The 72,089-nt window shown below is 36.2% G+C and overlaps 1 pseudogene across 1 annotated transcript; it reads left to right on the top strand.

Annotated features, from left to right (window-relative positions):
* Nucleotides 1-17,065: 17,065 nt before the first annotated feature.
* LOC309657707 (dual specificity protein phosphatase 3 pseudogene) lies at nt 17,066-68,123 on the top strand (annotated as a pseudogene). Its single transcript has 3 exons — nt 17,066-17,156; nt 40,425-40,492; nt 55,556-68,123. The product of its transcript is annotated as a dual specificity protein phosphatase 3 pseudogene (transcript).
* The last annotated feature ends 3,966 nt before the right edge of the window (nt 68,124-72,089 follow it).

Genomic DNA, 72,089 nt, shown 5'->3' with positions numbered 1-72,089 from the left:
TGTTATAACTTAATCCTCTTGCCTTTTTATATCTATTCCTCCCAGCCTACTTTCTTCAAATTCTTGAATTAATTTTTAGCCACAAAATTAAAATATCGAGGTTTGAGATACACAAATGGGACACTGGGGGCAAATGAAGAAATAGTTAGACTTTTGGGATTTGACAACTGGTATATATAACATGCATTGTATTTTTCTCTATATATAGTCAGCCCTCCATATGCACAGGTTCTGCATCTATGAGTTCTGCATCCATGGGTTCAACCAACTGGTAGATCAAAAATATTTGGGAAAAAAATTCCAGACCTTTCCAAAAAGCAGAACTTAAATTTGTCATGCTCTGGTAACTATTTACATAGCATTTACCTTGTGTTAGATACTACAAGTAATCTAGAGATGATTTAAAGTATATGTGAGGATTGCATAAGTTATGCGCAAATACTATGCCATTTTATATGAGGGACTTGAGCATCAGCAAATTTTGGTATCTATGAAGGTCCTGGAACCAACCTCCCCAAGGATGAGGATACAAAGGGAGCAGTGTATACATGATCTTGAGGAATGACCCCATTGTGCATGGTTTGCTGGAGAAGTATCAAGCCTAAGGAAAACTGGGTACTGTATTCTATTCCAGTGGTCAGTCTTGAACTGTGCGTTTCCTCATCAATACTTGAAAGAATTTCCTTGAAGTCCCTTTAGAATCCAAGCATACGCAAGGAATTTCTGCATTGATTCCATGGTGCTGTAACAAATTTGCTACGATTCTCATGAAATCCCATTGAATGAATGAATAGGTTGGTTTGCCAATTCTGGATAACTTTGTAGGTTTCAAGATGCTCATGAATTATACTCAGTTGGCAAAATCTTTTGATAGGGTAAAGAAATTGTGGGTGGTATTTACGGTCATATTTATTCTTTTTCCATAGAGCTTTTATTAGTATTGAGTAATTTGACCTATAATTTAGTAACAATGTTGCACACTTTTCTGTTGCCCTTCATAATTTATAGTGACTTTTGGGAAGTAGTTTTATATTTATACTTTATTATCATTCATTTGGAAAAATTATAGCCTTCTTATTTTAAAATATTAAGAGAACTAATAAAGTTTTAAAAAATTCATTCTGCATTGGGTAACATAAAATGAGGAACACCGTGTTAGGTGTAAGGATGATATAAGTGATGGTCCCTGACCTCCCAGTTTATAGTCTAAGAGATACATGAGGGAAATTTTTGTCTTCGATTTTTATTTATTTTTATTATAAATGATTCTACTTTCTTGACATAAAGACATAGGCCATCATGAGGAATGCAGTGTATTTCAGAAATAGATGGTTAGATCGGAAAATATGACAACGTTTGAAGATATTTGTTGGACTTAGGAATGCTTATAAGTTTGAACATGAGACAGAATCTGAGCATGTTGTTTTTTTAGCCAGAAGTTTTATAAATATTTGAATTTGAATATTTTTGGTTGGGGAATGCATTCTCCTCTTTTACACTTTGCCACTCCCTCCCAGCTTTATTTCCTGGCTTTGACTTCCTGCCTTGCCCCTTAGCATTTGAGGTTGCATTTCCTAGTTTACACTGCAAATATCAATGAAGATTATAGAATTATAGAATTTCCTGCTTGAGAGTTATAAATGACATTTTAATTTTAAATTGAATTAAAGATAAGGAGAATAAATCATATTTCCCAAAGCTAATATTCAATCAAAACGTATAAATCTGGCTATACCAATGGGTATGCTGTACTCATTCTGATTAGGCATTTCATTCTTTCTAGTGGTTGGGTCTATACTGTACTAGTTGTAACATATTTTGAATATCAACCCTGATTAACATAATTCCAACAGGATGTATTTGTGTGTGTATGTGTATGTGCGATCCATTTCTATCTAGTGCAAGCACTCTGCATGCCATGTTTTCTATGAGATAGAATCCTTCAACATCAGTAGGCTCCTTGTTTAACTTTGCTTCCTGCACTAACAAATGACTTTTTGTTCAAGGATGACAAGAGATCAATTAAAAAGAAAGAAGAATGTTAATCCAAGATGGAATAGACCTACCCTAATTGAAGAATGGTGAACAAGAATCTGGTCAATGAATTATAACCTCATTTTAAAATTCATTCATCCATTTGATAATTAATTCTGATGGCATCTTACATAATCATCAGAGGCTTTCCCTGCAAAGTACATGAAGGTAAATGAACCTCTACTTGAAGATTGACATCTATCTTTGGCTCACTGTTGAAGAACACATTATAATGAAGCAACAGACAGGATGCCTGATCTCTCAAGTTCGGTGAAGAAGCAAGAAAGATTAATAACACTGCTGTGTAATGGAATAATGTCAGGTACGAAACACCGTATCCTCTACCTTCGAAAGTGTTCTTTAATCCTGTGGATTTACAAATACTTTATTTTCATTTTGCGATTAGAAAAAAATATTAAATTCTCATTTGAGTATGATTTCTAACTTTAGTAAAAGTAGAGAGAAGGGAATAATAAAAATTCTTGTTAGTGAGAGAAGTTTGTCATTGGAGTTGCCTCTTCACCTGGTTAAGTTTCAAGAATAAATTAGGAAAATGAAGGGCTTTACCATCAGAACGTGAAGCCAGTCCGTAAATAAGAGTCAGGGGCTGATCCAAGAGAGTCTCCAGACATGCCCTACCAAAGATAAGAATAGTTTTCGCAGCCTCTGAAGTTGGTCCCTGTTGCTTACAGAGCCTTGGGCACTAATAGATGCCCCTTGGGGAGTACAGCGCTCTTTAGTGGTCACTTGCCATCAGCTACGCTCAGGGAACTAAGTATACTGCTGACCTCTGTGAGGTGTACTACCAAAAGTAAGTCACAGTCCTGATAAGGAGTTTAGAGGGTGCGCTAATGAATGTTCCAATCACAGAAGCCTCTTTTCTTTAAACCTCCCTCAACCAAGGGATTTATGCAAATGTAATATCACCCAATTTTCTCAATATTTAAATACGACCCTTTCCTCTTGGAGTCTGGAATTCATCCAAAGGTAAGGAGTTGTGTTGGTCCTCTAACAAGCTCCAGAACAATAGGATTGGCCCTTTGGTGAAGTTCTGCTCCTCTCACTGGTTTTGATCTTCTTTGAGTGCCTTTTTCCGTTTCAGTCACCACAAGTGGGAGATTTATTTTTTATTAATTCTTTAACTTTTGACTTCTTAGTGAAATAAAATACCACCCTGCTAGAAATGGACATATTTTATTGTTAGCAATTGCTGACAAATGCAAGCTTATGCCTGTCTCCTGAAAGCAATCTATTCAACACTAAAATCAACATGATAACTCAAAACTCCCATCTCTTCTCAAGGCAAGATATTCACAAACAAAACACTTGCTACATAAATATACTTGGCAACTAGCAACTCCCATTTCCTCTATTCTGAAGGCAAAATAATCACAAACAAAAGTTTTAAAGAAAATCCGTATACCTTCATTTGAGGTTTAAGGATTGCCTTGAGTGCTAGAGACTGAGACTGATAGCAGATATTAGATCAGCAGAGTGAAGGAAGAGAGAAATGAGTACAAAGGGACCTGGATTTTTCTGTTCTTATAAATTTTTAAAAATTCTTGACAACCCAGAATCATCCTTAGATCACTTATTTTCCTGTCTAGTTTTTTCTTTGTAACTTTAATTATCTTTGCTGCTGCCTGTGTCTCTTACCTTTTTAATGTAATGTCTTAATATTTAATGTTGAGATGTGCTTTTGGAGAGAGAGTTCCAAGGTTCAGCTGTGAAATCATCATTCATAGTGTAAGGAATCATGTGGCTGAACCCCAAGACATCAAATAGAAAATAGATTTATGACACAAAAAAGAAAAAAACTTGGCCATTGACTTTTATAGAGAACAAAGATGAAATCTTTAATCTTTTAATCTTTACAGGAAAAGGACCTCCTCATTTAAAATAGATATAGAGAAGTGAATTGCAAGTGAAGTGCTCATATACAAACCTAGGACTTCTAAAACATATTAAAATGTTTGTTCATCTTTTGTAGGCCTTGTGTACTTCTGTCTCCTAAGCCAGCAATTGAACCTAGGTTCTGAATGTAATGGAAGTCACTGATCACTATCAAGTTTAATGTGTTATTTTCATAGCAAGTAACAGTCGTAACAGTTATTGCTGTCCCAGTAAGGAAGTCTAACTATTTCACATAAATGAAACACCACATAATAAGATATTAAATCATATGAAACAAAACTGACTTTTGAATCTATTGTCACCTAAGGACAGTGGATGGTAATTTCTCCTTATGATTCTGTGGGTAGCTAATTTATTATTTTCTCATGTACTTAGCTTATTATAGAGCCCTGCAACCCTTTCAGAGCTCCACCACTTATTTGTCAGATCATTAACTAAAAATGTAAAAACTGGTTACTATTGTGTCATCTGCTTAAGTAATTACACAGAAATAAACCACATTTTTCTATCACTTTGCTTGGTATCTTCTGCACTCGTAGCCATAATACATTGCAAATATATAGTTTTCTCTTCAGCCAAGCCCCTGTCATTGTCCTTTCAGACTTCAGCATTCATGTTAATGACTCTGATCACTCTGATCTCATCAATCTTTCATGTCTTCCACTCTAATGATCTTGATCTATTCTTTATTAAGTGTATAGAACTTTTCTATAGCTCAGATTCGACTTACTAAAGATCTGGAACACTGACATTATGTCTCTGACCATTCTTATCTTTCTCCTACTTCCATTTTTTCCTCCTCTTTTTCAAGTGCATTATGACATCATTTCCCTCACCTCTCTGAATATTTCCAAGACATTTCCTTCTGTTATTATTTGCTTCTCTCTGTATATTCTGAACTTAATGGTCACATACTTCATAGATGTACCCATTAACCATAAAGTCACAAATATACATTTCCAGTTTAAACTTCTCTCCTGAGCTACAAACACAAATTTCCAACACGTTTCCTGAATTTCTCAAATATACTTTCAAATCAGAGATATTGCATACATCTTCATCTTGCATTCTCTATTATACTTTATTAAGTCATTAAGAATAGAATCCTTTGTCATCTCCATTTCTCTCATATTTTGTAATTATTTTTTCTGTCACCAAGACTTGTTAATTCTACCTATTCATAAAGCTTTACTCAGTGTTTCTAGAAGAAATATAATCTCCTTTATCTTCTTCCCTAGAATATTCTATTTATCCTTTTTTGAAAATACAGACCACATTTTACAGTACTTTTGTTGGGTCCCAAATTTAACCCAATTGAACAGATATTTGTTGAGCATGTATTTTATGCCAGGCACTATGTTGAGAACTTGGAATATATCAGTGAACAAAACAAAAATTCCTGCCCTTATGGGAAGGGAGACAGATAATGAGTAATATACATCATAAGTAAGTTAGCTACATCGTATGTTAAAAAATGATAAGGTTATGAAAAAGAGAAAAAATGAGAGCTGGACAAAGGGAATCAGGATTCTGGCTGGTATTGGGGGACAGGTTAAATTTGAAATAGAATGGGTAAGATAGACTTTGTTGAGGAGATAATTTGAGCAAAAACATGAAGATAGTGAGGGGATCACCCATGTGACAATCTGGAGAATGAACTTCTAAGGAAAGGAAAGAGATAGTGCAAGACCCTAGTTTTGAGTGTGCCCGGTTTGTAACAAGGGGAAGAAAGCTAGGAGATGAAGTGAGGGAGATAGCAGAGGCTACATTATGTAGGGCCCTATAGTTCCTCAGGGACACTGGCTTGTACTCAGAACAAAAAGTAACCATTGGAGGATTCTGAACCGAGGAGTGACAAATATTATATTATTTACATTTTGCAGGGATCATTCTGGTTGCTGTGTTGAGAACAGACAGGAGGGGAGCAAAGGAAAAAAAAAAAATCTATGCTAGGCATGATACAGAATGGAACTAGGATGGTAACAATGAAGGAGTTCAGAAGTGGTCAGATTCTAATTATATTCTGAGGGCAGAGCCAATAAGACTTGCTGGTATTTGGGATATGGGTTGTGAAGGAAAGGAAGGAATTGACAAGGATTCCAAGAATTTTGACCTGAGCAACTGAAAGCATGGAATTGTCCTCACTTGAGAAAGTGGTAGATAGAGCAAGTGTGGAGGGTAAGATTAACAGTTCAATTTTGGATATGGTAACTTTTTGGATATAGTAAGTTTGAGATATCTATTGGACAACCAAGTGAAGCTGCTGAGAAGATTATTGAATGTATGAGATTAGAATTCAGGAGAGAGATCTGAGCTGAGATGTGTATATATATATATATATATCTCATACATAAAATGTATAGCCACGGAACTTAATGAAGTCACCAAGAAGGAGAGAGTTTGGGGCTCTTCTACATTAAGAAATCAGTGAGAAGAAAAAGAATTATCAAAGGAAATGGAGAAGAAGTGATTAGTGATGCTGGAGGAAAACCAAGAGAAGATGATGTCTCGGATGACAAGTGAAATAAGTACATGGAGGGAATGCAAGTTATTCACTGCAATAGGGGTGACTTAAGATGAAGACTAAGAGTGAGTGCTAGATTTACTAACACGGAGGTCATAGGGAAAATAGTGTAGAAGTGGCAGTTAGAACCAAGAGAATCTCCAAGCTTAATACTATAAAGACTGTGGGAAGCAAAAAGAGAAAAAAGAAAAAAAAAATCCAACACTTGAAATGCTTGCAAGGGAAGGAGTATTCTAAGGGAATAATCAGCCTTTTGTTAAAGCTGGAAAATGAAGAAAATATTCAGAAATATTAAGATGGAGGGTTTTGATGATGCTGAATGGTGAATTTCAGAGGAGAGGGTGGAAGAGTTTTTGAAGTTTGGGTGGAAGTGGGGGAAAGAGAGGATGTAATTTGTATCTACTAGTGGAGATTAGGGTGCAGGTGATGGATGATATCTTGGGATTCTGGATTCTTATGGTAACATTATAGAGAATAAAGGGAATAATGAGATTAGTCCTGTTGGAATCAACACAGATTGTGACAAAGGTGTGAGTTTTGGGGATAGGAAGTGGTTAGATTTTGGGGTTCCTTCTTGAATCCACTGATCTAGGGTCAAGATGATAGTTAAAGCCATCTTGAGATGTAGTCTTAGCCTCATTACACAGACTTCCTCTTGACCTCTGATAAAGGGGGAAGAAGATCTAGAGGAGGCTTGGTATTAATTCCAGTCATTTAGTTGAGGAACAAACTTATACCAAACCTTGAGGCTCCACCTTAACCCCTTTAATGAGATTGATAGCTGGGAAAGCTGAGCATCACTCTCTCTCTCTCTCTTTTATTGAAGTTTAGTTGATTTACAATGTTGTGTTAATTTCTGCTGTACAGCAAAATGATTCAGTTATATACATATATATTATTTTTCATATTCTTTTCCATTATGGTTTATCACAGGATATTGAATATAGTTCCCTCTGCTGTTTATCCATTCTATATATAATAGTTTGCATCTGTTAATCCCAAACTCCCAATCCTTCCCTCTCCCACTCCCCCTTGTGCTGTTCTCTCTTAACTCTGGACCACAGCTGTAAAAGGCCTAGGGGTGCTGTGGTCCAAGTAAACAGAGACCATCTATCTTGGGTTTAGCCAATTATTTCCAATTGATTGGATGACCTGAGAGCTCACATCTGCTTGCACAAGGCCTGAGGTGCCTCTTTGGAGAGGATGTATGCTGAGGATAGAATGATACAGGCACAGTAAGCCAGGTCGATAACGAAGCTGGGTACTAGGAAAAGAGTAGGTTATAAATAAACATTGAAGGTACCGTGTTCTGGACGTGATATCGCAGTGCCTGTCAGAAACTGCAGAACACAAGTGCCATCTGGGAAGAACAGAATAGAGTACCTGGCAGACACCAGAAATGTTAGTGGGGCCTCAGCATGGAGTTGAAGGCCATGCTTCAGCAATCAGATAAGAACTAGTGAAATTAGAGTTATTATTGTTAATATGAACTCCATTTACTACCAATAGACTAATGAAGCTTGGACAAATTTGTGTTACGTAGTAATGAAAACAAATTTCTCCACTCTGCTGGCCCGTGAGCTTGGAGGGACAAGGTTATGCTTGTATTCCCCACTGAATGCAGTTTAATGAATTTGTTGAATTGGTTACATAAAATGATTAGAAATATCTTCTTATGCCTCTACGTGATGTTGCAGATGCTTTGTCAATGTTCAGAAGTCTCCCATAACACTTTTGAGCGAGAGGGAAGAAGAAAAGAAACCCAAGTTATGTTCATGGGACAAGTAGCCTCACTAACTGAGTCAATTATTTTTTCTAGCGAAAACAATGCAGGCCATACAAGAAATTTCAAATAAAATGTTACAGAATATGCTCTGACCCTTGTTTCACATCTTAAATGGTATTTTAAATACTGTTAAAATACTTAAATAGTATAATGTGACAAAGTTGTGAACATGAGGTTAATGACGAATAAAGTTTTGGCTTAAATTTCCTTATACCAGAGAAAAACGGTGAATTTCCATAAGATTTCCTAGCTGACAGGCCACATACACAAGATAAGAGGGAGTAAAAGTGTAGAATAAATTAATAAGGCAACCAAATAAATACGGATGAGAAAGAAAACAAATTCATAAGGGTATGTCACTTAAGATTAGAAATTTGAAGAAATGGAAAAAAAAAAAAAAAAGAGAGAGAGAATCTAAAGATAGTAAGAAAGAATGGAGCAAGTGAAGACTTTCTTTCTCCAAGGGCCTTCTTTGACTATTCTATCTGAACATATCCCCTTTTTATTTTCTAGTGACTTGGACCGTAGCCTTGACTTGTAGGTTTGTTTACTTGTTTGTGGTCTGTCTCCCGGTGTGACTGCTCTTGACCCCAAGCCCTCTTTCCCAACTGGATTCAATCCTGGGGATGTCAGAAACTGCAGTTAGCAGAGGAGACATGGTGAGTAGAGAAAGAAAGATGATGCACCCCCCCAGCTTCTCTTCCTTTTCACTTGTAAGTTTGTGGAAAGCTTTACAAAGGCAGAAGCCATGCTGTGCTTTATCCATCATTGTGTCCTTACAACAAAGCACAATGCCTAGTGCATAGTAGGCACAAATATTGGTTGAATAAATGAATGAATGAACAAACGAATGAATGGGTAGAAAGCATGTGTTATAAACTCATGATTTTACATTTTGATAATGTAACAGTAGCAAAGATAATTCCCAAAAAGTAATTTATTCAAATACAGTTATGCCTTTCTGTCCCAATAATATAGACAAATACTCTTGGCATAACACAACAATTTCTGAGAGATCATTAGTGAGAAAATTGCACTTATTTATAGCCTTCTGGATATGAGAGGTGACCTAGGATCCTGCTGGGTAGATCAGAGAGATAACCTTAAATTACATCAATATTCCTAATGTCAGAGTCCTGGTGACATAAAAGGTTCTGTGGTATTGATATAAATACAGAAAATAAATCATATTTAAAGATAAATAATTGGCAAATTATGCTAAGTCTAAGTTTCCCCAAAGCAATCCCATAAAATCACAATTTCTAGATAAGTGAGTTGGCAAAATTTGCTCTTTTGGATGTGCTCTTGCTCCCACATGGTCTGGTTGTTTCTATTATGGGATTGCATGGTTCATGAGTTGATGTCATACTGAGCTCTCTAGTTATTAACTCAGAGAGCCTATGAGTTAGTCGCCATCTGTGGGAGGTAGACACTGTGTGGGCAGTGAGGTGTCAGATCAAGTCTTTTTCCTCTCTTCCATTGCTACTATCTTTAGCAGTTTAAGTAGTTGAAGATACACACAGCTCAGCCATGAGCCTCCACACATTGTGTATCTCCTCACATTGTGACATCTCTGCTTCCTTTGAAGTTGCATTTTTATTATTCTATTCAAGAAAAGCAAATATCCTAGACTCTGCCTTCGGAGATTGAAAGCTCAGCTAGAGTGACCATGAGTTGCTGCTTGCTGGTTTATAACTCTTGTTTTGGCATATTTATTAGTGCTGCTCCTTTTTTAAAAATTGATTTTATTGAAATATAGTTGATTTACAATGTTGTGTTAGTTTCTGCTGTACAGCAAAGTGGTTCAGGTGTACATCTATATACGTTCTTTTAAAATATTCGCTTCCATTATGGTTTATCAGAGGATACTGAATATAGTTTCCTGTGCTATACAGTAGGACCTTGTTGCTTATCCATTCTATATGTAATAGTTTGCATCTGCTAATCCCAAACTCCCAATCCATCCCTCCCCTATCCTCCATCCCCCTTGGCAACCACAAGTCTGTTCTCTGTGTGTGTGAGTCTGTTTCTGTTTCATAGATAAGTTCATTTGTGTCATATTTTAGATTCCACATATAAATGATGTCATATGGTATTTGCCTTTCTTTGACTTACTTCACTTAATATGATAATCTCTAGGTCCATCCATGTTGCTGCAAATGGCATTATTTTATTCTTTTTTATGGCTGAGTACCATTCCATTGTATACATGTACCACATCTTCTTTATCCATTCATCTGTCAATGGGCATTTGGGTTGTTTCCATATCTTGTAATAGGTCCTCCTTTTGATCTCAAGAGCATCCTGAGCTGGATTATAAATTAGCCCTAATGGGGAATTTTTCCTCAAGAGGCTGTTCTGGTTTCCAAAATCTAGAAAAGAATCACCAATTAGTATTAAATCATAGTAGACCCTGGCAAAGTACATGCAAAATATCCAGAAATAACAATGCAGGTTACTGACACTCATTTTTGATAAAGTGTTTTAAAGCAGGTTTCTAAATATTCATGATTTATGGGTTGTCTGACTGTTCCTAGGTATCAGCACTGGTGGAAGCCAGGTATATCAGCTGACTTTAGGTGCAGCTGGTAGGTCTCTTGACAATCTTAGGGGTAATTCTTCAGAATCCATATCCTATATATCTCTCTAATAAAGCAAAAAATAAATGAAATGTCCAAGTAACCCATAAATATGAAATGTCCAAGTAACCCATAAATAGAGGAATAAGGTAGTTTATAATATTTAAAGTCAGATTTCTGCTGGCAAAATAAACCTTATAGTATCTTACATGTCATCATTATTATAATATCAACCTTCATCCTCTTTGAGTGTACAGAATGAAAGCAGCATTGATGAATGAGGAGGGCTGTTCTGTGTACTACGTATGAAGTGTGTGTGTGTGTGTGTGTGTGTGTGTGTGTGTGTGTATTTGCAGGCATTTTCTTCAGCAGACACTGAGCACTTGTTCCAGGCTACAACCTTCCTCCTTCATTAGTTTCTTCAGATTGGAGGAGAGCAATTCTGAAGAAATGTGATTACCTTATGTTTATTCTTTTTCCTGTTAACTTCATATTATACACAGCAAAAATATTTCTTTGCCTTTCTCTACCTTTACTCTGTTAAAGGTCAGTTCTTTTATGTTTGCCTCATGAAAAGAACTTGTACGGCAGATGGCTTTCTAAGGATTCACATTTTTGACTAAAGGCACATGTTTCCTGTGCATATTTTCACACCATAAATTAAGCAGATTTTACCTTTAATCACAATTTTCTTTCTTTCTTGATGAGTAAGTAGGGTACTGGAGGAAATAATTTCATGAATCTTTGTTTTTTTCTTGTTTTTAACTAGAGTGAATATAGATAGTAAGCTTCAAAGGAGCAGGAATCATGCTCATTTTATTCAGCATTTATACTTAGCTCCCATCATAATGGATTGCAGATGCTAGCTGCCCAGTTAATATTTGTTCAATGAATGAATTGTCTGGTGGGTTCTAATAATCATAGATTGAAGCCACAGTCATATTCTACAATCCCAGCCTTTGATTTTTTGATACTTTGATACTTTTACAACTTCTATTTTCTAAATAAGAATGATCTTTTCCTTAAACCATTCCACAAGATTTACTTTCTATTTCACTCAGGGTAAAGAAAATCAAGATAACATATGGATAAGGATGTAGAATAGTTTGCTAGATCATTTGTTAGCCAATGTGATTCAAATTCTTGATTCAGCAAACAGTTACATTCACAGTCATTCAACAGTGAGATTTACCTTCAGGTTCATAAAGCCTATAATGTAGATATTTTCCATGAATACTGTGAGTGCTTCATTAATGGTTCTTTGTCAGGGGTGGGAGGGATAGTAATAGAAACCAACTAATGTTAATGATACATGATAAAATTTAACTTTTGCCTGTGGCACCAGGATGCAATGGGAGCTACATACAAAGAAAAGGACCTATATTGAAATTAAAAAAAAATGGACAGTTTGTTTTTAAACTCTTGGACCTCTCTCAGGGACCATGACTCAGGCCAATTGCATAAAGTGATCCAGGGAAGAAGGGAGTTGTGAACTCTTGCCTTGATTTCCACTCCTCCATGAGAAAGAAGTGAGGGTAGTGCTACCTCAATAGGACAACTCAGAAACTAAGATGTATCTGCTGGTCTAGGTGAGGGGCTGTTGCTGTCAGCTGGTGGCAGCAGAGCAAAGAAAGAGAAGAGAGCACTGTTTGAAATGTAACCCACTCCTAGTGGCAGCTGTGGAAAGTATGTGTTCTTCCCATGCACCAAGGGTAGACCTCACAGGAAAGACAGAAGTGGTGAAGCCATTTATAATTCTGTCCAAGAGAACTTCCCAGATAGCTTGAGTATTCCAAGATGGAGTTTTGTGTGGTATGAATTACCTGGATTCCTGGGAATCTGGGGGTCAAAGAGGAAAGGACTACCAAAAGAATATGTGTATTTGTCACACTGCAGGTATGGCAGCCCAAGGGATTAAGCATGAGGTGAGAAGGGTCTTCCTCTAGAAAGTTCACATAGGTTCTGATGAAATAGGTCAGCATCTGTACATCTGTCATTGAGAGGGGCCTATTGCCAGATGATCCCTGCACTTCCGGTGTGACTGCTCTTGACCCCAAGCCCTCTTTCCCAACTGGATTCAACCCTGGGGATGTCAGAAGCTGCAGTTAACAGAGGAGACATGGTGAGTAGAGAAAGAAAGATGATGCACCCCCTCAACTTCTCTCCCTTTCCACTTGTAAGTTACTAACCATCAGTAGTAGCCTGAGAGGAAAACTGAGTTTGAATTATTACCTACACCTTGATAATTAGAGAACTGAGGCAGTTTTTGGATTTTAAAGTGACTGGAGGTCATTTTATACTTTAAATGAGAACAAAAACTTATGGGGTTTACTAGAGAAAGAATTTTCATGCAAGGGCAAAAGAAAAATTTTCTTTCACTGAATGAAGTTTAAAGGACAAGGGGAGATAAATAAAGTTGCACTTTGATTGCATCCCATAAGGCATGCTAGGTCAATTTTTCTGTTATAATAGTTTTAATGAAAAAGGAGAATTTATTAAAATAATTTCTTATTGGAACTCAGTGTCAGGAAACGTAGATGTGTCTCACACATAGAGATTACTGAGGACTGTAAGGCTATTATAACCTCATTTACTCTCTCCCAAATCATCTGTTTCTCTTTGCATCTCATCTTTACTCTCTTCTCTCTTTAGATAACTTTCTTGGCTTTTCCATGTAACAGCTGTAGGTAATTATAAAGGTCATTTCAGTTCAGGCACCAAAGAAATTAACTGGTATCTCTAGGTTTCATTCCAAATTTTGGTAGGTGGAGAATTCTCTGAGCTTATCTTGACTTGTATAACTCTACTACTGTGGGTACAAGGGTATGTGATTCCAACATGACTGCAGGACCCACAACTGTGGGAGAGCAACAAGTTCTCTGAAAATAGGGGCATTTGTTGGCCAGGAATTCCATCTTTGTTTACTACAAAAGCGTGTGATATAGAGGCCACAGGAAGAATGCTGGGAACTCAGGAATTGGCAGTTTATCTGGGGTGTAAGAATATGGGGTTTTGCACATTGAAATTATCTCAGAAATTTCAATGGTTATAGGTATATGTGTTTTATAGTATATTCTGCTAATTAAACATCTTAATAAAACTTCCTGGGAAGTGTACTTGTTCTGTATTTCAGAAATGTCTGGGATTTCTAGGAAAGGGGATCATACCAACTTGTAATTATTTGAGAAAATTCACACAGATTGTATGGATTGATGCATAAACTTGGTCAATTTGATCATGATGCTTCATTTCCTTAATACAGTCTTGCGTTCTCACATGTAAGTATTTTGAGCTAAAGAGACAGATTTGGGAGTTTGGGAGGGCTGATGTGGTTAGAGTTCTCAGGGAAAAATACTGGAGAGGAGAGAGCTGCAGAGAGAGATTGAGAGAGAGAGAGAGAGAGAGAGAGAGAGAGAGGGCACTCCAAATATCTTTGAGAGTCTGGGATCTTCAGCTGACTTCTCAAAGCAGGGGAAAAAAACCACCAAAAGGGAACAATCAAAACAATCCCCTGAGCACAGAGAGGGCCAGAAATTGTTGGAATTCCCATCAGCCACATGGGGGTGGGGGTTGGGTGGGGTACCCAGAAGAGTATTTATTGCTTCATCAGTGAGGTAAAATTAACTCTAAAGACTGCTTTGGTCCCTTCTAACAAAGTTTAAAATAAATTCTTACAAAGATCAAATATTTTAAAGCAATTTAATTGCATCCCAGAATAGAGATTTGGAAATCTTTTAAAAAGTACTGGCACCTAAGATGCCAGTACTCCACTGGCATCTTAAGATAAAACAAAATTTGCAACTCCACTTTGCCCCTCATTTTGATAAGTGCATACCCCTTGTTTCTGAAGTATTCTGAAGGGGGAATATTCTCCCCCTTCCCCTCATGGCCGGTCAAATAATTAAAATGACATAAGGCAGATTAACAAGAGAAAATCAAATTCTATTATGTTTGTAGGGGAATACACATAAGCATGAAGAATTCCAAAGACAGTAAGGTAAGATGAATTATGCATGTCATTTTGACTAAGGAGAAGAAGGTAGGGGTTTGGGACTTCAAAGGGAGGTGAGGTAATTCACAGGAAGAAGAAAAGAGTTAATGTTTGGTAAACAAATGTCTGCTGGGCCATCTAGAGACAATGGAACACAGAGAGGACTTTGATCAAATGGGTCTTGCTTGGTTCCTCCCTGTCTACCACACCTAGTCCATACTTTACTATAGTGATAGCTCCTTCCTGGAAGAGGCCTTCTATCTTAAATTCTTTTAGGCAGTTATGGTGGAGTTCAAAGGTTCTTCCTGGGCTTTGTTTGTTTTCTGCTCAAAATAATCCACAAGCCAGACTGGCATATTTTGTGGTGGCGTACTCTGAATTCCATCAATTCCATCCTGTCCTGTATTATTTTAGGATTATAAAATTCCGGTTACTATCCAGTAGGTCAATACAGCATCTCCTACAATTATCCCTGCATTAGAAAGAATAGGTACCAGTAAGTTTCTCACCATTTCTGGTGCTTCTTTCACCAACGCATTCCTTATTGCTTTAGGAAACAGTGTCGCCCTTCAAGTGCATCCATGGAACACAGTTGGTCAGCGACTAGTTTTTTTTTTTCCCCCATTGTATTAGAATGTCCTCCCTGGCATATTACCTCTCCTGATCTTTTTGCACCCTTTTCCAGTAGCACAGCTGTTCTCCCATTTCTTGTTCTTTTAGTGTGGGCCATTGCTTTTTCTAGGCATCCAAGATGTGGATAACAGTGTCTTAGCACCATATCCCAGGGTCCTGCCAGATTACGAACTCCTGTGTCACTGGATAGTGTCCTCGTATGGATAAACTCTCTCTTACCTAACTTCATACTCCGCACTCATTGATCCAGCACGCTCAGTCTCCAGCTCCATACATATTCTCCTGGCTCCTCCCAACTCACATTCGCCAGGTCCTGCAGCTCCTTCTGCATCCCTGTTCTCCCTCAGCAGGCCGAGAACGTGCTTGGCTGGGTTATGTAGTGATTTGACCCTAGTTATTAGTCTTGTAGCTGGGAGCGTCAGTAGGGTAGAATCTGAGGAGGGTGTGTGTTCTCTTTCAAGGCTCTGCATCATCTAAGAGCCAGGGCAGAATACTAAGCTTTGAGAAAGGTAAGCTACTTCTGCAGGGCTAGACAGATCTGAGGGGTCAAGATTCTCAAGTGTCTCAACCCAGATGTCCCCATTCCAAAGTCTCAGGGTTTTATCTTGAGTGGCATACCTGCTGTGATTGAGAATTCAGTTTCTCTTCTCTGGACTTTTGCTTTCCTTATAATTCATTGTTGAACCTGATCTTAAGCTTTCTCTGCCCTCTGGCTGCAGTAGATAAGCATCTACTTTATATGCTTTATATGCTTCCAAGGAGGCCCTTTGATTTTGGTAGTTTTAAATTTGAGATTAATCCCTCTCAGAGTACCCTTGAATTTTTACAGTGCATCAGTAGTAGCCAGCAAAAGTTGTCAGATTCTATAGTTCTTATAATTATTTTTCCCCTAATTCTCTCAAATACCTAAGACGCTGTACCTGTCAGTGCTTTCTGACACACTGTCTCATTTCAGTTTACCACAGGTAAAAGTTTTAATAATTGTACCACTTTAGCATGCCAGGAATAAGTATTCTATCTACCACCAATGAAGGAATCCTCATTATCAGCTCCCTCAAATTCCGTTTTATAATTTGCTTTCTAGGACCACTTGTTGGATTCCCCAGGACACAGACTTGAGATGGAGATGTGCTGTTAGGAGGACGCTGGGGAATACTCTTGGACACAATACCTAAAAGGGAGTGAGGGAAGCAGGATTGGGTTGGGGGAGAATTTGCACTGTGGTTGTAATGGGCTTTATTTGAGTCCTTGGGGTGCTCTAGACCTCGGATTGTCTTTCAGAGTTGGCCCAAATTGAGGCAAGAGGGCTGAGTCCTCGTATCTCTGCATTGATTGGTAGCTACTTCTTCCTTGGGAAGAAGTGTTTGTTGCCAGTCAAGCCCCTGCACCTGAGGTTAATTCCTTGAGAGAGACTCAGCTGTAAGCTATCTGCAGCCAGCACTCCCACCGCCCGAGAATAACGCTGTGAGAGCCCAGCTTTGGTCTTGAGAGCAAGCTCTGGGCAGTGCAGCCCAGGAATCGCTCAAAACTCATATATACTAATACAGTTTATGGGCAGTTTCACCCCCATTTTACTTTTATTCTCAGGAAAAAACAAATCAAACATGGAATTCTTTAATAATATGCCTCGAAAGAACCTTAAAATCACAGCAAGTTCAACGTACTCAGTTTTCAGATTAAGAATCGGAGGTGCAGGTAAGTCAAGTGCTTTGCTTGGGTGAACAGAAGATACAGATGCTGGGTTTAGAGTTCTGGTTCTCTGTCTTCACCCCAGTTTTCTTTCACTCTTATAATCTGTCAGGTCTAGAGAACTATAATATTGTAAGTTGTTTCCCATAGTTGAAAGTTTTAGAATTTAATCTTTACTGCAGTATACAATAGATGTCAACTCCGTGATTGTGTTTGCCTCCCAGGACAATTTCTTCTTTCCCGCTTATTTTTGAGAGGCACTGTTGCCTTTTGTAGGACCAGGATATTAAATAGATTAAGGTTTTAAGTTCCAGGAGGAGATTCGTGGTCATATATAATCTATTGTACTCTTTTTCTTGAAAATTGTTTTGGGTAAAGTTGTTTCTTTCCCCCCGCTTTCTGACTGTAACAAGAATCACCTGGGTAATAGTGAAGGCTTAACAGAAACGGCTCAAATTCTGTTCTTTTGAAATGGGTTCTTTGTTGGATTATCTCAAGATTGGGCACTAAGCATGCTTCTTCCATAAGGCTACCCTTGTTTCAACCAAAAGGCTATTTTGAATCTACCTGCTTTCAACAACAGGGAGTTTTTCTGGCAACTGGAAAAGGCTCTGGTCTTTGGTCTCCCTGCTTGTTACTCCTCACATTAGTTTGGTTTTTCTTAAAGCATTCTCTCTGAAATGCACTGTCTACTTCCAGGCTGAAGTGTTTCCAGAAATAAATTGTTTTCAATTTGATAAGTAAGTCACATAGTCTTTTACTGAGCATTTATAATGTGCTAAGTGTTGGGTTATGTATAGGGATACTAAAATGTTCAAGATATGATCTGCGCTCTTAAGGAACTTGGTCTGATTGGGATACGATAAAGACCTAGAGAAATAATTTCACTATTAAGTAATATGTTTTACAAAGATGTGCACAGGGCTGTAGGTTTACAGAGGAAGCTGAGGAATAACTTTGATGTAATTGAGGCATTAGAAAGCCGTGGTATTGTCAGAAGGCTACAGTTCACATACTTATGGAGCAGTCAACTTGTTCTCCTAATTAGCATGCTAAGCAGGAATGATTTATAATGCTAGCTAGGAAATATTGTGGACCATGAAGGAAAGGGATACAGAAGGTGAATTTCCGTGCAGTGCTTAAGAATCAGGGAGCAGAGGGTCGAGTAGAGCAGATACAAGGCAGAGGTAAGATTTCGGTGGTGAGGAGAAACAAAGTGAATGAATAAATAACACGTGCTTTGGATGGTGAACCCCTGAAGATGTGGGAATCTTCTAAAAGGGAGGAGAGAAGCCTGGGAATGAAGGATAAACAGGCCAGCCCTGCTTAGTTTAATATGACACTTTCCTGAAATGTATGTTATGCTACATTACCTAAATCACCTTTGGATTTAGAATAAGTGCTAATGTTAAAGTAATGTGTGTTCAGTATGTCTTTTTTGTTGTTGTTGTTAAACCAAGACACATTCTTTTTTTTTAATGTTTATTTTTTAATTTATTTTCTTATTAGTCATCCATTTTATACACATTAGTGTATACATGTCAATCCCAATCTCCCAATTCATCACATCCCCCCACCCCCAGCCGCTTTCCCCCCTTGGTGTCCATACATTTGTTCTCTACATCTGTGTCTCAATTTCTGCTCTGCAAACCGGTTCATCTGTACCATTTTCTAGGTTCCACATATATGCATTAATATACGATATTGTTTTTTCTCTTTCTGACTTACTTCACTCTGTATGACAGTCTCTAGGTCCATCCACGTCTCTACAAATGACCCAATTTCATTCCTTTTTATGGCCGAGTAATATTCCATTGTATATATGTACCACATCTTCTTTATCCATTCGTCTGTCGATGGGCATTTAGGTTGATTCCATGACCTGGCTATTGTAAATAGTGCTGCAATGAACATTGGGGTGCATGTGTCTTTTAGGATTATGGTTTTCTCTGGGTAGATGCCCAGTAGTGGGATTGCTGGGTCTTATGGTAGTTCCATTTTTAGTTTTTTAAGGAACCTCCATACTGTTCTCCAGAGTGGCTGTATGAATTTACATTCCCACCAACAGTGCAAGAGGGTTTCCTTTTCTCCACACCCTCTCCAGCATTTGTTGTTTGTAGATTTTCTATGATGCCCATTCTGACTGGTGTGAGGTGATACCTCATTGTAGTTTTGATTTGCATTTCTCTAATAATTAGTTATGTTGAGCATCTTTTCATGTGCTTCTTGGCCATCTGTATGTCTTCTTTGGAGAAATGTCTATTTAGGTCTTCTGCCCATTTTCGGATTGGGTTGTTTGTTTTTTTAATATTGAGCTGCATGAGCTGTTTATATATTTTGGAGATTAATCCTTTGTCTGATGATTCGTTTGCAAATATTTTCTCCCATTCTGAGGGTTGTCTTTTCGTCTTGTTTATGGTTTCCTTTGCTGTGCAAAAGGTTTTAAGTTTAATTAGGTCCCATTTGTTTATTTTTGTTGTTATTTCCATTTCTCTAGGAGGTGGGTCAAAAAGGATCTTGCTGTGATTTATGTCATAGAGTGTTCTGCCTATGTTTTCCTCTAAGAGTTTTATAGTGTCTGGCCTTACATTTAGGTCTCTAATCCATTTTGAGTTTATTTTTGTATGGTGTTAGGGAGTGTTCTAATTTCATTCTTTTACATGTAGCTGTCCAGTTTTCCCAGCACCACTTATCGAAGAGACTGTCTTTTCTCCACTGTATATCCTTGCCTCCTTTGTCATCAGTATGTATTTCTAAAGAGACTACATTTAATTAGGATTGTGTTGCAGTTTGCCTATCAAATAGACACATACAATATCCTGCTATTACAGTATTTACATTTATTTTTGTATTAGTTTCAAATGTCACTTCCACTTCCCAGGAAATCCTCAAATGTAACTTTTAGTATTTTAAAATAAAGTAGTTCTTGAGAATGCATTATCCATAGCAAACTGTATATGGAATTACATTTGCTTTTGTCAGAGCAGGTAGTTTAGTGCAACTTATTTTTTTTTTTAGAGGGAAGGTAGGTTGAGGAACAGAAGGGTGAGAGAGACGTATATGTCTCTGCATCTCGCCATGTACCTGCTCCTTGCCTTTCAGACTGATCTTCATTATTTGTTTCCTTTCCCCCAATTTTTAAAATTTTTGAAACATTTTAAAGTACACTTGAATACCTTTCTCCTAGATTTCCAAATTGTTCACATCTTGGACTTTCACTTTACACATGTACAGCTTGTCCTCTTTCTCTTGTTTTCTCACAGTATCATTATGAACTCAGTTTTTTTTTCTTAAATTCAGTATTTTGTCCATTACTGTCATTATTTTTGCTGTAAACATCTGAGTGAATTAAAGAACCCTAATACTACCTGTAGATGTAAATACTCTATTTCAAAAGACTTCTATCATTTTACACATTAATATCTTAAAAGATCTGGGAAAAATGGGTTAAAATAAATCTGGTATATTCTATAGAGCCAAAAGAGCATAGGATACCATGGAGTAATCCTGGGGTTACATAGGATCTTAGAAATCATTTTATTCTATTCTTCTCAAGCATTTGCACCCAAATACCATTTAGAATGCGTAAAACCAATATATATCATCTATAAGTCTGCAGCTTAATCTGAAGCTACCATAAGTAGGAAATGTCTTTGAAATCATATTTATCTTGTAAAATAGGTCTAAATTTTTCTTTCTTCTCTATTATACACCAACTTTTGTTGAAGATTAATATTTTAAATATATTCAATATAAAAATGAACTCAACTATGAGTAAATGGATGTTCATTACAGCAGGGTCTGCAGCAGTGTAAGACTGGAAACAACCTGGATGCCATTCAACAGAGGACAGATTAAATACACTATAGCCTTACCATGGAATATTATGTAGCCTTCCACAAATAGGGAAAAATTTATGTGGAATGATCTCCAGGAAATATTGTGTAAAAAAGACAAGTTTTGGAATAGTCTTTATAGGGTGGCTCCAATTTGTATAAATAAATATGTTACTCATTCATGAAATTCCTGCAACAAATATGTATTGAGTACCTACTATGCATGGGATTATTCTAGGTTCTTGGGGTATAGCAGTGAATGAAACAAAGTATTCTTAGGTAATTTATATTCTAGTAGAAGCAGATAATAAATAAATAAATGAATGAATGAATAAATAAAATTATGTCCTGTAGTGATAGGTAATATTAAGGACAATAAAGCAAGTTAAGTATGATAAAGTTAAGGGAGTAAGGCTACTCTTCCCCATAAGAGTCAGGGATAATATGAGATTTCAGAGCAGGCCTTAAGATGGGTAGGAACAGATTGGAGAGGTTAAGGATAGGAATGCTATCTCTAGTTTTATCATTTTGAGTTTTGAGTCATGTAAATATTTAATGAAACTAAGATTAAATTATTATATAATTAGTAAAAATCCCTAAAATTAAATAGAAACACATATAAATGAGCCTAATGTGTTATGAAATTGATAACTTCACAAAGTAAAAATTCAAATAACTTTAAACAACCCTTTGTAGAATGCATTCAAAGGGCAGAATGGCAATCAAATCTTAAACTTTACCTAGCAGGTTTGCTGTAGGTATTGCTATTGGTATTATAATTCCAAAACTATTTTATGTATATTAGAAGATAAAGAAGGTGAGTTTATATATTGATCTTTTTAGGAATCAGGGTTTTCACCTTTAAAGAAGGCAGATTGCAAGAATGGTATTGTAGAATATGAAGGCGACCCTGTGTTAGGGTATGAGGATATAGGTATACAGTTTTTTTGAGCCTTGAAGCTTATACAATTGTGCAGAATCTCTTTAAGAAAAATTAGAAATAACAAAATTAGGTATAGAACATTAGAAGGAGCTCATTAGCTTCACAGTGAACCTTTAACTGATCTGGTGGTGTTGACTTGGACTTGAAAGCATAGGTGTATTTTCTTGCTCTATGAACTGGAAAGGTCTAGATATAAGAATACCCTTATAGCAATGAACACACCTAGTGCTCAGGATTTGTTTTCTAAATACACTCACCAAGAGAAAGAAATGAGGGTCTCTAGAGAAATGGCTGAGCCAGGTCGGGGGAAGAAAAGTACAAGGAGATCCTGTCACATCTTGTGCCAGATGCAAGAAAGTGCTCCAAGACGAAAGGGGTCATATCAAGATGACACAAGAAGTAAAATCCATAAGCTTTTTGTCCAACTTTGCTGTTTATATTCACATACTTACATGCTAATACAAAGCCACTTTCCCCCAAGTAATCTTCAGGTCATTGTTCTGTGTCAGAGGGAACTGATGCCCTGACAGCCAGATAGACTAGGGAGCTGAGTTTGATCAAACTGGGGGGAGTTGAGAAATTCTCATAGGAGAAAGGGCCCAGAGCCATTGCTCAGGGATGGGCTTGCTTGCGCCTCACTGCAAAACTTGCTGTGCTTTTCAGAGAATCTGTAAATGGGTGAAATTGCCTCCTTGTGAATATCTTGATTGGCTCTTTGCTAGCTGTCGTTTACCCAAGGGGGCAAAAAAAATGGTTTACTCTTCTCAAACAGTTTTGTTCTCTCCTCTTCTGCTTTTGTCTGTAATTAAAGAAATTAATCTATTTATTGTTTTCCCTTGTATAAAAATAAAATGGCTCACTGACAGATAATGTCTTAAAATTATTCTTTGACATTTCCTAAATTTGTTTTAAATTCATGAATCCTATTATGTCTGAAAACCAGTTGTACCAAAGAAAATAGTTCCTTTTTTTTCTTTTTTTTTTTAAATTAAAGATGCTACAGGAACAATAATCACCTTCTTTCCTATAAGGACCTTTTTTGAGAGTTAATAACTAGCTGGGTTAATGACCTTAAAATTTTAGGAACATCAGTTTTCTCATGTACTCATTAATTCTTCCAAAATGCCCAAGACTGAAATGATTAGCATTTAAATAAAAGCAGAAATAGGGAGACCCAATAGGATATTGGCGAGATGTCAGAAACAGTATTTAGAGTGAAAATTATGAGAAAATACTGAATACATGTGATGAATTGGTTGGCCTATAAAAAGAACTGAAAGCAAGCAATTACTGGAGTAAAAGGAAAAGGGGAACAGAAAATAGCGGAGGTTGGCCAAAGGAATAATGACTGGGTAGTTCAGTATTATTCAGAGTGGGTAAAAAAAAAAATGCTCACTTAAAATGATAGTGGGAAATAGTCTAAATATAATCCTGGTGGAAATTTCAGCCAGGTTTGAATACTGCACAGCTTTTGAATACCATATGTAATTGAAAGTCGGCCTTCAGATACAATGTTACCCCTAAAAAAATGGGCCTATACATTAGGGAGTAATAAAGGATAACATTCTGAAGAATGCTGCTACCATGAAGCTTGATTGTTGTTAGAGCCTCCCTTTGATTTGCATGGTGGTAAATTAACATGAACATTTTTTTGTGTGATGGACCAAAAGGAGAATATATAGAATACCATTGAAAACTCAGATAAATGAGAGAAAATGCAGAATTAACTCACGTCCCCCAAATCAAACCCATTATATCATATCTAAATGAAAACATAAGTGTGCTGCTGCTTCCCAGGAAGGCATACCTCATTATGTAGAATAAAATTGCATTAGAATGGATCAACATTTTGTGAAATTTGAAAAAAAAAAAAAGTTCTTTAGCTTGTTTAACTGAGGCTGGGCCTGTCATTAAGAATATAGAAATAATCTAGTAGAATCTGGAGAAGTTGTGATATCTTTAGGAAGACTACTGGAAAGCTGATGAGACATTTATCTGATTTGGAGTTTAAGAAAATTGGACCAAGAATACAAAGAAAGCAAGAAGGGCAATTACATATATAGACTGAATATTGTTACACAATTGTACTGTCACTCTTAGCACTTAAACAAATGATTACCGGCAGAGAATGATGCATTTGAAATTCACTCCATGTTACTCTGGAAAAAAGTTCTGAGGCAGACCATAAATCTTGTGTGTATGCTTAACATAAGCTTGGGTTCTTATTATTTTTTTGGCATTACCTCAGTCATTCTTAAGTTACAAAATCATAGAATCAGAGTTGGAAGGACATCTAGAGATGTCAACTAAATTACTTCTCTGCATCAATTTACCTACATTTTGTCTAAACATTTCCAGGAACAAACATTTCACAACTCTCTCAAGGAGATTGTTAAATCATTCCAATGTTTATAAGCTCTCAAAGCTAGGAGTTCTCCATCTGATTGCCGTATTTACCCTCATTCCTCTGTTCCCTGCCTTCTCCTCTCCCACTCCATCCAGCTTCTTATATTTTGGATACTGTTTTTCTTTCTTCAAGTAAATCTGTCTTCCTTCTTTCTGCAACTCTATGTCAGGTTTTGTCTAATGTCCCAGTGCCATATTTGTTTCTCCTGTATTTCTTCTCAGCATCCCCAGATCTTTTATATTTTCTCCTAAATCCTCAGTAAGCTTATTTTATTTTCTTTTGGATTGAGAGCAAATGAACCAAAATACTACAAATCAAGCTGGGAGGAAAAGGAGGGATTGGAAAGTGTGAATATCTAAAGAAGTATTTTCACCAATTCCAGCATGTAAAGGTATTCTTGCAGGCTTAGGAGAACCTCAGTGGGGATGACTGCCAACCTCTCTCTTAGGTTTACTTACCCAGGCAAAATTGTTGGGGATGATCTCTGGCCAACACTATTAGGATACATAAAGCTCTCTGTTGGAAAGTTTACAGAGTCAATTAGAGTTCCCAATATTTTTTTTTTTTAAGTATGGTTGAGGGACTCATTTAATGAATTGCATTTCAAGATGTTTCTATTCTTGTAGGGACTGTCTGTAAAAAATTAGCAGGTGGCACATTAAGGCCATAGGAGATTGTGCACTTACATAGGCATTTATTTGGGTGTATATTTTCCATCTAGTAGATTACCACCTCAGTTTAGGGGTTGTACTCTTTCCCAAATCCTAACTTTATAAGTTCTACAACATTTTCTAAAGGAGAATCTTTACTTCTTATCTAGAATCACTATCTATAAATTGATTTACAAATAAATCCAGTGATTCTTCTTTTGTGAGCTAAATTCTTGATTTATTTATATGGATAATGCTAAAAGAGTCCTGTTGAGATTTCACCATCAAGACAGTCCCTTGATTTGTTTAGCATAAGTGGATAATTTTGTGCTAAGTGAAGAGCACAGTTATTTCCAAAGTCTCTGCTCCTGATAACTATAAGATTATATTCTAAAAAAGTCATATATATTCATTAATTTTTGGATAAAAATAAAAGCAGTATTTTCATTTATAATATTTTTATTAATAGAACGTCTGTAGCCCAATTATGTTTATGGAGATTTACTACTTGCAGGATGTATTCAGTACAGTATCAGTGTCTATCAGATAAGAATTTTATTGTAGGAGTAATGCAGAGGAATAGGTTACTGGTTTGGATGACTCAGGAGTGGGAGTGTTGAAAGTTTGGAGTCAGGGCTCAAATACACTGGACAAAGGTTTTGGGAAACATGAATGAATCAAGAGGGTAATTGAAGAATTCTTCATAGCTGAAGAAATAAATGTATCACTTAATTAGATTGTGACAACAAGGTTAGCCCTGGCAGATAACTGGACAAAAGCCACTCCCTTTTTTCTGGAAGTGTGCATGTATGTTTGTGTGTATGTTCTGTGTGTTCGTGTTCTATTCTATGGGATGATGAAGTATGAATATGAGGTAGGGATAATGAGTGCCCTGGTTAAATGGATATTTAAAAAGAATAGTTTTTTCTGTACCATCAACCCATAAAATCTATTCTGGAGCCTGAAGCTGCACCTTGTTATTATTCCTGGCTTCTGTCCTTAAAAGCCTATCTTCTAGGTAAGGAGATGGACAACATTTTCTGTAAAAAGCCAGATAGTAAATATTTTCAGCTTCATGGGCCACGTGGTTTCCATTGTAACTACTCAACCATTGTTATAGCTTGAAAACAGCCATAGACAATGCAGAGACAAATGGGCATGAATGTGTTCCAACAAAACTTTATTTTTAAAAACAGGTGGCAGGTGGGGTTTTTGCCCAAGAAGTATAGTTCACCGACCTTTGTTACAGATTGGTGATTCCTACCCATTAGTCAGCTCTGTCTTTCCTAGAGGTCCTTAGATCATTTCAAATTCTGCTTTAAGAATGTTTTGAAGAGACATTTTTCAGTCCTTTTCAATCAAACCCAGAAGAACCGTATTGCAGTGTGTCCTTTAAGTGCCAAACAGTATCACATTGGGAGCATGAATGGGGTACTACTTCTCTTCTGGAAGTGCTGGAATGACTCCCAGAGAAGAAGGGCTGCAGTGTGTGGGAGAAAGAGCTATGGCACAAGACTCAGAGAACTTGAGGTCTAGTGTCTATCTCTCTGACTGCAGGCCTGGGTTTCCTCAGTGCCAGAGGAGGATATTGGGACTAGACATTCTACAAATTCTCTACTGGCTCTAGGATTTTACAGCGCTAAATTAAGGTTCTTGGCAAAGCTGATTCTGTAGGCAGTCTTGGATCTTCGTTTCACTTTCAAGACATTTCCTCAGACAGAGCAAACAGCAGACACTGGTAATTTTGAATGGGAACACATTTCTTGTTTCTACCTTAGGAGGTGATGAGAACGATCACATTTGGGCAGTTTTTCACAGTTTTGGAACTTGCCATACATTCATTGCTTATCTGCGTGAGACTAACATTGCCCTTGAAGATACTTGTGGAGAGAATCAGGAGTATTTTTCTTTTAAAATTTGTAGCTATAATGCACATTTAAAAAAAATTGGCTTACATTTTTGGTGTGATATATTTCATCATTTCTAAGAACCATGTTTCTTTGTACATTTTAACATGTGTGAGATCAAAAGGTGTCATGCAACTGCTGTCGTGTAGGCAGCAATTGTGATGTATTTCTTACTGCTCATATTTGGGTGTACAAATTTATATCAATAAATATATAAATATCGATATATAATCTGCAGCTTGCAAGAAAATCCTGAAGACAGACATGAGGCAAAATTAAAAAACGCTGTTTCACCAAGGCTCTTGATGGCACAAAGGGATATTTTATATGGAAAATTATGGACTTTAATGATTCTGAATTGATCAGTAATTTGGATTCTAAATGTGAAGAAATTTTAGAAATAATTTATTATGTTTATATTTCTTTTCACATAAACACCAGTGATTTAGTAAACATTTATGTCTAAATAAATTCAAATGGGTTCTTTTTGTAATATAAAATGAATCATAGTAATAATGAATAAAGTGAATAATATCATAAATCAAATATACCTCAATAAAATTTTTTTAAAAAATTGCAAGTGATAAAAAGTATTGTAACATAATTTAATTATCAAAGATTTTTTTTTTGCTCTTAGTGGTACATAAAATAGTGGTGAGTTCTTATAATTTATGGCATCTTAGATTTATAAACATGGTATTATTAAGTATGATGAGAAATTTTTGAGAATTTAGAAGAAATATTAAGAATTAAAAAGAGAATTAGGAGGTAAATTATGGCAAAAAAAGATTTTATATTGCCTTCCAGCATTGAGAGAGGGAAAGGATGAGGAAAATAGAGATCTTGAAGTACGTTTGCCAGTCAGAAAAGAATGCACTAAGATTACCAGTGGAATGCTACAAAGCCCCTTGAAGAACACTGACCTTGCCCGTCTTTTACCTCAATGTCTCTAGCACCCAGAGCAAAACCTGGCAAAGAGCTGGCTGCCCATAATTTTTTGTTGAGTGAGAGAATAAGTGGCCCCTAGAGCAAAATTGGTATATGGGAGAAGTTGAGGCTATGCAGAGCTTCAGAAACAGCCCTGGTCCCAAATTTAAATCTTCCTTTGGCTTTGAGGGTCAAGAATGTTTATAAAAGTTACTCTTACACTTGATGTCTGAGTTTGTTATATAAAGATGCATGAGTCAGTAGCACTGATACTCAGAATTACAGGTGTTTGTACTGAAAAGTAACTCAGCTATTAAGATCTTGGCAAAACACTTCCTAGTAGTATTCCTTGATTAAACTGTCCTTGAAGCATTAGCCTGAGAGAAGAAACCAAAAGCCAAGTTTCAGTTTCTGTACCAGTTATGACAGAAGCAGATGCTAACTATACAGAATTCTTGCAGAACTTGTTTCCATATGGTCTCCAGTATGCTGTGTTCCTGCAATTTTTAGAGTATGGAATACTTTGGGAAGCTTAGGTGTCATCACCACCCAAGCAAAACCCAATTCTTATAAAACTTACAGAAGTGCCTTTTGGACTAGAGAAAGGAATTTATTCTTTAAAAAATAGATGTTAAGATGTGAAAGATGAAAGCTTTGCTGGGGTGGATATTTAGAATTTTAGTATAAACACATGGGTCTTAGCTTTCTTTAAGATCCTTCTTATGAAGTTATCTAAGATATCTAATAAATATATCTAATACATATGAAGTTATCTGATTCTAATCAATTGATTCTAAACCAATGTTGTGTTCTTTGACATAGTAACTCTAGGAATAAGTAAATATATATACAAACATATGTATTCAGAGTTTAGTTGAGGAAATGATGGCAATTTATATTAAGGAATTGGGATATTGTATTGTGTATATAATGTTGTATATATAAGAATTAGAATTTTGTGGAGAATTTTTAAGTGATAGAGAAATGCTAAGGAGCAAAAGATCAGTGAGGGCAAGATGACTTCATCAGAATTTTGGCAGACCAAGCTGGAAGGGTTGAATATTCCAATCAAAGGGGATGAGTGAAATCTCAGAGATGGAAATAGTGTACCTTGATGCAAAGACGAGGCAATTGTTGTGAACACAGTGGAGAGCAAGAATCTGGGAGTAGAGACAAATAATTAGTTGAATAAAATTAAAACCACTGATAGAATGTTCCACAAATAATGATGGCATGCACACCATGCACTAGGCTCTATCCAGTTCTGGTGAGTCAGTGGTAGACAAGACAGATGTGATATACTGCCCTTGTATGACTTACATTCTAGTTGAGTGCAGCAAACAAACAAGTAAGCAAATACATATAAGAAGCAAGTTTGTGGTAAGTAATGGTAGTAGTAATGCTACTAATGTGACGAAGACAATATGAGCTAGATGCTACAACAGTGAATATTGGAGATGGGAGGGTTTTTTTAGGTGGGGGAGTAAGGGAAAACATCTCCAAGGAGTTGACCTTCAAGCCAAGATCTAAAAGTTGAAAAGGAGCCAAGTAGGTGAGGGGGTGAGGAGAGAACAGATAACACAGAAAGAGATTGATGGGTTCTAAAAACTAACAGAAAGTTAAAGCCTGAAGCCAAGTAAGGAAGGGGGCAAGTGGCTCAGGATGAATTAGACAGATAGACAGGACCCAGATAATGCTGGACATTGAGGAGCAGAGTAGAGAATTTGGATTTTGTTCTTAGGTAATTAATAGAACTTCTTTGGAGGCTTTTAAGCAAGATCATCAAATATGACCTATTTTTTATAAGATTGTTCTGGTTCTTGTGTATACAGTAAATTGGGTGGATCACTCATCATCATCACCGTCATCATCAAGCTACTACCTATACAGGCTTGCTGTAGTCTGAGAGAGAGATGCTAGTATCTTGGACATGAGAGTAAAACAGATAGGACTTGGTGATAGGTTAGAGCTTAATTTAGGAGGGGAGTTGGCAACAGAAAGGGAGAAGTCAAGAATGGTGCCAGATTTCTTAAGCTGGGTTACAGAAAGTATTAAATGTCAGATAGCGAGGGTCTGTGTTGATAAACAGGAAAATCAAGGAACACAATAATTTTGGGAAGTGTGATAGAATATGCTTGTTTAAAAAAGATGTGTTATGTTACAGGGAATACTGTACCAGAATTGCAAAATCTGAGAATCAGGAAAGTCTGTGTGATGTCTGCTACAGTGAATCTTCTGTGAAAAGCTAGGGGCTTGGGTTAGGCTAATGGCCATGGGATTAGAAAAGAAAACATAGCCATGAAGGATATTGTTATGGAAGATTTTTGTCTTTTGAAGCTTATTGGAAATGAGAAATGAGAAGCGTGTACCTAAGACAACTGTGGAATCTTTTGTGTGACCTGGATATAGTTTTTAATCACTAGGGCCTTCAATTCTGTTTCCAGGAGGTTCATGAACTCTTAGGCAGGACTGAACCTAGTTGCCTGGACCAAACACCTTCAAATTAGCAGCCGCCCTCCCTCCCCGTGAAATGTATCATGCACAGAGTTGAAATTATACAATTAAAACTCATATCCTGCTCATGACTTAGAAATAAAAAATGCATTTTTTATTAAAGTTCAATTTAATATTCATTGTGGGCTTATTCTAAGTCAATGAGGTGCCAGGGATACAATGGTGGCAAAAAAATAAAAATCGTGTACCTTTACTTTTACTTTGGAAGATTCTTTGTACTTTGTGACACACAGACCCACAGTGCAAAATGGAAAGAACATATATGAACATATTAAAAATAACGTGACTTTCCATAAATTTCCCTTAAATGTCAAGTCATCAAAGTCAAATATCCAGAGGCTTCATTTTCTGGGGGTGGGGATGATATTTAAGGTAACTGTTGTAAAAGCCTCCTGAAATTTGTTCCAGTTTGTATTTTGAGCAAAATGATTTCAAAACATGACCCATAAAAATATCAAATGGCAACAAAAATAAAAATGTTTGTTTTCCTTTATTTAACACATATTGAGTGCTAATTTTCTGTTTTCTACAAAGTACGGATAATTAAGCTTTGTCGTTGCCCTGCAGGAGTTTGCTGTCTGCAGCAGATAGTGTTAATGTGCCATTTCCATTTTCACACAGGACTAGACCACGCCAAGTTGGGAGCTGGGAAAACTGCTTTTTTGAGGGGAACTTTAAAAGTTGTTTAAATGAAAACAGAAGCAGAGGAAGCTGTAGGCAGCTAGGTGGAGTGAAATAAAATGCGTATGTTTGCACATAAGACAGCTTTGCGGAACCTCAGGGTGGGAGATCAGGAAGAGGGCAAGCTGTGAATGAACCCATGATAAACTGTGGAGAAGTGGCCAGGCCCAAATGACGTGGCATCAGACATACAATTCAGTCTTTGTTGGGAGACTTGAGAAAATAGGCTGAGCATCTTGGCTATGAACACAAGAGCCAAGAGAGTTATTTTCATGTCTAGAGTAGAGTGTGACACTGTAGGAGGCCAAAATGAAGAAGAAGGATTTGCTCTCTCAAGTTACTGCTGGCAGATAAAGGGGAAATTGTAGTTGCCTAGGTGAGAAATGGTCAAGTCTAATGCTGAGACAGTGGCAGACTGATGAAGAAAAGGAGGGTGTGGAATTATCAAACCATAGCATTTTAGAGTTAGATGGTGCCTTAAAGGCAACCTTCCAGATGAGAAATTGAGATTATGCCTTTTACTATCTGAGTCACATTGAACCAGTTTCCTAATGCTGCTGACGGCCAGTTTTATTAATCTGTGAAATGGTGTCCCGGTGCTGTTGTGACTACGTGGACATCGTGTATGTGTGTTGTAAACCACATAGATAGTAAATAGGAAAGTTATAATTATAGGAGGCATTTAAGAAGTGATAGATTTTGGCAATAGACTCCATGTACAGAGTGAGAGAAATGAGTCAGAGTTTAGTCATTAACACATTCTGTTCTTTTCGGTCATATGTATTTATGAGACTCTATAAATGAGGAGGATTAACATTCCCTTGACTGTTAAGAGGCATATTGGTAAAACAATTTTCTCTGTTGGCCTTCTGTACTATAACTCCCAAACATTCCATAGCTGGAAAAGCAATCATTTGTGTTGATTTTTTTATTGTGTTCTATCATTTGTTTAGCACAAGCATCGGGTCATTTGTTCCTCTTTTACCTTCTGAGCTAGGCTGTCTCTGAATAAAATATTTAATTTTGTGTAAAGATCTTGGCCTGGTTCTTCAGTGTCATCTATAGATGTCCTTGTCACCTTCATTGGCTATGTTTTGCTTTTGAGCACTTAGCATAGGGAGTTTATTTTCAGCAAAGTGTTTCACAGAATCATTAGGCAGCTCTTGTTTCATATGTACCATTGCAAAAAAAAGTACAGGTGCTGTTCTTCTGTTTGCTCAGAGAAACCTTGGATACACCCTCCAATGCATAGCTCAGGACCCTGACCCCAAATCGCCAACTTGTGAACACACTGCTGCCTATGTGGCAAAAGGATGTTTTAGTTCCAAATAGAAAATTAAAAAAAGAAATTCCAGTTTATTGGCTAAAAAGACTGGCTTTGGCAGCTTGCTTTCACTTCTGCTAAAGGTGTATTTAAGATACATCAATTCTAAAATCTGTCTTTACCCTCACAAAACTCCAGTATCGGTATATCTTATTGCTACAAATTTACAGCATGCCTTCTGAATAGGTCCCAGGGAAATAGAAGAGTCCTGTGACAACTATTGGTGCCCAGATGAGTATCCTGCCAAGACCTAGCACCAGCCTAAAGAGATCAGGCCAATTATAAGACTCAGATGAGCTCAAAGAAACTCTGCTTCCTAGATTTAGAAGCAAGGTTAATAGGTTCATGAGCCACCCTATAAATCTCACACAACATCCTGTCTCTGTAGCATTTCAATGAATCTGAACATTTGAGTCTCTCAATTGAATTAGGGGGGAAAAATCCATTGTATGTTTATGGAGGCAGAAGTGAAAACTTTGCCAAGTAGCAGGAGCAGTGGGGCTCCCTGGAGCTCTCTCCAAATCTACTGGTGGAGAATACATCCAGTTTGGTAGGTATTTAGCAATATCTCTTAGACATAAAATAAAAGCAACGTATCATTTGGGTCCTTCTAAGAACCTCAGACTCAGGGCAGACCCCAAACTTGAGCTCAGAAATCTTCACCCGTGTTTCTCTTAGCCATATTTAAGGATTTAGTTTGTCTACCTGTCACAGTGTTGTCCAGAAGTATTGGAACACTGTGTTTCAATACACTGGCAAAGTACTTTCTCTGCCTCCCTTGCAGATGGGATTATTCTACGTGATCCCAGCAGGCTAAGTGTGTTTATTTGTTCTGTCAGCAATCTCACCACCATCCAAGGGATTGTTCTGTTCTTTTTGTCTTTATTCAACAAACATATGAATGCTCCTTCTATGCCACTCTCTGTGATAGACTCAGTATGTAAATTGTTATTGTTGCATAACGCTAGATAAGCACCCTCATAAAATATGAACCAGCTGCAGTGGGCACAGAGAGAAGAGAAGCAGATTGTACAATTGGGGATTTGGAATTTTGGAAAGGTGTAGTCCATTCAAGAAACTGCAGGCAGTTTGGTGTGGGTGAATTATAGGATCAAATAGGCGGAGATAAGTTTGCTGAGTTCCATGCCAAACCACAAGGGTCTGCTATGCCATGTGAAGCAAACTCATGAATGCCCCACCCATCTTCCCTCAGCCTTCCTGAGTTCACCTGCAGCTGAAGGATGAGACAGTGTCTGGAACACTGATGCTTTTCCATCACAGAAGTATCTGCTTCTCTCTTTTGTGCCTGAGATCTTTGTCTATACGACCAGGGAAGATGGCTCCCTTTCAAGCAGTACAGATTGGGAAGGGTGTTACTATGTCTTGGAGCACTCTCAGCAAATGGGGGGGGTTGGTTAGACAATGACTAAATGCCCCATTCCCTATACAGTTTTAAGACGTGGTCCACACACAGGTCAGTTCTGCGGAGGAACTGAGCCCCAGGTACCTTCAGAGCTAACCTACTTGTTAACACATCCTTCATAGAATTTTCTCCATTCCCTGTCTCACTTTTTTCATTCCATCATTTGTGCATCTTGGGCTTACCTCCAAAAAACCAAATTGTACCCAGATACTTGTTTCAAACTGAGACACAATAAAAAAGTGTAGAGTTGATCCTCTAGGCTACAGGGAGCCAATTATGAATTTTAAAGCAGTGGAAAGATGTGATCTGATTTACATTTCAGAAAGTTCACTGTCTGAAGTGTGGAGAATATATTACAGCAGGACAGGACTGGAGGCAAGAATAGTAGGAGGTTGTTGAGTTAATCTGGGCAGGAAATGATTGTCTGGGGGGAAAAAAGACATAGAGAAAAGATATTTCTTTAATCCTTAACAGATCAGTACCTCTCTTCAATTTAGGGGGCAGTCTTTGTAACAGTATAAACAACCCAGCCTTGTTCCTGGGTTAGTCAATTCTCAACTTTTTTTTTTTTTTTAATTTATTTTTGGCTGCGTTGGGTCTTCGTTGCTGCGCGTGGGCTTTCTCTAGTTGTGGTGAGCGGGCTTCTCATTGTGGTGGCTTCTCTTGTTGCAGAGCACAGGCTCTAGGCACACAGGCTCAGTAGTTGTGGTGCATGGGCTCTAGAGCGCAGGCTCAGTAGCTGTGGTGTACGGGCTTAGTTGCTCCGCGGCATGTGGGATCTTCCCAGACCAGGGATCAAACCCGTGTTCCCTGCATTGGCAGGTGGATTCTTAACTATGACACCACCAGGGAAGTCCAAATCTCAACTTCTTAACTCTGGGTTTGTGATCAGGCTTTCCTCTTTGTTAAACGGAATGACTGATGCTTCATCAGAGTCTAAACATGCTTGAAATCCTGCTTCAGAGCAGAAAGGAGGGTTTGGCACTCCTCCACAGGAGGTTGCAGCCTGGCCATTAGAAGATCAGAGCTCTCTTTTTTGGGGGTTTACTCCCATGAGGCACTCAGTAAGTTTGCAAATTATGTAAAACAAATGAAATTTGGGTAAGTTGGTGATGTTCAGGCTGTGACTTACAGGTTTAAAGAGGCTGTACTTATCACTGGCTTGGAAGGTGACCACAGCTCTAAAGGAGCCTTGTTGTGTTGACTACCACAGGGTGAAGTCCACACCAGTGTCCCAATTACCTGCTGGGTAGGCTCCAAATATGTGGGTTTCCACAGTTAACCTGTTGTCCCAATCAATTACATGTTTTCTCTTTCAAATATGAACTCTGTATAAGTAACCAAGCATAAAAATAATTAGTCATAAAATTACACGTTCTTTTTAAGATGTACAATGTAGTGACTTTATCTGTCTTGCAAAATGCTTGTCACAATAGGGTTAGTTAACACATCCGTCACCTCACATCATTACATTTTTTTGGTGTGTGGTGAGAACTTTTCAAATCTACTTTTAGCAACTCTCAAATATACGATACAATATAGTATTGTTAAATACAGTCACCATGCTGAACATTACAACCCCAGGACATAACTGGAAGTTTGTACCCTGTGACCACCTTCACTCTCCCCCTCCCTCTGACCCCCAGGCAACCACCAATCTATTCTCTATTCCTGTTAGGTTGTTGTTGTTGTGGGGTTTTTTTTGGTTTCACATATAAGTGAGTTCATACAGTAACTGTCTTTGTCTCGCTTATTTCACTTAGCATGACAGATTCATCCATGTTGTCACAAAAGGCAGGATTTCCTTTTTTATGGTTGAATAATATTCCATTGTATATACACCACATTTTCTTTATCTGTTCATCATCGATGGCCACTCGGGTTGTTTCTATTTCTTTGTTTTTGTAAATAATGCTGAAATGAACATAGGAGTTCAGATGTTTCTTTGAGATAGTGGGATTTCATTTTCTTCAGATATATATCCAAAAGTGGCATTGCAGGATCATATGATAGTTTTGTTTTTAATATTTTGAGGGACCTCCATACTGTTTTCCATAGTGGCTGCACTAATTTATATTACCACCGATTTGTATACAGGGTTCTGTTTCTCCACATTCTCTTCAGCCCTTATCTCTTACCCTTTTGATAATAGCTATTCTCACAGGTGTGTGGTGATATCTTATTGTGGTTTTGATTTGCATTTCCCTGATGATTAGTGATGCTGAATACCTTTTCATGTACCTGTTGGCTATTTGAGTATCTTCTTTGAAAAAAAATGTGTATTTCAGTATTCCACCCATTTTTAAAATCAAATTATTTATTTTTGTTGCTGTTGAATTGTATGAATTCTTTATATATTTTGGATATTAACACCTTATTAGACATGTGGTTTACAAATATTTTCAACATATTCCATATGTTGCCTTTTCATTTTGTTAATTGCTTGCTTTGCTATGAAGAAGACTTTTAGTCTGATGTATTCCCACTTGTTTATTTTTGCTTTTGTGGCTTGTGGTTTGGGTGTCATATCCATAAAATTCTTGTCAAGCCAAGTGTCAAGGAGTTTTTTCCTTATGTTTTCTTCTAGGAGATCCTCTAGGTCTTAAATTTAAGTCTCTAATCCATTTTGAATTAATTTTGTGAGTGGTGTAATATAGACCTCCAGTTTCATTCTATTGAATGTAAATAACCAGTTTTCCCAGCACCATTTATTAAAGAGATTGTCTTTTCCCCATTCTATATCCTTGCCTCCATTATCAAATATTAGTTGACTGTATATGTGTGAGTTTATATAGTAGAATCATACAAATCACATGATATACTTTTGTGTTTATGTAATTATATCAGTAGTTAGGATCTAGGAACAAATAATTATAAACAGGTTTTCTACTTACATGACATTTAAAAGTCTGGCAATTTTGGCCCCACCTGCTAAATTTTAGAAGCACCTTCTAAATTGTGAGAGGGCCTAAAACTCCTTCACAATTTTCCAGATTCCCCAAGGGATGCTATGTCCTTAGTTAAAACCCATAGCTCTCATGCTGATGACTCTAAAATTAGTGTTTCCAGCTCTCATCTTTCTCTTGAATGCCAGATTAAAATATCCAACTGCTCACTGGAGATCTACAACTCACTGATCTTTAACTGGCATTACAATATTAACAAATCCAAAATCAAACTATTGATTTCTTTCCCCAAACATTCTCTTCCAATAGTTTTCCCCATCTCTGAAATGGCACCACCATAATATCCAGCTACTGTAGGCAAAAACCTTGAAATCATCCTTTATTTATATCTTTCTTTTATACCTCACCTCTTCAATTTCTCATTTTTTTCTACACTCACAATCTGAATATGTGCTATCACAGATTAACCCATTGTTACTTTTGTGTGTGCTGTTTCATTTGTTTCCTACCTAAACTCTTAATCCCACAGGGTATTCTCCACAGTGTAGCCAGAGTGAGGTGTTTACAAAGTATAGTATTTTATATCACTTTCTTCCTTTCCCTCTTGACTTCCTGCTTCCAAATACACTTGGGATGAGAATCCCACTATATCCTACATGATCTTTCTTTTGGTGATCTAATTTTCCCCCTTACTCCTGGAGATCCACCATATTGGTTTCATTGATGTTGTATGAGCACACCAAGCTCATTCCTACCTCAGGGCCTTTGCCTTACTGCTTCCCTCCTACTGAAATACCCTTTTGACAATATTCATATGCTCTCTCTGTCATTTATTTCAGCTCTTATTTAATTGTCACCTCCGGAGAAACTTTCCTGACCATCCTGTTTAAATATACTACATTTTTCTCTGTACCTATATCCCACTATAATTTTTTGTAGTCTTTACCTGAAATTATTGATTGATCCACTTGTTTGTTTTTCTGACAGTAGATATAAGCTCCATGAGGGAAAAACCTTTGTTTATTGACTTGTCCTCAAGATCCAGAGGCATATGTGGTCCATAGTATTTACTCAATATTTGTTGAATAAATAAATAAGTGGTGAGTGTATTGTTAGGGTAAGAATAACAACTTTAACAAACAAATCATAACAAATATATATAATGGCTCAAAATAAAATTCCTTCTTGCTCATATACTTGAAAACATGTATAACTATCAATTAGTGACAATTTATGGACTCGGGCTCCCCCTAACTTGTAGCTCCACCATCTCTCACTGAAGGTATCCAGAACTACTGCTGATCATCCATCCCGCTGGGAGAAGGAGAAAAGCATGGAGGAGAATATGCCATGTTTTTAATGAGCTGGGCCTGGAAGTGATACCTTCCTCTTATATTCCATTAGTTAGAACTCAGTCACAAGGACACACTTGACTCTAAGGGCAACTGAGAAATACAGTCCCTTGCTGGGCAGCTATTTCCCTGCTAACAACTCTACACTAAAGAATGGGAAGCAATATGTTTTTTTGGACAGTGAGTTGCTTCTGCCACAATGAATGAATAAAAGAACTTGTAAAAATCCAAGAATAATTAGTTTTGTATATTATATAAAAGATATTATGTTGATATTTATTTGGAAGATTTATTTTCTTATGCCTTATTACCATTTTATATAATTATTTTAAAATACAATTATCCTTTAGGTAATTATGTCCATTAATTATATTTATATGTGATTATATTAATACTATTTTGTCTTTATATAACTTATCTGAGGCACAATTGAATACAAACTAATGAGATTAATACAGTATTCAGGGAGGTTACATGACTGAAAATATAGCATGGATTCTTCACCTGGCTTTGCACCTAAATAACTCTTCCTGTATAGTTTCCTTAACTTTTCTAGATTCTAAGGCTGTATTCCTTGGCTCATGACCCCTTACTCAATCTTTAAGGTCAGCAGTATAGCGTCTTCAAATCCTTCCCTGCTCTTGTCAGATTGCCTTCTCCTCTGTATTCAAATATCCCTGCCTCTCATTTATAAGAACACTTGTAATTGAATTTATGGCTCATCCAGATAATGCAAAATAATCTCCATATATCAAGATCCTTAACTTAGTCATATCTGCAGAGTCTCTGGTGCTGTAATAAATTAACAACCTCCTAATCCAGAGATTAGGAACTTGGTATCTTTGGGAGTCATTATTTAGCCTATGACAGTCCCTTTTCTCAGGTCATTCCTCCAGACCACAGTTTCCTTAATCTCACATTTTGATGAACCAACTAAATCTTTGCTTCTAATCTGAGTATTTCTTAAAATTTGCTGAACTGTGCTTTATATGGATGAACAATATAAATAATTATTTAGAGTTAGATTTTTTTTTTTGCTGTTAATGTCTACAAATAATGGCATAAATCCTATCCAGTTTCATGTGGTGCAAAGAACTCAGAGTTTTGGTTGTAAATTAGACATGAGTTTAAATCTTTTTTCATCTATTTATTAGCCATGTAAACTTGGTCAAATTACTGCACTAATCTGAGCTCATTTCTCATAACTAAAAAAAAAGTTGATAATACTTCACAGGATTATTGTAGTGATTAACCGAGACAATGATATATGTAAAAGAGTTTTAAAAATAATATATTAATCAAATGTGATTTGCACTATTTGTTGCAAAATTACAACTAAAGGCATTTTCCATTATGCTATTTTAATTCCTTTCTGCATAGACTTCCTGAGGAGGAAGATGATTCAAAGAAAGGGCCCTAAAAATTAGATGAGTCCCCAGTAGGTATGTCTATGGAAACTGCTTCTTAGGCATTGCTGACAAAAAGGTAAATTTGCGAGCACTTCTCTAGTTAGCTCCTTCCATTTACAATGTGTGTGGGTCCTTGGAGAACAGTTTTTTTTCCTGGTTTGTAAACTCAAGTTCTTAAGAACATTTGAAATTGTATGCAATGTGGGGGGTCTAAAATGCTTCATTTGAATTTGTTCTATAACATCAAGCTCTTCCCAAGGCAGCAGTTTTGTGGTTCTCATCTTGGCTCATCTGTGTACCTCTTACACCCTTGTCAGCAAATACGTAGCCACAGAACATACACTAAAGCAGACATCAAAAAGAAAGATATGGGCACTCTTCTACCATCCTGCCCACTGGGCCACTGCAGTGTAGGGATCGGTATATATGTGTTGATCAGATGGGAGGAAATGGTGAAGAAAGATTGTCTATTTTTTTTAGAAGGGAAATACTGGGAGTTAGAACAACTGGGTTGTGTTGTTGCTCTGGACTAGAAGAGCAGAGAAACAGAGTCATTAAAATGTACCTACTTATGTATTTGCTTCATAATTTTATGAAAACTTCTTAGTAGATCTACAATCAATTGAGAGTACACACTTGGCTCTGCAGACCAGTGCCTATTAAGAATCATCTCACTCAATACCTAACTCATAAATACATTGATGAACACATCAATAAATATTTGTTGAATGAGTGAATGAATGTTAGGGCTCAGTGGTTCTCTTTCATGTAAGTGGAGGTGCAGATATTGGATCACTATTCCCTCAAAAGGAATGTTATATGTAACGGTATCTCCTGTAATCTCTATGAGAGTGTGGGTGGATTAGGATTTAGGGCTTCATTATGATTCTCTTGAAATTGTCACTTGTATCAGATACTGCTAAGTTTTATTTTTCTTTGACTATAGACCTAGCAATACTTATACTAGAATGTTTTTGTATTTCTTTGGTTCATAGTCATTATGAACTGCTTTAGAATGCAACTGTGGATATTTGATGAAAGTGACAAGTATCAGTTTGTTCAGGTAAACATTAATCACAACATAATGCACTCGTCAGCCTATAATTGTACTCTCTGTACAATTGTGCAATGTCAACGAGAAAGAATGTAAAAATGTCATTACTTATAGGCTGTTGCTTAGTCTCTCAAGACAAGAAGGAAATTTATAATATCTCCAGGGTGGACCTCTTATGGTGAAGGTAGTCCTGATCAGGTGAAAGGAAATCCCCAAAGAATATGTATGTGATAGCGATGAAGGTGAAGTAAAGCAGAATGAAGTGCAATAAATCCCCAGTCACAAAATATACGACTTCCTCTATTACAGCCCCCATTTGCAATTTGGTCAAAGAATGACAGTCTTCTCATAGGGGGAAGTTTTGATGTTTTCTATTCCTCTGAGCAACTTAAATTTACTTAGGAATTTCTATTCCTTTACAAAGTCCATGGGTTGGATTTGATCCTTCTCTATAAACACACACATACACCTACACACACACATATACACATACACATATACACACACCTCTACACATGTCACGTTCAAAGTGTTGAAAATCAAACATTAAGGATAACTTCAAGGCAGACAGAGAAAGAAAGACACACTATACACGGAGGAAAAATATAAGAGTATTAGCTGACTTCTAATCAGAAACCAGACAAACCAGGAGTGACATCTTTAAAGAGATTTTTTTTTTTTGAAGTCAGTTATATCCAGAAAAAATACTTCTCAAAAATGGAAAAGAAATCCACAAACCTACACAACTGATAAAATCGTATAGACCTTAATGCACACATACACTCACACACACCCAAATGAGTACAAGTAAAACTGAGGCAATCTGAATAAGATCAGTGCATTGTATTCATGTCAATATCCTGGTGTGATACTATACTATAGTTTGCAAAATGTTACCATTGGGGGAAACTGGGCATTGTGTACAGTGGTTCTCTCTGTATTACTTATTATAACTGCAAGTGAATCTATAAATATCTTCAACCACAATTTCAACTAAAGAAAACAACAAAATAATCCCCCCAAAATAACAAAAGCAAATGCATTAAAAAATGAAGGAGAATAAAGGCCAAACATATAAAAGTGGAGAGAATTTATAACCAGCTGATCTATGCTACAAGAAATATTAAAAGAAGTTCTTCAGGCAGAAGGAATATGACTCCAGACAGAAAATTTGATCTATATAAACTATACATGAAAAATAAGCAGAGGAGGAAAAATTTTATGAGTATTATAAAGGGTTGTTTTAATGGTATATATTAAATTATAAAGCTACAGTAATAACAATTGTACAGTAGACCCTTGAACTATGTGGGTTTGAACTGCATGGGTCCACTTTATACACATATACTTTTCAAGAGGAAATACTGCAATATTACACTGTCAGTAGTTGGTTGAATCCACAGGTGCAGAGGAACCCTAATTATGGAGGGCTTTTGATAAATTATACTCGGATTAACTCCCACACTGTTCAAGAGTCAACTATAGTTTGTCCAGGGGTAATATAGATATAGATATAGAAATAGAAGTGATATCTAAGAAACTCTCTCTCTCTCTGTATGATGAAGATAACATGTCAAGTGTTAATATTAACCATTAAATAGTATTGGTTAATTGGTGAGCATTTTGGAATAAAGTTTGGTCCATATTGCACTCTAAAATATATCCAGGAGTATAAGTATTTAAATACAGATAATGAAATCATGAAGTAAATAGATAAAATATTGTTGAATATTTTTCTGATCTCAGAGTGTTGAATGTCTTTCAATGCAGCATACAAACAATTAGTTTTCTTAACATCTGAGATGAGAATTTATTTCTAGAGGAAACCCTACTTATTTAGGAAAATGCTTTAATATGCCTGTGAGATTTGCTACTGTCCACCAATGTTCATGTCTCTTCTTTTACTTGAGCACACTTAGACCGCATATCCAGGCCCCACTGTATCTAGACGGGGCCATATCACTATTTCCTGTTAATTGAATATGTGTGTCAGTGATGTATGTTATTTTAAGACCAAAGCAGTTAAGAGCATTTATGCCTTTCATAAGCTCTCTTCCTCTCTTTTGACCGCTGCAGTTTGAAAGCAAAGAAGATAGTAGAAACACAAGATGGAAGAATTCAGGGTTCCCAAACAATTGAACTTAGCCTCCATTTTACCTCTACCATAGTACTGATCATAGCTAAAAAAACCTGTTGCCTTAAGCCACTGAGATTTGGGAAGTGTTTGTTACATTAGGTAGTCCACTCTGACCAAAACAAAGTTGTAGGACTTAGTCAGGTCTAAGACAACAAAAGAAGTATTTAAGCCATTCTGCATTAATATTAATTTGGTGTTTGTAGAAAAAGATCTGTGGATTAGAGGAGAGCGAAGAGTTAGATCCGGGTAGGAGTTGTAATCCATCAAAAAGCCAAGAGTGTTTTAAGAAGAGGAACATCTAATGTTGAATTTTGTCACATGGTTTTCCCCAAATTTGTACACAAAATTACCATGTGTGAATAATTTGTAATAAATTGAAGAAAGAGGCTGGGTACTTGGTCTGGGTAAATATAGTTCAGAACAACAGTAGCCCGAGTGAGATGGTAAGATGATCATTAAATTGAACTAATTCAGTGGAAACTGGAGCCTGAGGTGACTAAGAAAATGAATTCAATGCGTGTGTTTATCTTAGTTTTAAGAAGTGTAGTGATATCATTTGACATTTAGTTTAAATGAGGGTAAGAATAATAGAAAACTATAAAAATAGATTAGTGATTTTACATCTTTAATCTACTACATCAACAACATTAAAAGCTAAATGACAAATTTGCTCTATTGGGCAAAATAATTATTTAATTCTCATGGATGATTATTTACAATAATAAAACTTGAATATTGCAATTGAACAAATGGGCAGAAAATATTAAAAGCCAATTCATAAAAAAAAAATTATAAATGGGGAGTATATTTGAAAAATGTTCACTCTCACTAGAAATCAAAAATGCAAATTAAGATGATAATGAGAAACCATTGTCACCCATTTGACAAAGATTCAAATAAGGACAACACAGTGTTGGACAGAGTGGACAATTGTTTATAATGCTGGTGGAATGTGAATTAGTATTAAGATTAAGGATGTCAATTTGGTAATATACATCACAGCCTCTGCTTTGACTGCACACCTGAATCACCTGGGGAACTTTAAAAAGCAAGAGAAACTCTGCCAATATTTTTTGAAAGCTCCTCAAAATAATTTCAATGTGCAGCCAGGATTGAAAAACACTAATATATAAACAATTTTAAAATATATTGACTCATTATTTCTTTCTTATAAGAATAAAGCTAGAATAAGTAAAATAAAATAAATAAAATAAAAACAGAATAAAATTAGTTCACAAATGAATGTTCGGTAATGTTTTAATAGTGCAAGTGGGGAATGACCTAAATGCCCAGTAAATATATATTGTAGAATACTGTACACAAATTAAAATTAGGAGAATATCCCATAGGAAAATGCTCATTATTTGCTCACAGTGAATACAAAATTGTATATAGGGCGTGATTCCAAACCTGTGAACCATTAGATACACATTCTGTACATTAATAGAAACAGTACTGAATGACATATATCAAATATTTAATATAATTTATCTCTGGGTAAACTGCAGAAAAGTTTTGTAATATTATAATACTATAGATATCATGTGGAAAACATAGATGAATCTAAAATCGTCCATCGGAATCTACTGTACGTGTGTCCAACTTATGATAAAGGGAGCAAGAGAAGGAATGGAAAAGAATGGTTCATCTCTTCTGTGCTGTTTAAACTCTTCCACTGTAGCAGCAGTCTCATCTCTTTCAAACTGTCTTATCAGCTCTTTCTCCTCTTCATCTATCCAGCCAAAGTATTCATTCTACTCCTCACCTCTGGACTGTGTCCAGGTAAATGACCTCTTTAAATTACCCTAAAAATGTGAGCCACATTGCTTAGCAGCCATTCTGATTTGCCTCAGGTGTTGACTGGGTTAGGGAGGTGGAGAGAGACCATTTCTGGTTGTCCAAGATTAAATTTTTAATGTAATTCCTAAAGAGAAATGTGCTTACACATGATGAATAGCTTGCAGAGTGTTTTTCCTAATAGATTTCTATACGTTGAGGTTCAAATAGGCTTGTATTGAAGGCACTGGAGATTCAGTCATCATTTATAGTGATTATTTAATGGAGCGATACCTTTGTAAATAACATACTTGTGGCTTATTGTCTTTTTGGAAATTGAGAATTTTTCATCATCTATTTAAAGTTTTTGACAAAGTATTGAGTTATATAAGACATTGAATCACTGCAGTTAATAGTAACATGATACGTTATCTTTATAAATGTGGTTATTTATGATAGTTAGAGAGCCACCTCACTTCTAACTCCATCTTAATCTTCCTCGCTCTCTTTTTCACTGAGGTAAGGGACAGTTATACCTAGTTTGGGCCTAATTACTTTTTGCTGTCAAGTGGCTAAAGGGCAAGATTTGTTCTGAAATTCTGTTTGGATCAACAGCTGCCATGTTGTTAGATATCTAGAGGTTAACCAAAGAACTGAAAAGAAAGACATTTATTTCACCTTAATGTCCCTATTATCCACATAGTTCAGGATTTCAACTGTGCGTGTGGTCAAGGTCAATGACACTAGTTCCAAGAAAGTTTAATGATGGATATTCTCACTTTCAACTCAGTTTAGAATGGTTGGGTAGAGAAAAGTAATGAAGAGTTGCATTGTTAAATATCTTAGAAGTAGCTCTGTAGTTACAGAAATCACATTCTTCAGGAACTTTTTTCCTAGGGCTGCCATTTTTCATTATAAGCCATTGTTATAAATGAATTTTACTGGATGTTTACTAGAAATTTATCACTACAAGATGGACGAGGTAGGACCAGTTTTTCCAAATCAGATTCTATATAAATGATGCCAAGGAATGCTTACTAATTTTGCTGTTTAAACCTCTGTGAAATGACTAATGGATTTATAGGGCAAATGATATTTGAAAATCTATTAAGTTAATTCCATATGTCTGAAGGAAATTTGTCAGCGTAACAAGTGATTCAAAATTGGTTTGATCAGGATATAGAATTAAATATATCCTTGTTTCCATGGTACTGCAACATTTATCCTGAATTACTGTAACAAAAGTAGCTAGGCCAACCTTTAACTTACCCAATTATGTGTGGCTAGATATCTATATTTAAAATGGACCTCAAGCTGAGAAAATGGGAGCACTCATTTCTCATAATTAATTTGGCTTTCATATCCAAGTATATTAAACAAAAATGTTAGAGATTAAGAATATTTGTATTTGTTTCCCAGTTTGGCTGCTTGCAATTTAACTATAAAATGTAGTGAAGGCCTTTAAGTAGAATGGATACAGCTGTTTCCATTTGAGATTTGGGGTTACATGATTCCCTAATCTCAAATTACAAACATTATGGTGATGGAATGAGCAGTGTGTGTGTATGTGTGTGTGTGTGTGTGTGAGAGAGAGAGACAGAGAAAGAAATGTATACATACATACATATGTTCATACCTAATATATATGTATATAATATATATATACATACATTTCTAAAACTAGGTGAGATGTGGGTATAAAATTTTAAGGTCCTTGATATTATTGACAAATTGTCTTCCAGAAGATTAGTCCATTTCACATCTCCACTCAGTGTTTTACAAAATATTTCAAATCTGGACAAAATATTTTATCATTTACTAATGTTTATAAATATATATGTGTGTGTGTATACACACAAAATACCACTAATATTTTTAAACAGAATTTAAAATATACTGTTTATGAACTTTTTATCCCCTTTTCATGAATATTTTAATAAGTAATTAAATATTAATTGATGAAACATAATTTTAATGACCAAAAAATATTCTAACATATGGAAACATAATTTATGGATTATTTTAGTTATTTATTATTATAAAAATAAACTATGTAGAATTAGTGTTAGTCATATTTTTATACCAATTTCTAAAACTAGGTGAGGTGTAGATGTAAAATTTTAAGGTCCTTGATATTGACAAATTGTCTTCCAGAAGAATTGTCCATTTCACACTTCCACTCAGCGTTTTATGAAATATTTCAAATCTGGGCAATGAATTTTATTATTTACTCTTAGGTACTTTTCCAAAGAAGGCCAAGAACTAGTCCTCAGCTAACTCAACTGATACTCAAGAAACTCTTTCATAGAAATTTAAATGCTGTGTGTTTCAAGTTCCGTTATCTTGGGGGAGTTCACAAAGGTACTTTGGGCTTTTATTTAGGCCTTATACTTTAAAGTTGATGAGTGAAATAGGGTGACTAAACTATAATAGCCTCCATCTTGAACAATCTGATGGGAATAATCCTGATATGTTACTTTCAAAGTAACAAATAGCAGAGTAAGAGACACAGAGGAATTTTGGTATACGAGGAATATATCAGAGGCAGTCTATTTCAGTCTAGATTGTAGTAGCTTTACTGTCTACATTTGATGCACTCTTTACTTGGAGTAAAGACTTAAGATATTTACTCCAAGCTCATTTAAAAAACAAAAACCCTTCAAGTTTTAGAACCCTTCATAAGTGTGGTTTTAATTAGTTCTGGGAAGTTTAGATGATGTAAAAAATTAGGAAACTCACACTGATGTTCATAATTGACACGTGTATTTGCAACAGAGTTGGATAAATATGTTCTGCTTTATAACTTGGATCAGCTTTCTTTGGGCTGTGCTCCTAGTTTTCTTCACATTTAACTTTATGTAGAGTAGTAGGAGACAGAGCAATTTCTAATCTTTATATTAAAAGATATGGATGAATTTTGATAGTTTTAGTTGGAGTGAGCAAGATGTGGAAAGAATAATGTTACTTAAATACAAGTGTTGTTACTTAAATTTTATGTATTCTTTAAAGAGAAGTTCTTCAGTTCTGAAAGGGAAAAAAATGACATGAAATAAAAGCAGTAGCAAAGCAGTATGAGCAATGGTAGGTTGTGGTGATTAGCTTGTGATACCGAATTTCTTAATTTCCTCTTTATTCCTACCTCTTTCACAGGCTCTATGGATTCCTGTGGGTCTCATCTTAGTGGTATAAACTCAGAAGGAAATTTTAATAGGAATTAGTTTTCAAAATTATTTTGGTATTAAAAATTCTTTGGTGAATTAGGGAAGAATAATTTGGTTTTAGCTGCACGAAAGAAAACAGTAGAATTATAAGATAAAACTCAGGACTTTGAATTATAGAGGTTTTTACAACGTCTAATATCTGGTAATTATTTTCTTTCTGTACACAGATAAAAACTGAGTTTGGATATTTTCCCTGAAGAATACTACTGCTCTTTATACACCATTAAAATAGTGATAATATGTAATTAGGAAATGGAAGAATGTTATGTAATTGGTTAGGTTTATATATTTAAAAAAATGAAAACTTAAAAGAATAAAAATGAGGACAGGGATACAAGTGTTTCTCAATTCAGGGGACAGAGGAAAGACATAAAATATTAATTGTGAGAGATAAATATGTTTAAATATAATATTTATAAATACTATCCATAAAAGTATTCCACAATACATAGATATTTAAAAAATAGTTCATGCATAGTGTAATTTCTTTGGCTGAAGTAATAGCTGAAATGGTGGCTGAATCTTATGTTACTAGCAAAATATCATACTTTTTTTTTTTAATTTTTAAAAATTTTTAAAATGCTATTCTTGTCTGCTTACATTCTTTTTATGTATGTATGTATGTATGTATAGCTGTGTTGGGTCTTCGTTTCTGTGCGAGGGCTTTCTCTAGTTGCGGCGAGCGGGGGCCACTCTTCATCGCGGTGCGCGGGCCTCTCACTATCGCGGCCTCTCGTTGCGGAGCACAGGCTCCAGACGCGCAGGCTCAGTAATTGTGGCTCACGGGCCGAGTTGCTCCGCTGCATGTGGGATCTTCCCAGACCAGGGCTCGAACCCATGTCCCCTGCATTGGCAGGCAGATTCTCAACCACTGCGCCACCAGGGAAGCCCAAATATCATACTTTTAATCAGAGTTAATTACACAAGGCAGGCCTACCATTTCTGAAATCCTTTATCACTTTTGAAAAATTTGCTTTTTAAATTTATATCATTGTGAAACACTAGCTAGATGATTGTTACATTTCATAATGTTCTACCACTTATTAGCTATAATATACCTTTAAAATTTTCTTTTATCCTACTTGAAAAATGAAATTACAATACTATCTAATAGGGTTAGAGTGAGAATTAAATGAATTAATACATTTAAAAACACAACACTAAGATGCTCATTAAATAGTATAAATAACTATGAGGTGTAATATAAACAATTATTGTTTGTATGAGTCAGCTTCTAAAATGGCCTCCAATGAGCCTCACCTCCTGATATTCACTTTCTCATGCAGTCTCCTCCTTCATTGCACATGAGGATTCTGCTGCGTGACTGTTAGCATTCTGCAAAAGTGATAATATGTCCCTTAGGAGATCATGTGTATCAGACCCTGCAGCCTCCGTCTTGATGGTTCTCTCACTCTGTTGGATCTCTCACTCTGGGAGAAGCAATCTGTCATGTGAAAACTTTATGGAATGTTCTGTGTTCAACAGAAGGCCTAGTCCAGGAGCCATCCTGGAACCAAGGCCTGCTAACAGCCACGTGAGTTAGTTAGAAGCAGATTCTCCAGCCCCATTAGGCTGTGAGTTGACTACAGCTCTGGCCGACAACTTGACTGCAATCCTCATGAGAGATTGTTAAGATAATCAGTGTTTGTTGTTTTAAGCTGCTAAATACTGGAATAGTTTATTATGAGGATAAAAGCTAACACTGAATATTCACCTATTGTGTAAGATACATTGCAGTCATTTTTGCTAAGTTATTTCATATGTAATCTTACCTCCCCCGCAGTATACCAATATTTAAGTTATTATATCCACTTTACGGGTAAAGAAATAGAAATACCTGAAATATACATCAAGGTACACAAGCAGTATCTCCTTTGGGCTTCATCTCTGTGGTGTAAGTGCCTGACACTAAGTTTTGATTGCCAAGGCATCCAGTTCAAAAGACTTCCGTCCTGAATAAACGTATTACCAACTGTATGACACAGCTACTAGCAAGACAACCAGATAAAGAACTAGAACACCCACTCCATGAAGTTCCCCTTTCAGAAAGCCCTGGGTGACATAGGTAACCGGCTGCTTGAGTGACCCCATCTCCATCCTCCTGTGTGCTCATTCCTCCTCTTATGCTTCAAATCAGCCAATAATGAGTGACCTAGAGAAGTCCTAAACACCTTGCTCTTAGATCCAAATAAATGTAGAGCCCCAGGTTCATTTTCTCTCTCTCTCTGTCTCTCACTCTCCCTGCCCCCCCCCACACCTTTTCTCCCCCTACTCAACCTCCCCCTTGTGTGGTCTTCAGGCATGCTGTGTACCCTTCAGGATTTGTGGATAATAAATCTTGTTCCTCAAATTTCCCTGATAGTATTTTGCTAAAGTGCACTCTGTGACCATCATAAGAACCACAAGGGCCAGCCCAGCCACAACATTGACCTCGGTAAGGAAATATCTGTGGGCTTTTCTCCCGGTAACATGGGCCCAGGCGAGTACTGCAGGCGTTCCTAGGGCAGAGCATTATCATCAGTGGGCTGGGACGAGCATGCAACTTCCATAGTACAGAGCACACATAACCCCAACATGTTGCTTTTCCCTCCTTAGTAGAGCACTACTTTGTAGAGCCTTTAATAATAGAATTGATGTATGCCTCAGTACTTATTGCCTAGAAGTTGTAAAATGAAGAGGAACTTTGCCTAGAGATGCCTGGAGGAAATTTACATGGATTCCTGGACTTGAGAGAATAATCTCATGTCAAATCAAGTGACAGATTAGCTTTAAAGACAGTTTTTTTGTTGTTAATTTTCTATTCATTTTTGCATTCAGAGAGGTTTGTCAGGTACTGAGGTGGTAGAATTGCATGAAAGATTCCTTTAGGGTTTCAAAGGTTGTAAATAATTTTCTATAATCAGCTTTTAGATTTGATCCTCCTAGGTGATAGTAAGCAGTAAAAATTATGGGCAGTGAGACTCTGTGAATCGTAATTTTTATTAGTAAAAGGAATAACTTGGAGATGTTCTTATATCTTTTTAATGTTATTCGTCTTAATTATTTTCCAGTAAATTCAACAGTCCTTTGTGTTTGTTGAGAGACAAAGGGAAAATAATATATGTTGTCACTGAAAAAAGTGGGAGGAGATAAATAAGTTTAGATGTTTTGCTCCAGTTTTTCCTGTAATGGAAAATCTGTCATGAAGTAGAAAATGAAGGTGGATGAGTTTTAGTTTCTCTGTATAGAAGTTTATATTGTATCTTTCAGAGGAATGGCTATTTCATTACAGTATTTCAAGTAAAAGAAAAATAATTATTGTTCAAAGTCTGTAGAGTACAATTGTGCAACCCACTGGTCCTTGACTTTAGAAGTCAAGTTCTCAGGAGTCAAAAACAATTTGATTGAATATGTACCTATCACTAATCATGTGTGTTTTGTAAGTTGATCATTTTTGAGGATTTTGCATACCAACATATCCGGATATTAAAACAAAACAAAACAAACAAAATAAAACCAAAGCAGAAACAAAACCCCAAAATTTAAAATAACTAATACCTTTTGAGAATTTTCTAACTGCCAGAAACTAGGAAAATTGGCAAACTGGTCAACTTTTCCGTACAAAATACAGTTTTGAAAGTTGCCTCAAATGTGACAGCCTCATCTTGGCAAGGAGAAATTTCATCTGCCTTTCAAATACCTGCATAAGAATTTTCCCAGTATTTCAGCTAGCGTGTAATGACTTTAAAGGCAAGTATACCTGAAATTATTAATCTCCTCCCCCTGCCCCCATTGCCCCCTCCACCACCTCCTCTCTCTCGTCTCTATCTCTCCCCCTGCCCCATAAATAAAAGTTCCTCCCTGTAAAATATATTGAAGGATTACTTATAAAATGTAAAAATAATTTGGGTGGGGTTTAATGAATTTTATAAAATAAACACACCTATGTAAACAGCACTGAGATCAAGACATAGAGCATTACCAGGACTCCTGAAACCCCCAAGTTAATCATTATCCCAAATTCCAATACCGTATATTAGTTTTTAAAGTTTTTGAAATTTTAAAAATAGAATCATATAGGATGTACTCTTTTGTCTTTTTTCCCCTCTCAGTATTAAAATTGTGTATTTGTGGATTTATCTATCCTGTACATTTCTTTTGTTATATGAAAAATGCATTTCCATTTGCGTTATGTACTGCACTTAGGAGCGTAATATCTGCATCACAGAACATGCATGTCTCCAGCTCTTTTAGACACTGACAAGTAGTTTTCCAAATGGGTTGTACCAGTTTATACTCCAACCAGCAAAGTATCAGAATTCTAGTTGCTTTATAATTTTGCCGATACCTAGCTTTGTCTCACTCTTTGCTTTAGATGTTCTGATGGGTGTGAAGTTAACTCATTGTGATTTTAGTGTGTATTTCCTTGCGCTTTACTTGAGTTCTGTTTCATATGTGTATGTGTTACTTGGATATTTTCTGTTGTGAAGTGCCTACTCAAGTTTTTTATATATCTTATACTAGTTTGACAGTATTTTCCTTATTAATTTGTAGGAATTCTTTGCATATTTTGAATGAGTTTTTTTGTCAGGTACATACCCGTATCTACATACACACAATAAAAATACTTAACTCTGTGTTGCCTTTTCACTCTATAACTTTTCTCAGAAAAATTCAAATACATTTTATTATATGACATATCATACTTAGCATCTTAGCAACATCCTATTGTTTTTTTAATTAATTTTTATTGGAGTGTAATTGATTTACAGTTCTGTGTTAGTTTCCGCTGTATAGCAAAGTGAATCAGTTATACATACACATATACCCATTATTTTTTAGATTCTATTCCTATATAGGTCATCACAGAGTATTGAGTAGAGCTCCCTGTGCTATACAGTAGGTTCTTATTAGTTATCTGTTTTATATATAGTAGTGTGTATGTGTCAATCCCAATCTCCCAATTTACCCTCCTGTACCCCCTTTCCCCCTTGGTAACCATAAGTTTGTTTTCTACATCTGTGACTCTATTTCTGTTTTGTAAGTAGGTTCATTTGTACCATTTTTTTAGACTCCACATGAAAGTGATATATGATATTTGTCTTTGTCTGACTTAGTTCACTCAGTATGACACTCTCTAGGTCCATCCATGTCACTGCAAATGGCATTATTTCATTCTTTTTTATGGCTGAGTAATATTTCATTGTATGTGTGTATATAGATAGATAGATAGATAGATATACACCACATCTTCTTTATCCATTCCTGCACTGATGGACATTTAGGTTGCTTCCATGTCCTGGCTATTGTAAACAGTGTTGCAATGAACATTGGGGTGCATGTATCTTTTCAAGTTATGGTTTTCTCCAGATATATGCCCAGGAGTGGGATTGCTGGATCATATGGTAGCTCTACTTTTAGTTTTTTAAGGAACCTCCATACTGTTCTTCATAGTGGCTGTACCAATTTACATTCCCACCAATAGTGTTGGAGGGTTCCATTTTCTCCACATCCTCTCCAGCATTTATTGTTTGTAGATTTTTTGTTGATAGCCATTCTGACCGGTGTGAGGTCATATGTCATTGTAGTTTTGATTTGCATTTCTCTAATAATTAGTGATGTTGAGCATCTTTTCATGTGCCACTTGACCATCTGTATGTATTCTTCAGAGTTATTGATAACATTTGATGAACAGAATACTTTAATTGTATTGTCATCTAATTTATTACATTTTATTTATTTTTAAATATCGTTTGTGTCCTGTTTAAGAAATAAAGTGCTCGTTACTCCAAGGTCATAAAGATATTCTCCTATGTTTTCTTCTAAAAGTCTTATTGTTTTACCTTTCACTTTTAAATCTACAATCTGTCTAGGATTTATATATGTGTGGAATACAGTAAAGGCAAAGATTCTTCTTTTTCTCCCATAAAGATATCCAGTTGGCCACAACTCACTGCACTGAAATGTTACTTTTGACATGAGTTAGGTGACCACATTTATGTGAGTCTATTTCTGGACTATTCTATTCCATAGGTCAATTGGTTTATATTGTGCAAAAACTACATTGAATTAATTAGCATGGATTTATAATAGGTCTTAATATCTCATAGTATAAGTGCTTCAGTTTTGCTAGTTCTCAAGAGTTCATTGCATATTCTTGGCCCTTTGGATTTCCATACACATTTTACAACAAGCATGTTGAATTCATGAACAAACCTTTTAGGATTTTAGTTGGTATTGCAACAAATCTATACATGATTTTTTGAGTCTTCCAGTCCATGAACTTGGATTTCCCTCTATCTATTGTCTTTTAAAAATTTCTGTCAATATATTCCTTGTTTGCAGAGTAGCAGTCTTGCATACCTCTTAGTTGTTTTTTTTTCTTAAGTGTTCCAAGTTTTTTGTTGCTTTTGTAAATGGTATCATTTTTTAAATTTAATTTTCTATTTATTTGAGACAGATACGTTGAAATGCAATTAATATTTGTAAACTAACCTTAAATTTAGTGACTTTAGTAAATTCACCTAGTAATTCTAATAATTTGGCTCTTGGTCCTTTTGTATTTTCTACATGAAAAAAACATGCCATCTGCCAATAATGGAAGTTTTATTTCCTTTTTCCTCTTTTTCCAATCTTTATGCCTTTTATTTCTTTCAACTGTCTCATCTCACTGCTTAGGAACTCGAAAACTGTTAAATACAAGTGGTGATAACAGGCATCATTGGCTCATTCCTGATGGCAATAGAAAATTTTCAATAATTCATCATTAAGATATTTATTGGATCTTTCCAAGATGGTTTTCATTAAGTTATTGAAGTTCCTTTCTATTCCTAATATTTTGAGAATTGTTATCATGAACGGATGTTGAATTCTATCAAATGCATCTAATGTGATGATGGTATTATTTTTCTCACTTATTTTCTATTAATAGGGTAAATTGCATTGATTTTTTTGAATGTTAAATCACTCTTGCTTTCATGGAAAAACCCTACTCATTTGAGGTATATTATCTTTCTTATATATTCCTGGATTTGTTTTGCTAATATTTTGTTTAAGATTTTTGCATTTATTATATTTATGAGAAAACTTAGCTTGCAAATTTTGTTTTTTTATAGCATCCCTTTCAAGTTTTGGTATCAAGATTTTTGTTGATCTAATCAAAGAGTTGGTAAATGTGCTCTCTTTGTATTTTCTGGAAGTGTTAGTGTAAGATTTGTTTAATTTATTCCTAAAATGTTTTGAAGAATTCACCAGTATATTCATCTAAGCCTGGAGTTTTCATCATGGGAATGATTTTAATGCTAGATTCAAATTCTTTAATAGATAAGAAACTATTCATATCTTTAATTTCTTTTACTTTAATTTGGTAATTTGTGTTTTTTATGTAGTTTGTAATTTTATCTAAATTGTTAAATTTATTGGTATGAAACTTTCCATAATTTTAATTTATTAACTTTTTTATATCTGTAAATCCTACAGCAAAATCTTCTTTTGGTGCGTTAAATTGGTAATATGTTGGGGTTTTTTTCTTGTTAAGTCTTTTTAATTTTTCATCTTTATTAGTGTTTTCAAATAATCAATTTTTGGCTTTGTCAAATTTTTTAATTTAATTAAATTAAAAATTTAATTAATTTTTTAATTATGTATTTTTTTCTTATGTTAATTGTTTCTGTACTACCTTTTTGGGGTTGATTTGCTCTTTCCTTACAAAGTTCTTTATATGAAAGCATAAATCATTGTGATTTTTTTTTTCCTTTGTTATTTTCTAACATATGCATTTAAGGCTATACATTTTCCTCTAATCATAATTTTAACTGAATACCTCAAGTGTTAGTATGTTGCATTATCATTGTCATTTAGTTTACAATTTTTCTAATTTCTCCAGTGTAGAAACGTATTATTTAACTTCCAAACAATTGTATATTTTAAGTTAGTTTTTCTTATTGATTTCTAGCATAGTTCCCCTGTAGTCATAGTTTTCTAGCATTGGAAAAATGTCAACCGGCAGGGCCTGGCTGCTGCCTGTCGGGCCCGTTCGGGCTCTTGGTGCAGGATCTCAACGACCTGCTCTCGGACGGCAGTGGCTGCTACAGCCTCCCGAGCCAGCCCTGCAACGAGGTCACCCCCAGGATCTATGTGGGCAATGCGTCTGTGGCTCAAGACATCCCCAGGTTACAGAAACTGGGCATCACCCACATCCTGAATGCGGTTGAGGGCAGGTCCTTCATGCACGTCAATACCAATGCCAACTTCTACAAGGACTCTGGCATCGCATACCTGGGCATCAAGGCCAATGACACACAGGAGTTCCTCAGCGCCTACTTTCAAAAGGTGGCAGACTTCATCAACCAGGCCCTGGCTCAGAACAATGGCCAAGTGCTCGTCCACTGCCGTGAGGGTTACAGCCGCTCCTCAACTCTCGTCATGGCACATCTTATGATGAGTCAGAAGATGGATGTCAAGTCTGCCCTGAGCACCATTAGGCAGAACCGTGAGGTCGGCCCCAAGGATGGTTTCCTGGCCCAGCTCTGCCAGCTCAACGACAGACTAGTCAAGGAGGGGAAAATGAAACTCTAGGGCGCCCTCACTGCCTCTTCTCTAGAGGTCAGATGGGGGGGTGGGGGCGGCCCTGGTTGTGGTGTCCCAAGCTGCCATGTTTAGGAAACACAGTGTACCCTGCTCCCAGCATCACCAGGCACTTGCCCACAAGTCTGTCCCAACCCAGCCCTGGGCCACTTTCCCCCTGGGGAGCATATAAAGAAGCTTGCTGAGGAGGGCATTCCTGCTCCCTGGTGCCTGCAATTTATGATGTCCTCACCCTGAGGAGGGGGAGCAGAGGGGGGGAAGGCCTGTGACGGGCGTGCTTCTTCTGGATGACCCAGGGCAAGAGGTCTGTGGAAGTGTAAGTCCTGAGACACTCACAGGGGCCCCTCCTGACCTCCCCACCGCCCACCCCTGAGCCCTCTCCTGAGTGGGGACCCCGACCCTGTAAAGGAACTATGCAAATGCGGGTCCCTAACCCCCGAACAGTGCCTGTCTCCCCTGTCTCCTCACAGCCGTCCACACCCTGCTCCTAGACAGAGGCACGTCATGAGGTCTGAAGTTGGCTCAGGGTCAGTTGTCCTTGGGTGGAAATCCCCATGAAGAGACTGCATTTTAATGATTTCCTTAGGATTAAAGCTACTGAAACAAAGAGACCCTTGAGTGGGCAAATACATGCCCCTGGAGGACTCTCCTAAATCAGTCGCTTGAAAAATGTGACTCCTTGGAAGGCTTGAGTTCAGAATCCGCGGCTTTGGGGTACCCGGCTCTCAGGCGTCACTTGGTCGGTTAGAAGAGCAATGCCTTGGGCAGGGTTTTATTTTTCTTTTTTAGAAAACAGGGTGTTGAAATCCAGCCTATTTTAAAACCCCACCATTTGGAGAATTACAAGGGTTTTGTCCTGAATTATAGTGCTGGCGAGCCCAAGCCACTCGTGCTCACTGCTTTTTGTCTCGGTGCTATTCCAAGAACAGGAGGAGGAAGCTGGCCAATTATAGCGCGGGTGCGCACGTGTGTGTGTGTGTGTGTGTGTGTGTGTATGTGTGTGTGTGTGTGTGTGTGAGAGAGAGAGAGAGAGAGAGAGAGAGAGCAACACAGCCAGTGGCTGGACAAGCAGGGGGATGTACAGGCCCAAGCTCACATCCTGCCCACTCACAGGTAGTTCTTACAGCTCTCTGCTGCCAGAAAAGGTCCTGGAGCCTTGGCAGCAAAAATGACTCAGCCAGGCAGAAAGGAAACATGGCGTAACGTCCAAATGGAACCTTTACTGGTGCTAGAGCAAACAAAAAGGGGCAAGCGGTGCAGTGCTGTCATCTTCAGGTTCCCTAATGGCAGAGAGGTGGTCCTCAGCTCTGCCCCAGTGCTTAGCACATAGATGTCTGATAAAAGTTTGTGGAATTAAACTTTTCTTTTTTTTGAGCACCAAATATATGCAGGGTGTTGTTCTGGTGGGTGTATCAAGCTCCCAGAAGCATGACTTGGTGGTAGGATCACTTGCAAGGATTTGCAAAGGAGTCTTACCTGAAAGGAAATATCAGGGACTTTTGTTGAATATTTAAAATTCAGTTTTAAGTTTCAATTCCGGCAGCGTTATTACTGTATGGAGGTGGGGAATGTGCCTTTTCCAGAGTTGACCAGAAACTTCCAGCTAGGTTGAGGAGAAGCAGGTGTGCCTCTGGCTTCACACCCAGGTGTAATGGTCTCTATCTTGGCAGAAGTAGAAGCAGCACCTCTGCAGCCTGGATGTCCCCTTTGCTTTGTGACCTCAGCAGCCCTGAACAAACTAGAATCTGTCTTCTTTTTCAGACACGAAGCTGCCCCAATAGACCCACCTAAGTGAAATGGCCATCCTCTCCACCATGTCCCTCACAGTGCTCAGATAACTCTTCCGCTTAATCTATCTTGATCCTCACAATAACCCTATTAACTTGGTAGGGCTTATTCATGTATTGCTACCTTTAAGAAAAGGAACTGGGGTTCAGAGTGAGTAGGGGTGTGGTGCTCAGGGCTTCCCAGCTCGAAGGCAGAACTGAGGCGAGATTTCAGGTTGGCTGCTCTCTGAAGCTGAATTCTTTCTCTCATACTACACTCCTCCTCAAGAAATGAGCCCCCGGGCATGTCCATGACCCAGCCCGTGTGCACAAGATCCAGTTAGCTTTGTGGCCAGAGGACAACTGTTCAAGCTGTGGTGTCAAGGCGGGGCTCTGCTCCAGGACAAGGAAATAAAAAGCGTGGGTCCCCAACTGGGTTAGAATGTGTGGCTCTTCTTCTAGGAAACATGTAGCATCCCTAAGTCAGAGCTTTCTGCTCCATTTCCGGAAGAGGCCCAGGAGCTGGGGCTGGCTCCCCCTCCCACGCCCAGGCAGTGGTCCCTGCCCAGGACAGCCACAGCTACTTAGACCGGCTGACCAAGATCTCTTGAAGGGCTCTTTGTTAGGGGTATGTCGGAGAAAAGGCCATGGGGAGAATTAGTGCCTTCACTTTGGAGCTATTTTTTTGCTGATAACTTGGGTTTTCTTGATAGTCTTTAGTCCCAGAAACCCCATATTTACTTCACGAGATGTAGCTCCTCAAAATCAAATTCTATTGTTTAAGAGCCAACACATGCCCAGCTGTGAGTGGAAAGCTGTTTCTGGATAGCTTTCTACCCCTGGGAAGTGATGGAATAGGAACTCAGGGTGCCTCTACCCACTCCTCTGATCCGATCTCTTTCTTTGACTAGCAAACCCCCATCTAGGCCAGATGAAAGCACCAAACGGTTTTCTTCTAAATTCTAAAGCAGTAGACCTTCCGCAGGCTGGTCTGTTTCCCTGCCACTCTGAGTTAGCTGGAGAGCAGAAATCACAATCTCTCAAGCAACCTGAAGACCGCTAAGGTCCCTTTTGGATCTGACACCATAGGGTTCTTTAAGAATCCCCATTGACATTGACCGCCACCTGGAAGTTATAGGGTGTGTAACAATATGATGACCAGCAGGTGGCAATGTGTTCCACCCGTGGTGATGGATGCTTGGAAAAGGAATGTTGGTGCCTCTTGTGTCACAAGTTAATGATAAGATGCTAATCTTTTAATCGAAATAAGCACTGATCTTAAAATGTGAAGATATTAGCTTTTCTTCAGGAAATTTTCTGTCATAGAAACTGCACAAAAATCACTGAAGAGCCAACAAACTTGGTCCTTCCAAGTCAAGATTTTATCCTGATTGGAAAGAGAGGCCATCTCCGGTTGGGAGAGCAGACTGGTTGGAAGCTTTACTTACCTCCTGCCAGCTTTTAGGGTAATTTGATTGTGAAAGTATGAATTTTCTGGACAGAAAAGGGGAGGGTATTAAATTGGTTTAAAAAAAGGAAGTTTAATGTCTGTTATGTCACAAATCAGTGTTAAAACACTAAAACTGTAACCAAAATAAATGTCTTACATTACAAAAAAAAAAAAAAAAAAGAAAAGAAAAATGTCAACCTCTGAAAAATGTTGAAGTTTATATACAATATAGTCAATTTTATGTGCTTTAAAGAATGTGAATTCTGATGTGTTGGATGTTTCCTTTCTGTATATTTTTGTATTTTTTTTGTATCTTTGTTCTGTAACCTATTGAGAGAAATGTTTTTATGCCTATGATTATAGATTTATTTCTCCTTTTAGTTCTGTTGTTATTTGCTTTAGCCATTTTAAAACTCTGTTAATGAGTGCATACAGATTTAGAATTATAATATATTCCTTGTAGGTGGAACCTGTATATATTGAAATGTCCTTTTTATTTTATATAGTGCTTTTTGCCCTTAAGTTTTTCTGTCATATATTAATGTAACTATATCTTCATTCTTTTGGTTAGTGTTCTACAGTGTAATTTTTCTCCTTTTCCTTTTCCTTTCAAATCTGGGTATCTATACTTTAAGTTAAGGCATGTTTCTTGTAAGCATTATATTGTTGAGGTTTGTTTAATGTCATCTGGAAAACTTAGTTCTTTGATACATTTAGTCCTTTTATAATTTATGTATTTTAGTCTATGTGTTTGGGTAAATCTTGTATTCTATTTGTTTTATCTGTTTCATTTCTCTTTTTATCTCCTTTCTTATCTTCTTTGGATAGTCTCGTTAAAATCTATCATTTGAATTCTTAATTTTGCACTTCCAGGTTTCCACTGGCTTTAAAAAAATTCTCTGAAAATTTTAATCATTTAACATGTTTTTCTATATTTTTTAATTTCCTTGAGTATACTAATCATAGTTATTTTAAAATCATATTCAGCTAATTCTAATACCTCATTTATCTGCAACTCAGTTTCTATTATTTTTTTTCCTCTTCATTTTTGGTCATGCAATTGTGTTTTATACCTTTCTGGTAATTTGGATTGCATATATGAACAAAAAGTTACAAATGCTCCAGATAATATTATCTTCCTCTGCAGAAGTTTATTCTTCCCTCTGCAGGAAAGATATAGTGTGGCAGTTATCACTTTAGCCTGTTGATGTGAAACAAAACATTTGCCAGATATTTCTTCAGCAAAGATGGCTTTATTCAGGATTAGCAGAGAATTGCATTTCAGGGTCTGCCACCCTAGCGAGCCATGTACGAGTCCCCCAATGGCAAGGGAAGGAGAACAGTTTTATAGAGAGGAAAAGGAAGTTGGGTGGCTATAGTAAAGAATGCGTCCACGGTTTTTCATTGGCTAAGTCCATACCAAGGAGTCTCTTTTTCCTCTTGGGCTCTGCTATCCTTGCAGGGCATGAGAGCTCCCCCTGCTGGTCTCCCGACTCTGTGTGGGATTTTTGTTTATTAATTTTTTCCAAGTCAAAGAACTGTGCTGGCTCAAAGTTGAGTTTCAGCCTGCAAAGAGTTATCTACTTCTGGTTTATCTCTGGTCTTTCTTGGTTTCTACTCAGGGCCAAATGTATTTTGTGGGGTGCTACACTCTGGATTGTCCTTAATTCTAAATTTTGTTTCAGGAGACTTCAGAAAAACTCTGCTTTCAGAGGTTTTATATTGCTTACATTTCTTCCTTTGTGCCCTGTGAATCTCTGTAATCAGTAATTGCCTTGAGGGGAAAGCTGGCCATGTCTTAGAGATCCTCCAAGTCTCTACCAACCATCTGGAATGCTGAAAGACTGCTAGTTTCTCTCTCTCCTAGCAGCAGCCTTTTCCTGGGATTTTGGTACTGGAATCTTAGCTTCTTGTTCATGCTCAAAATTGGCAAATATCCTCACAGTAAAAATCAGCTTTGAGCTTTTAAATTTTTCTTTCCCCTGTATAGAATCTTAGCTTTGTGGTTTTCATTGCTCCCTCAGCTCTCTGCTGTCTTTAAAATATGAATCTGTATCTCGTCAGACTTTTTTAGTTGTTCTGTGAAATGGCCACTAGCTATTCCACTCAAAGTTGGAAATAAATATTTCCAAACAGAAATTTGAAATCTACAAAGATGTTCTTCAGCGATGGAATGATTAAGTAAAGTATGGTTCCTCCATATTCTGGAAGATAATGCATTAGGTTAAAAGATGAGATAAATCTGTTTGTACTAACATGTAATAATCTTTAAAAATACATTGAGAAGTGAAAAAAGCAGTATGAAAAATAATGTGTAAAATGTGTAATTATGATTTAGAAATATAAAATAATACCCTATATTCCTAAAAGTATTTAAGTACATGTAGAAAGCAATTATAATAAGATTTATAAAAATACACAATAGGCTAATAGCTGTGCTTTCTTCTTTCCTGGATAGGGGACTTGAGATTTACCAATAATGTTTCCATTTTTAAATCAAATATAATTGAGAGATTACTGTGGAACTAAAAAATTTAGGAGGAAAAGAAAACATTCCCTAAAATGATAAGATATAGTCAGTGCACATCTATTTACATGGCCAAGTTCTTTATTTATAGTTGTCTCCACACTTTCCTTGAAAGAGTTAACATGATAGGAATTTCCAGATATGACAAAGGTTGAAGTTTTCCAAAGCATTTTAGAAGAATGTACACAAAGAACTAGGATAGAGAAAGTGAGATGGGATCTTAATTTCAAATTCTATGTATGATCTATGACTTCCCTAGATAGACCATGTTTTAGAAATCAGAAGTGTTTGCGTGTGTGTGTGTTTATATACATACACATGTATATCTCTACTGCAAAGAAAAAGACATAAACAGAGGGATTGAGAAAGAAAAAGACCAAAAAAATCAAAACATAAAATACCTAATTAGAGAGAAAAACATTGTAAAAGATACAATTTAGACTTATAACACACAAATCATCTTCCTAAACAAAGTGCAGGGTATAGTAAACAGACCCAGTACAAAGCTAAATTTATAACTTTCTTTAGTAAAAGCCACAGAGACACAACTGACAATACACTGCTATTCTTCACAGTGAAAGAACAGATTTTTGTTATTTAGTATAGCTGCTGCAAAAATAGAACTCATATTATTTTTACAAATACAGAAACTAAAAATGGATTATTTTTTAATTTCATGTTAAGATTATATATGAAGTTCAATATTAAACACATTTCATGTACATGATATTGGGTTGGCCAAAAAGTTCATTTGGGTTTATGGAAAAACCTGAACGAAATTTTTGGCCAACCCAATACTTTTTAAAAGTTGAAATGAATTTTGAGACACTCTGATTTCAATGTCATTTCTGAAAAGTCTTTGAAATTGACACTAAAATATTAATAAAATTGTCATTTCCTTTTAGAAATTGCTATATTTGCCATGTAAAAATCTTGGTTTCCAGGTGGGAGAGCTTGGACTAATACCAGTTTTTTGGCTGGTATTGTTCCACCAGTCACTGAAAATCCTTACAATCTCAAATAAATATAAGTGTATCATCAGACCTCCTTTCCTTAAGACAGTCCCTTAAGGCAACAAACCTGTGAGTGAAACATGTTTTAAAAGCATTATTTTTAGCTTTACATTTTAATCTGACCCAAGGGGCATGTTGACATGACCGATTAAATGTCATTTCTGTTCTTCGTCTGTGCCAGTTCATTTTTGCTAAGATATTTCTTTAAGTAGAAACTTCCGACGAGATTGTCATTTTGAGGTTGTGGAATTTAGAAATTCTCTGTAACAACATAATAAGTTGTCAGCTTGTCAAAAATTTATTTTATCTTTCATATGCTTTTGAAACAGTTTGAGATAAAGCTTTTTCTGGCTCTGATGACTTTCTGATTTATTAGAATCAGCATTGCACATCTTTTGCTCATAACCATGTGACTTTATACAGGGACACTTTTTTCCATGAAGCTTAAAAAGTCAGTTCTGAGGAACTGCACCTTATTTTTCACCATGACAACTCTGAGATTGTGGGATTTACTCTCTGTATACAAATGAAAATTTTACTTTAGTCATTCATCCCCACATGGCAGAAATAAAAACATTTTCAGAGTGATGATGATTGCTGCTACTACTGCTAAATTTGTGGTAGAACAAATCGAAGCGCCATTAGGTCAATGGCATGCAACAACTGTGGTGTCTTGTATGAGTGCGCAGGTGACATTTTTATGTGTCTTTATGTAGGAAGTAATAGAAATACCCCCGAGTTATAATCCCTTTAACCTACAGTAAATGTTCTCTATGCTGGTGCTATAAAAAATGTTTAAGATTTGAGACCATTTACTATTTATAATCGTTATTAGACAATTGGTTGGAGCAGAAAATGGGGCTCCCTTTCCTGGCATCACAAGGCTATCTAAGTTCCCCATAGCCTCCTTTCTATAGAGGACAAGGGAGGAAATGACAGTCTAAACCATTTAGACTTTATTCAAAAGAGCTCGAAAGAAATGGTTTTAATTGGAGAGGACTGCAATAACTTTGGTTCAAACAAACTTCAATTCTACCCACACTTCCCAGCTTGAGGAAGATTAGATGACTTATAGAAAATAAGGGGCTGCATTGTTCCATTTTTCATGTACATCTCAGTAAACATATATTCTTTTGTCTTGTTAATGCATCACAGAACCTACAAACCTTTTGATTACAAAGAAAGTTAGTTTCCCCACAAGGCGTGGAAAAGCAGTTTTGTGGGTTTCCTGCATATGTTTACACAGCATTGGATTCAGACACACTGTCCTGATATCCCAAGTCGTGGAGTACCAGGCCTTCTTAAGATTATAGGACACTTAGGGTTATACTGCCTGTCTATGGCCAAAACTTCCATTTGCCGAGTTCTTTGGACATTCACCCTTCTGCTAGTCAATTCAGACACTTGTCTTCCATTTGTATACTTTTTGGCTATCTTGAGGGGACTAAATTATTATATTGTTACTGATATTCTTTTTTCTCCACCTTCCCTTTCCTTCCTTCCTTCCTTATTCCCTTCCTTCTTTTTTACAAACAACTGAGTGTTGTCACTGCTTCTGTCTTTCCACTGAAGAAGACTATATATATGCCTGGAATTTCCCAAGGGATACAAACTTGCCTGAGAATATTTTAATCAAGACAAAAGCACAAAAATATCAGAACATTCAATTTTCTAAGAATATTCAAGGTTAGTAAAACAGTGATCTTATAAAATCAAGTTTTTGAAATTTTTCAGACATAAGATGTTGGAAAAAATTGTGAAAGCTGGTGAAATTTCAAATTCTATAGAACTGAATTACATCTTCAAGTTATTTATTTTGAACTAATATTATTCAAATTAAGACGATTGTACATTTCCTAGTAATGCTATTTTACTTATAGATTTCAATGAGTAGGTCTTCATACCACCAAAATTAATCTCAGAGTAATCTGAGAAAAATGAACAGGTCTTATACCAGGCCCAAGAATAATAAGGGTATTTTTAAGCAACCCAGAAGACCATCTGGGACAAATGGAATGTGAGCTTCTATTTCTGGGTATTTTGTCAAAGGAATTAGGCTGAATGTAGCAATAACCAGTTTCTCTTATCTTTGCTTAGAATTGATACAAAGCAACCTTTTAATGAAGGATAATAACAAAGCTAGTTTTTATTTATTCTTCCAAATTTCTTTTATCTGTTAAGAAATAATAATTTAGTAACTTTGGTTTAAATTCTTATGAACAACTAGACATACCTTAAAAAATAAAGTCAAAAGAATTTACAAAATTTACCTAAAGATTAAAATCAGTGATTAATTATGTTGTTAGAGTGCATTTAAGGGGATGTGTGACTCTTGTTGAGCATTTGTTTGTTTCAGACATATAAGGAGGTCCAGTGTTTGCTGGATTTTCCTGTAAACTACAGTATCTCTTATTCTTTTATTCCTCATAGCACTCAAGCAGTTACATAGCCATAGTTATACAGAGGAGGTTTTGAAATATACTGATTACCAGCCTACATTTTCAGACCAATTAAATCAGAATATGATGAGTAGTACCCAGGCAGGGATCATTTTTCAAAGCTTTCTAGAGCCTTTATCAACAATTTAAATTTCATAATTGTTACACTGAATCTTACTTCAGTTATAATTAGAAAATTCTGATGGCTAAACATAAATCATTATCCAGAAAATTCTCACCACTGATTCCTCCATCTGTATTGGCATATGGTCTAAAATATAATAAAATATATTCTGCTGGGAACTGCAGTGTAAAATTATGTATTAGGTGTTGTTCATTTTCATAAGCTTCTAAAGCTTGTGATACTACGTTTGGCCTCTCATTTTATTTATGAATTTCACAAGATTATGTGAAATGTCTGAGCCCACTGTTTGTGATCAAGATAATTTTATTCAGTAAACAAAGTAGTTTGAACCAAGAAAATTCTGTTAAATATGAAAATATTTAATTTTCCTATAAATCTGTAAAGTTTATCACATGCAATTTAAAAAAACCCAATATGTAATACAATTGCATGCATATCTACTATGATATATAGGAAGAATCAAAATTTCTTAAAATGGATTATAATCTGTTAGTAGATTAATACACATTGCTTTTTTTAAATACACATTTCTTGGTATAAGAAACTTAAAATCATTGTTAAGATATTCACATTTGATATGCAACTTAATGGATGATATAGCATTGTGATAAAGGTATACAATTTTGCTGTTATGATTTTTAGAAAAGAAATATAAATCAATTATAGTGAGCACACAGGAATTTACTATATGAAGATAGGAGTGCTAAATTTTCAGGGTCCAGGACTTGTTTAGAGTAACTTCATACCTAAATTTACCTCTAAGTTGAAATAATCAGAAGTGTAAAAGCATTTTGTCTTTTGCTTATTCTCAAAATAAAAAATTGATCATCAGTTTACTTCAAAGTTTTATGCACTGTTTACCTGATAGCCCTTCATTTTCTCACGTTATCCTATTGCATTTATAGAGTTAGATTTTTATTAAATATGGTTCCTAGCAGATTTTGTTCCATCATTCCTAGACTGGTTACCTTCAAGGCAATGTAATATTCTTTCCATGTGTGGTATATTTTAAATCATTTAAATTATATTCTATATTTCAGACAAAAGTCTGAACTAGAAGACTAGAATGGTCAGATCTTGGTTGATTTCATCTTAATAACTGAGCATTGTCAAAATTAGACAGATTCCTAACAGAATATTAGGTGTAAAATGACCTTAGACAATGCTTTGTCCTAGCCACTGCCTTATAAATGAGAAAATGCAGACCCAATGTGATTAAATCACCTCCTCAATCTTATTTCAACTTTCTAAACTCCATCCATTAATAAATTCAAGCATTTGATACATACTTGTCAAAGGAACTTGATGAATTTGTTCGATAATAAATATGATAGATAAAGGTAGTTAAAAGCTGAATACAAAATACTCTGCTTACTAAATAATTTGACATTGGTTAAATCTGATTTTTGTTTTACACCAGTGAATAATCTTTGCATACTTGAACAGCTAAAATTACTGAAAAAATTAATTGGCAAAGGAAGTGCTCAAATTATAGTAAAAGTTGGACAGAGCCAAAATAAGTCCAGTTTAGACTGTTTTGAATGGGGTGGGGGAGAGGCTTATCTAAAGCATTATTTGAGGCTTATCTAAATCAAATAAGTACTGTTTTACAGACAATTTTTTAGAGTAGTTTTAAGTTTGCAACAAAACTGAGAGGAAGGTACAGATTTCCCATATACCCTCTTACCCCACACATATGTAGTCACCCCCATTATCAATATCACTTACCTGATCTTACTAAGGGTGAATCTACATTATCACATTATAATCATCCAAAGTTAAGAGTTTACTTTAGGGTTTACTCTTGGTATTGTATATTCTATGGGCTTGGGACAAATGTTTAATGACATATATCCGTTATGGTATTACACAGAGCAATTTCAGATCCTCTTTAGGGCAGTGAGACTGTGCTCTGCCAATTAATCTATCTACCACCCTGCTCCCCAGTAACCCCTCGTCTTTTTATTGTATCCATAGTTTTGCCTTTTCCAGAATATCATATATTTTGAATCCTACAGAAGATAGCCTTTTCAGACTGGCTTCTTTCACTTAGTAATATGCATTTATGATTTCTCCACATCCTTTCATGACTTGACAGCTCATTTCTTTTTTGCACTGGGTAGTACTCCATTGTCTGAATGTACTGTGGTTTATTTATCCATTCACCTAGTGAAGGACACCTTGGTTGCTTCCAAGTTCTGTCCATTGTGAATAAAGCTGCTGTTAACATTATATGCAGGTTTTGGTGTGGATAGAAAATTTCAACTCCTTTGGATAAATGCCAAAGGGTATGTTTGCTGGATCGTATAGTAAGAGTATGTCTAGCTTTATAAGAAGTGTCAACTTGCCTTCCAAAGTGGCTGGCCCATTTTGCATTCCCACCAGCAATGGATGAGAATTCCTGTTGTTCCACAACTTCATCAGCATCTGGTGTTGTCAGTGTCCTAGATTTGACCATTCTAATGGGTGTGTGGAGGTATCCTATTATTTTTTAATTTGCATTTGCCTGATGATATATGATGTGAAACATCTTTTCCTATGCTTATTTGCCATCTGTATATATTCTTTGATGAGGTCTCTGTTAAGATCTTTTGCCCAGTTTTTAATTGGGTTGTTTGTTTTCCTATTGTTGAGTTTTAAGAATTCTTTGTATTTTTGGATAACAGTTCTTTATCACATGTGCCTTATGCAAATATTTTCTTCTGTATCTTGTCTTCTCAGTCTCTTAAAATTGTCTTTCATAAAGCAGAAACATTTAATCTTAATGAAGTCCAGCTTACCAGTTATTTATTTCAAGGATAATATCTTTGGTGTTGTATTTAAAGAGGCATCATCATGCCCAAGATCATCTAAGTTTTCTCCTGTGTTATCTTCTAGGAGTTTTATAGTTTGGGATTTTACATTTAAGTCTGTGATCCATTTTGAGTTAATTTTTGTGAAAGGTGTAAGGTAGTGTCTACATTCAAGTTTTTGCATGTGGATTCCCAGATTTTTTTTAGCAGTATTTGGTGAAGAGACTATCTTTGCTCCATTGTATTGCCTTTTCTCCTGTCAAAGATAAATTGACTATATACATGGGGCCTATTTATGGACTCTTTGTTCTATTTCAGTGATCTATTTGCTTATTCTTTCATTAAACACATTGTCTCAATTGTTGTAGCTTTATAGTAAGTCTTGAAGTAGGATAGTGTCAGTCTTCCAACTTTGTTCTTAATATTGTGTTGGCTATCCTGAGTCTTTCACCTCTCCATATAAACTTTAGAAGCATTTTATTGAAAGCCATAAAATAATTGGGACTTTTATTGAGATTACATTGAATTTATAGGTCAAGTTGGGAAGAACAGACATCTTGACAGTATAGTTTTACTATCCATTAACATGGAATATATCTCCATTTATTTAATTCTTTGTTGCTGTTGATCAGAATTTTTTAGTTTTCCTCATGTAGATCTTGTACATGTTTTGTTAGATTTATATCTAAGTCTTTCATTTTTGGGGGTGCTAATGTAAGTGGAATTACATTTTTAAATTCAAAATCTACTTGTTCATTGTTACATAGAAAATCAACTAACTTTTATATATTAACCTTGTATCCTGCAACCTGCTATAATCACTTATTAGTTTCAGGAGTTGTTTTGTTGATTCTGTCATATTTTCTACATAAACAATCTTGTCATCTGCAAATAAAGATACTTTTATGTCTTTCTCTCTAATCTGTATATCTTTATTTCCTTTTCTTGCCTGTTGTATTAGTAACGACTTCCAGTATGATACTGAAAAGGAGTGATGAGAGGGAACATCTGTGCCTTCTGCCTCATCTTCATAGGAAAATTGAGTTTCTCACCAGTAAGTATGGTGTTAGCTATAGGGTTTTTGTAGACAGTCTTTGTCAAGTTGAGGACTTGATTCCTAGTTTACTGAGAGGTTTTATCATGAAAGCATGCTAGTTTTTGTCCCATATTTTTTCTGCATCTATTGATATCATGTAATTTTTCTGTTTATGTGATGGATTACATTAATTGATTTTTGAATGTTGAATCTGCTTTGCATAACTGGGATAAATCTCACTTGGTTGTGCTGTATAATTTTTTTATACTTGTTTTGATTTGACTTATTAGTATTTAATTGAGGATTTTTATATCTATGATCATGAGAGATATTGGTCTGTAGTTTTACTTGTTTGTATGTCTTTGTCTGGTTTTGGTATTAGGGTAAAGCTGACCTCATAGAACAAATTAGTAAGTATTCTCTCTGCTATTCTCTGAGAGATGTTAGAGAATTGGTATAATTTCTTTCTTAAATGTTTGGTAGAATTGACCAGTGAACCCACCTAGGCCTGGTGCTTTTTGTTTTGGAAGAACATTAATTATTGATTGAATTCCTTTAATAAATATAGTCCTATTCATATCATCTATTTCTCCTTTTTTAAGTGTTAACAGATCATATCTATCAATAATTGGTCCATTTTCTAGTTTATTAAATTTGTGGGCATAGAGCTGTTAATAGTATATCTTTATTATTCTCTGAATGTCCGTGTCATCAGTATGATCCTCCTCCTTTTACTTTATTAGTAATTTGTGTCCCCTCTCTTCTTTTCTTAGCCTGGCTGGAGGTTTATCAATTTCATTGACCTTGAGAAAGAACCAGCTATTGGGTTTCATTGATTTTATTTATTGATTTCTTGCTTTCAGTTTTATTTGTTTCTAATTATTATTTCTTTTCTTTTGCTAACTTTGGGTCTACTTTGCTCTTCTTTTATTCAGTTCTTAAGGTGGAAACTTAGATCATTGATTTTAAATCTTTCTTCTTTTCTAATACATGCATTGAATGCTATAAATTTCCCTCTCAGCACTGCTTTCACTGTATCTCATAAATCTTGATAAGTTGTGTTTTCTTTTTCCTCTGCTTTGAGATATAATTGACATATAACATTGCATAATTTCAGGGTATACAACATGTTGATTTGATACACTTATATATTGTAAAATAAGTACTGCCATAGTGTTAGCTAACACCTCCATGATGTCACCTATACACTACAGTATTATTAACTATAATCCCACCATGTTGTACATTAGCTCCCCAGAAATTATTTGTCTTAAAACTGGAAGTTTGTACCCTTTGATCAACATCTCCCCATTTCCCCCACCCACCAACCCCTGGAAAACCCCATTTTACTCTGTTTCTATGAGAGCAAATTTTTTAGATTTCATGTTTAAGTGATATTATACAGTATTTGTCTTTTTCTGCACAGCTTATTTCACTTAGCATAATTCCTTAAGGTCTATCCATGTTGTTGCAAATGGCGGGATGTTCTTTCTCATGGCTGAGTAGTATTTTTATATTATTTATACTATATGCACACACATACAACCCACATCTATTTTTATCCATTTATCTGTTTTGGACACTTGGGTTGTTTCCATGTCTTGGCTATTGTGAATAATGCTGCAACTAATATAGGAGTGAAGATATCTCTTCTACATTCTGTTTTCATTTCCTTTGGATCTATACCCAGAAGTGAGATTGCTGGATGTGTTTTTAATTTTTTGAGGAACCTCCATACTGTTTTCCATAGTGGCTGTACCAATTTACTTTCCTAAAAATATTGCAAAAAATCCATTTTCTTCACCAACATTGGTTATATCATGACTTTTTGATAATAGTTATTCTAACAGGTGTGAGGTGATATCTCATTGTGGTTTTGATTTGTATTACCCTGATTATTAGTGATGTTGAGCACCTTTTCATGTACCAGTTGGCCCTTTGTTTGTCTTCTTTGGAAAAATGTCCTCTGCCTGTATTTTAATCAGATTGATTGATTGCTTGTTTTTTGATATTGAGTTGTGTAAATTCCTTATATATCTTGGATATTAACCCCTTACTAGATATATAATTTGCAAATATTTGTTCCCATCCCTAGGGTGCCTTTTAATTTTGTTGATTATTTCTTTTTTTGTGCTTTTTAGTTTAATGTATTAATTTTTACTTTTGTTGCTTTCACTTTTGGTGTCATATCCAAAAAATTGTGGCCAAGACCAATGTCAAGATTTTCCCCAATATCTAGGAGTTTTTTTTTTTTTTTGGAGTTTTATTGTCTAGGAGTTTTATTGTTTCATACCTTATGTTTAAATCTTTAATCCGTTCTGTGTTAATTTTTGTGAGTGGTGTAAGATAGGGGTCTAGTTATATTCTTCTGCATGTGATTACCCAGTTTTCCCAGCACCATTTATAAAGGTACTATGCTTTCTCTGTTGAGTAATCTTGGCTCCCTTGTCAAATATTAGTTGATTGCACATGTGGGGATTTATTCCTGGGCTCTTGATTCTGTTCCATTGATCTCTGTGCTATTTTTATGCCAGTGCCATACTCTTTTGATTACTATAGCTTTGTAGTATAGTTTGAAGTCAGAAAATGTGATGCCTTCAGGTTTGCTTTTTTTTTCTCAGTATTGTTTCGACTATTTGGATTCTTTTGTGGTTCCATACAAATTTCAGAAATATTTGTTTTATTTCTTTGGTAGATACCATTAGAATTTTGAAAAGAGTTGTGTTGAATCTGTAGATTA

This window comes from Balaenoptera physalus (assembly GCF_965194825.1).
Source record: "Balaenoptera physalus genome assembly, chromosome: 3".
In the NCBI taxonomy this organism is placed as follows: domain Eukaryota; kingdom Metazoa; phylum Chordata; class Mammalia; order Artiodactyla; family Balaenopteridae; genus Balaenoptera; species Balaenoptera physalus.
The sequence above is the reverse complement of the archived record's forward strand: the minus strand, read 5'-3'. Positions and strand labels throughout refer to the sequence as shown.